At 39.4% G+C, this 60,948-nt stretch overlaps 5 protein-coding genes and 1 long non-coding RNA gene across 6 annotated transcripts in view; 2 read left to right on the top strand and 4 right to left on the bottom strand.

The window, feature by feature from the left end:
- The first annotated feature begins 969 nt into the window (after nucleotides 1-969).
- On the top strand, nucleotides 970-18,137 carry LOC132135867 (uncharacterized). The gene is made up of 5 exons (XM_059547207.1): nucleotides 970-1,118; nucleotides 12,602-12,777; nucleotides 16,165-16,277; nucleotides 16,397-16,619; nucleotides 18,103-18,137. The coding sequence occupies exons 2-5, from the start codon at nucleotides 12,627-12,629 to the stop codon at nucleotides 18,135-18,137; spliced, it is 522 nt and encodes a 173-aa protein (XP_059403190.1). The 5' UTR covers nucleotides 970-1,118; nucleotides 12,602-12,626.
- Nucleotides 18,138-23,511: 5,374 nt separating this feature from the next.
- On the bottom strand, nucleotides 23,512-26,168 carry purba (purine-rich element binding protein Ba). Its single transcript, XM_059548718.1, has one exon. The coding sequence runs from the start codon at nucleotides 26,157-26,159 to the stop codon at nucleotides 25,242-25,244; it is 918 nt and encodes a 305-aa protein (XP_059404701.1). The 5' UTR covers nucleotides 26,160-26,168; the 3' UTR covers nucleotides 23,512-25,241.
- A 16-nt stretch (nucleotides 26,169-26,184) lies between these two features.
- LOC132139975 (uncharacterized) lies at nucleotides 26,185-26,577 on the bottom strand. Its single transcript, XR_009433693.1, has 2 exons — nucleotides 26,469-26,577; nucleotides 26,185-26,359 (listed from the first exon to the last, which is right to left on the bottom strand). It is a non-coding gene; the product is annotated as an uncharacterized LOC132139975 (long non-coding RNA).
- Nucleotides 26,578-30,672: 4,095 nt separating this feature from the next.
- LOC132139973 (histone H2A.V) lies at nucleotides 30,673-33,257 on the top strand. The gene is made up of 5 exons (XM_059548717.1): nucleotides 30,673-30,827; nucleotides 32,161-32,238; nucleotides 32,398-32,511; nucleotides 32,595-32,724; nucleotides 32,819-33,257. The coding sequence occupies exons 1-5, from the start codon at nucleotides 30,825-30,827 to the stop codon at nucleotides 32,878-32,880; spliced, it is 387 nt and encodes a 128-aa protein (XP_059404700.1). The 5' UTR covers nucleotides 30,673-30,824; the 3' UTR covers nucleotides 32,881-33,257.
- Nucleotides 33,258-45,964: 12,707 nt separating this feature from the next.
- Nucleotides 45,965-51,108, bottom strand: neff1 (neuronal intermediate filament family member 1). Its single transcript, XM_059548716.1, has 4 exons — nucleotides 50,249-51,108; nucleotides 47,592-47,909; nucleotides 47,243-47,367; nucleotides 45,965-47,149 (listed from the first exon to the last, which is right to left on the bottom strand). Exons 1-4 carry the CDS (start codon nucleotides 51,104-51,106, stop codon nucleotides 46,678-46,680), a joined length of 1,773 nt encoding a protein of 590 aa, XP_059404699.1. The 5' UTR covers nucleotides 51,107-51,108; the 3' UTR covers nucleotides 45,965-46,677.
- An 8,777-nt stretch (nucleotides 51,109-59,885) lies between these two features.
- The window catches only part of mxd1 (MAX dimerization protein 1), a 23,255-nt gene continuing 22,192 nt past the window's right edge, over nucleotides 59,886-60,948 (bottom strand). Inside the window, exon 6 of the mRNA XM_059548715.1 lies at nucleotides 59,886-60,948. This exon is cut by the window's right edge and continues 284 nt beyond it. The gene's annotated coding sequence lies outside the window, so the exon portion shown is untranslated.

Here is a 60,948-nt window from a genome sequence, read left to right as displayed (position 1 = left end):
TTTTATTGAATTCAAGTTAATTTTTTTTTTTATTTCCATGTTACAAATTTCAAGTGGGATCTACTTTGTTTTTCCAAATTTGTTTTTATTTAACCACTGGTACTTGTCAATGGAATGTTAGTAGCCTAGAATGTACTCATCACAAATATGGTGCGTACATTCCGGTTATAATATGTTAGTTATATTATAACCAGAATGTACACATCACTATGGAAATATGGTTTAAATATAACTAACCTTAATTTCACAACTTTATTTTTACCTTGTTCACTCCGTGTGTTCCTCTTCGTTTGCATGGGGTTTCCAGACCAGACCAACACGAAGGGAAGTAGGGTAATTATTTTATATTGAGTAAATGAAACAAGGTTATTGTTTGTTGTGTGTGTGTAGGCCTACCTAAGAAGATTGGTTGGAATAACTTTGATACATTTTGTAAAGAAAAAAAAGCACATTGATCTAAACTGATAAATAAAGGATTGGAGAATAAAATAACAGCTGAGTTCTTTCATTTTAAATGAATAATAAAAACTGAGATGAAAATTTTGCTTAAGTCAGAAATTAAATTTTACAATGGTAAAATAAGCGTTCTGTGATATCGTCAAAATAATTTTTAATGATGGCGCACTTTTTTCTCTATATAGTGTTGATATGGTTACTAGTAAATACTGTACATTTTGTTATTCTAGAATGTGTGGAAATATTTAAATCACGTGTTATAACTAATCCCGCATTACTTTGTGCCCCGCGCTCCCCGTCACATTAGATAAATGTAAATGTCCTGTATGCATGCATGCAAAGTCATAGAATGGTTCATAAAGGATGCTGCAAGTGAGACATGCTGCAGTTTAAGGAACCTAGATGAGTTTACCACTTACTGTAACTCTTTTTCCCTTAACATTCTTCCCGCAAACCTGCCTGTCAAACCTGCCTTACAAGCCTGTAGCCTAGTAACGATTCCGGTAAGGGGGCGTCTTCCGTTAAATGTGTGCACGTGTGATTTGCTTCTCTGCTAGCCTATATAAATACTCACGACATCACAGTGACCTGAAGACGCTCAAACTGTCAGGCAATCGGTAAAGAGCTGCGAGGACGGGAAATTAAATTGATCCGAAAACCAGGTAAGCTATAGGCTTATATTCGTGCATTTTTATCATCTGTGAATTTCTTTTATAAAGGGTGCTGTAGAACTGATACCTGAAGAAGCAGGTTGTCTTAAATAGACTTTAAATTAAAACTTGAGTAAAATCATTACAGTCACCCCTCAGCCTTTATGACTATTGAACTTTGATATGTTGATAACACGAGCTATAACTTCATCCAGATTTCTCTTTCCTTTTGCGGTGTCTTTTCAAACGCCAAATTAACTTTTCGACGACACTTTGTTCATTCTTGAAGTGAACTTCATTACTATTTATTTATTTATTTTTGTTTGTTCTACTGCATCAGGCTGTGCTTGTAATGTATGCAAATATTGGGAAGGTTACTTTGGAAATGTAATAGGTTACAGATTACAAGTTACCCTGTTTAAAATGTAATAGTAGTGTAACTTTTTCAATTACTTTATTAAAGTAATGTAACTAATTACTTTTGAGTACTTTTTGATTACTTTTCTAAATTTGTGAAAATTAAAGAATAATAAATAAAAGCATATACTGTACATCAACTTAAATACAGTTATCTAATAAGCATGTGACGAATTCTGTGTACTAAACTCCTGAAACATTGGTGTTTTTTTTAAACTGCTGTCTCTTTGTATATGATGATAGTTTTCTCAAAATAAGTAAAATGCACATTAAGTGACACAAAGCAGTTCTAGAAATTATGTTTATGTGCTCGTGTACTCCTATATTGAGATGGCAGAGGTTGAAAACACTGCGAGCTTCAGTAGGCCTATGTGTATGAGTCATGTTTTTCCCTTACAAAAATTAACCTTGCTTTTATTAGCCTATATAAAAGTAAAATAACCTTGTTTTGTTTTTGTTTTTTTGCAAATGGATTTGTATTTTTTTTTTAAAAAATACATTTGTAAAATAATTTTACATTTTTGGTTACCACATTTAAGCAATAGTAACCATTTTCTCTGGATTTATAGTTAAATATTAAAATGTAAATTTTCGTAAGGGTTGTGTTGTTGTCTGTCGTAGCTCCCCCTCAACCTATAAAAAAAACGTCTCGGGTTACTTGACTGTAACCCTGTTCCCTGAAAAAGCGGGAACGAGATGCTGCGCTCAATAGCGCTAATGAGAACATTCTTTGTTCGACCGGTTGTGAAGCACGTGTGACAAACACGCCAAGAATTGGCTTAAATAACCTCGGCAGGTGACGTCACTGATAACGTGCACCTGCAGGTTATAAATAGACGTGAAACGGAAACATCCTCAGGTTACCCCTTTGTCTGAAGAGACGTCCGGACACGTCGACAGTGCGGCATTGAGGCGCAGCATCTCGTTCCCGCTTTTTCAGGGAACAGGGTTACAGTCAAGTGTCTGGACCCCCAAGGTTGTGTAGTGTGTGTGCACAAACATCGAAGAGGTCTCAGACATGACTCTGGAATGTGCACTCAAGGGCATGCGAGCCCGGAGTAGCATCGACATCCAAACTATAGAATCTGACAAATGTCTGCGGAAAGGACCAACCTGCCGCATCACACACTTGCTGCAAGGGCGCACCTCTTGCTCAAGCCATTGAAGATGCAACCCAACTGGTTGAATGGGCACTAACTCCTAGAGGCGAAGTTTGACCACGCGCCTCGTAGGCTAGGGCAATAGCAATCCTCACCCAATGTGAAACTGTTTGCCTGGTGGCAGCCGCACCCCTGATTGCGGCCCCCACGGCATATGAAAAGCTGCTCTGACTTACGCCACTGGCTAGTGCGGTGGAAGTAAATCTGAAGAGCACATACTGGACACAGTAAGTGAAGTCTTTTCTGCTCCGGTGTTGTAAATGGCGGAGGACAGAAGACTTTGGAAATTAGTAGGATGGACATCCAAACTATAGAACCTGACAAATGTGTGCGGAGAGGACCAACCTGCCGCATCACACACTTGAGCAGGAACATCCCTCACCCAATGTGAAACTGTTTGCCTGGAGGCAGCCACCCCCCCCCCACCCCCCCGGTTGCGGCCCCCATGGCATATGAAAAGTTGCTCTGACTTATGCCACTGGCTAGTGCGGTGGACGTAAGTCTGAAGAGCACGTACTGGACACAGTAAGTGAAGTCTTTGCTGCTCCGGTGTCGTGAATGGCGGAGGACAGAAAGCTTCGAGAATGACCTAGGGGCAAAATCGGAACAGGATGGGAGGACTGACAAAGCCTGTAAATCCCGAATTCTCCTTAGAGAGGTAACGCCCATAAGAAAAACCATCTTTAGAGTCAGAAGCCTGGCAGGCGCTGATTCTAATGGTTCAAAAGGGGTGCCAGCCAGCCCCTCGAGCACTACGGCTAAATCCCCTGAAGGGGCCGTAGCTCTAGTGGGTGCCTCAACCTCTGAGCCCCATGGATGAAGTGGGCGACTAGAAGGTGCTTTCCCACAGAAACCCAGTCAATTCAAACATGGCAAGCCAAACTAGCGGCCATGTAAGTTCTGAGAGTACTAGGGCATGTGCCTGAGGACAATTTCTCTTGCAGGAACTCCAGTACTGAAACAATTTGGCAGTGAGCTGGGTCTGCATGGTGTGTCATGCACCAGCCCTCAAAAACACTCCATATGAGGGCATAAGTTCTTTTAGTGGAGGGAGTCCTAGCACTTATAATAGTCTCTACTGTGGCTGGAAGGCCAGCATCTCTAGTTGGTCCCCCTCAGGGGCCAGACGTAAAGACGTAAAGGAGGGATATTAGATCTGACAACCAAACTCCGGTCGGCCAACGGGGCGCTCTCAGTAATAGGCAAGACCCCTGTCGACGGAGCTTGGCCAGGACTCCCGGGAGCAGAGCAATCGGAGGAAAGGCGTAAAGTCTGGACAGCAAGTCTGCTCCCACATTCATATGCCCAGGAATGTAAATCGCCCTGAGGGACAGGAACTTGTCCTGTGCCCAAAGCAGAACCTGGTGCGCTAACTCGTTCGAGCGGCGTGACTGCAGTCTGCTCTGGCGATTCATTTAAGAGACTACAGATGTGTTATCCACCCGCACTAGGACATGGTAGCCTCTTAACTGCTGGAGGAAGTATTTCAGGGCCAGAAATATAGTCTTCATTTCGAGGCAATTGATGTGCCAATTCGAGAAGATGACCTCTCCAGATCCCTTGGGCTGGACAGCCAACTAAGGCCGCTCCCCAGCCCATGAGGGAAGCGTCTGTCATTAGCATCTTGCGATGACAACACGGACCTAGAGTGGGACCCAAAGTCAGAGACTGGGGTCTGAACCACATAGATAGGGTACGAAGCCCCTGGCGCGTAACCCTTAATTGCCACTGGGGATTGGCCCTTGGATGAAATCCCCTGGCTCTAAGCCACAACTGAAACAGTCTCATGTGCAGGAGGCCCAAAGGTATCACCGTGGATGCAGCTGCCATGAGACCTAAAACCTTCTGAAAGTGATGAACAGTGACTTTCTGGCCTAGCTTGATGTTCTTTAGGGTGTTTAGAATGGATTTGATGCATGCAGGAGACATCTGTGCCTGCATTATGATCGAGTCCCATACCACACCCAAATACGTTGTCCTCTGAGCCGGAGAGAGAACGCTTTTCTTGCCGTTGAGTCTCAACCCCAGAGATTCGAGATGAGCTAGGACGACATGCTGATGTCGAAGCGCAAGCTCTTGAGACTGGGTCAGATTCAGCCAGTCGTTTATATACATTTTAAATGTGGATGCCCTGGAGTCATAGAGGAGCCAGAGCTGCATCCATGAATTTCGTATAAGTGCGGGATAACAAAGCTAGGCCGAATGGAAGAACCTGACACTGGTAAGCTTCGCCCCCGAAAGCGAACCTCAGGAACCTCCTGAGTTGTGGCAATATTTCAAAATGAAAATACACGTCCATAGATCTGTGATTGGACGCAGCCCCCCGTCTTTCTTGGGAATCAAGAAATACAGACTGTAGTAGCCTGACTCTCTGTCTGGCAGGGGAACACATTCTATGGCCCCTTTGACCAGCAGAGTCTGTGATTCCTGTGTCAACAGATATGCACGTGCCGGTTTCACAGAGGTGGAGACCACGCTGTTGAAACGCAGAAGACGATGTGCAAACTGAATCCTGTAGCCCTTCACTACAGTTCTTTCGACTCATGGGGAGATATTTGGCAGTAGCTTCCACGCTGCCAGCTTCTCCAAAAAGAGCACTTAATTGTGACACTTTGTTTGTTGTGTGTGGGGGGGATTAAGATATCTGGTGTCCTGAAACGTGGCAGGAAGCAACAGAGCATGTATCATTTTACTGGAGGCCACTGCCCCCCGAAACACCAGTGGTGGCGGAGGTTGTTCAGTGATCCCCTAAGGGTGCCAGGGAGGAGCCTTATACTTCTGATAGAATTTTCCAGGGCCCTCCCTGAGGGGACACACCCTTTGTCCTGGGCACAGCTTAAGGCCCTTGCTTTGGTCGTAATAACCGTACTTTAGTCCAGCTCCATCTGCAGCTGCCAAGTGCTACAAGCTGCTCCCCAGTCTTATGAGGGGGCGCACAACTCGCCACACTCTCTGTTTGAACCTCCTACCCCAGAGGAGCTGGATCGAGTCGGGACTGTTTATTTATTTATTTTTTGACAGCCCCGACACTTGAGCACAGTGAGTGAGAAACATATTAAAAGTCTCCTCCTGGCACTCAGACTTATTTATTTATTTATTTATTTTTTAATCAGCCTGATGCGCCTGCAGAACCTATGGTGTGCAGGGCAGTACTAGTCTGACCCACAGCATGAAATGTGTTCCATCCAAGTGCAGATGCTGCTGCAGTACGTGGCTTGGCAGGAAACAATTGCTGTCCTTTTATATATATTTTTTTCATCATCATAATCATCATCATTTTCATCATCATTTATTTATATTTTTATTTAAATGATGTTGCTCCAATAGGGGAGAGATAGCAGCTAGCGTCTCTCTTACCTTTGAAATCATAATATACAAAATCTAATTTTAAGGCTTTAATCTGGTCACTGCATGAGTCACCACCTAGTAACTCCTCATGTGCTTATAACCGTGAGAGGAGCGCTAGGAGAGAGCACTCTCAATGTCCATTTCAACAGAAGCTAGAGCTACAGCAGTGCTGTAGCTCTAGCTTCTGAAAGGGTTTCAGGTGCTTTGTCGACGTTGATGCCACCTTCAGATAAAAAGTCAGAGGTATGGAAGCATTTTAGATTACGACGATAGTGTCGTGGACTGCTTACTGTTCTTTTTTATATAGTATTTGTATTAAATCTATATTCATTGACTTGAATCGAGAATCGTGTATAGAAAATAGATCTTAAGATCTTTGCCCGAACCCGATCGGACTTCATTTCGATTCGGGCTTCATTTATATCATTTTACACGGCTCGGGCTTGTGTGGTAAATGAGCGGTCATGTAATGTGTTTCGATTAGCGAGAGAAAGATGCGAAAATGAATGCTGAGTAGTTGAAACAGAGGCTTGCTTCTGACGATTACGTTTTGGTAGCACCAGCAACTAAAGCAAAGTCTGAGGTTTGGAGAAGTTTTGACCTTGTTTATAATGGGAATCCTCGAATAATGAGCCAGAGGGTTATATTGCTGGACGCACAATCAGTGAGCGCAGGAACGCGCTGAAGACATCTACAGTGGATTCAATCATTTTCCTCCACAAAAACACTTAGGCCTTACCTAATCTTGGTGAGAAAAGGTTTTTCAAATAATAACTAAATATTAATTGAGTCTTAAATGCATAATGTAGACAGAGTAGGCTATATAAGCTAATGTTGGCATTATTATTTTATTATGTCAGCTGCTATGGCGTAGCAAAATCCGGCAGAGCCTTTATCTTAATTAATTTCGTTATTGCCAAATACCCATCTTAATTTAGATTTTGTAATGACAGGTAATGACCAAGAGGTGTCATTGTTGGACTGGTAATGATCTAGAGTGAATATACAGAGCTGAAGAAGAGAGACAGTTTGTTTTCAGTTGTTGTTCATGCTGAAAAGCTAATAAACCGAACACAGAGAGAACTCACGAGTGATCGTCTTTAAAGTATTAATAGATGCCTGTTAAGGATATATACAGACGTTACATGGTGTCAGAATAAGCTGTGTGTCAGTACCCTTATAGAAGACATGGCGAAGTTTAGCCCACCGAGCGAGTTTAAGTTTGAGAGCCCAACCGAATGGCCAGAGTGGAAACAGAGATTTTGCCGCTATCGGTTAGCCACAAAGTTAAACAAAGATGATGGTGAGACTCAAGTAAGTTCGCTGATCTACGCTATGGGCAGTGAAGCTGAAAAGATATTCAGTTCATTTGAGTTTGCAGAGGAAGATGACAAGAAGAAATTTGAAGTGGTCATAAAAAAATTTGACGACTACTTTATTCCACGACGCAACATCATACACGAGCGCGCATGTTTCTACCAACGGAGTCAGCAATCCGGAGAAACGGCAGAAATGTACATTAGGACATTATATGAGTTAGCAGAGCACTGTCAATTCGGGACTACAAGAGATGAACACATAAGGGATCGTCTTGTGGTGGGAATAGCAGACAAGGAACTTTCACGCCAGTTCCAGCTCAAAGCAGACCTGACGCTGACTCAAGTGATTGAAAGTGTGCGTCAGACAGAGGCAATAACGCGGCAGGTTAATCTTCAAACCAATCGACCAGACGCTCAGCTGGACAATGCAAATGCTGTCAAAGGGAAGGTTGGACAGTATAGAAAAAAGTTTCAGCGACGTGAGAACAACAGCCATGGACCCAACACAAAAGAGGAGTGTGGGAGGTGCGGTAAGCCACAACATTCTGATGAAAGGCATTGTCCTGCATTAAAAAGCAAGTGTAATAAGTGTCACAAAGGAGGACATTGGGAGCGTAAATGTCATTCTAAAGCAGTGAGAGAAGTCACAAGCGAACAGCCTGGACAGACATACTTCCTAGGAGCAGTGGATAAGGAAGATAATGTTGATACATGGACTGTAGGCTTACCTGTAAATAATGTGGTAGTAACCTTTAAAATTGATACAGGAGCCGACGCTACCATTATAGATAGAAATACATTTAAAAAGATGACTCCTAAAATAAAACTAGAACCTCCAGACACACGTTTTGTTAGCCCAGGGGGCGATCTCAGCTGCATAGGCATGTTCCAGGCTACCACCAGCTATAAAGAGAGAAAGTACTCCCTAAAGGTGTATGTGACAGATGGAAAAAGCTGTTTACTGGGCCGCGAGGAGGCAGTGGAAATGGGACTAGTGAAGAGGATGGATGAGGTTAGTGGTGTGTTTGGATCAAGCGGATTATTGAAAACAGAGCCAGACAGGTTCGCTTTTTGGGTCATCTAATCGACGAGGCAGGTGTCAGGGCAGACCCAAATAAAGTTGCGGGGATAGGAAACTTTCCACAGCCACAAAATGCTACTGAGCTCAAAAGATTCTTAGGAATGGTTAATTATTTAGCCAAGTTCATTCCAGAGTTATCAACAGTGGCCCACCCACTGTACGAACTACTGAAAGGAGACAAGGAGTGGATGTGGGGATCTGCTCAGTGCGAGGCGTTCAGGAACCTAAAGACTGCACTAGCCACAGCTCCGGTACTTACCTTCTACGATGCCAACAAGCCCACCATAGTGTCAGCAGACGCCAGCAGCTACGGGCTGGGTGGCGTTCTTCTCCAGCAGCACGGAGATAACTGGAAGCCCGTGGCTTACTGCTCAAGACGATTAAGTGACGCGGAGAAAAGGTATGCACAAATCGAGAAGGAGTGCCTGGCTAGCGTGTGGTCCTGTGAACGGTTTGATAAATACCTCTATGGACTTGATGGCTTTAGACTGGTTACTGATCACAAACCATTGGTACCTCTCATGAACAGTAAAGACTTAGACTGTGTCCCAATCAGGTGCCAGAGGCTATTAATGAGATTAATGCGCTTCAATGCCATATCTGAACATGCACCAGGCAAAACATTAGCAGTGGCGGATGCACTGTCTAGGAGCCCAGAGCCATGCTGTGGGGATGGGGTCTGTCATGTGGAGGTGGCAGCACACATCGAGGCTGTCATGAGTCAGGTCCCAGCCACACCTCACCGGATGGCAGAGCTAAGACAGCACACTGAAAAGGATAGTCAGCTCCGCACGGTCATAGGCTTCATCCGGAAAGGATGGCCTGGTTATGCTGCAAAGGTGCCTGAGGTAGTCAAAGACTTCTACCAAGTGAGAGGAGAACTATCTGAGATAGATGGTTTGGTCATTAGAGGCAACCGCATTGTCATTCCAACAGAAATGAGGAAGGTCATCTTAGAGAGAATCCATGATGGACACCAAGGCCTGGTAAAGTGCAGAGAAAGAGCTTATCAATCTGTATGGTGGCCTGGAATGTCTGATGAGATAGTAAAAACAGTACAGCAGTGTACATTTTGCAGAGAAAATAGAAACACACAGAGGAAGGAGCCGTTAATACCCAGCGAGCTGCCCTGTAGGCCATGGCAGAAAGTGGCTATAGACCTGTGTGAGAGTAAGAAGCAAAACTACTTAGTAGTATCAGATTATTACTCTAGATACCTGGAGATTTTGAATCTTCCTACAACCACTACTAGCCAAGTTATAGCAAAGCTGAAAGCCACATTTGCTCGTTTTGGCATTCCGGAAGTGATAGTGAGCGATAATGGGCCCCAGCTATCTTCAGCAGAGATGAGGGAGTTTAGCAAGGAATATGGCTTCGTTCATGTAACTTCCAGCCCACACTACCCTCAAAGTAATGGGCAGGCAGAGAGGGCAGTTCAGATAGCGAAATCTATCCTGAGACAGCAGGACCCTCTCCTTGCCCTGATGGTGTACAGAGCCACACCCACTTCGTCGACAGGAGTCAGTCCTGCTGAACTGCTAATGGGCAGGAAAATCAGGACCACCTTGCCCACCCTGCAGGACAATCTGAAACCGAACTGGCCTAATGAGGATGTAATCAGACAGGCTGACGCTGCAGCTAAGCAAAGGCAAGCCTATTACTATAACCGCAGGAACGGAGTAAGGACTCTACCTCCACTGAACCCGGGGGATCAGGTGCTAACAAAGTTGGATGGACAGAAACAGTGGACAATGCCTGCGGTCGTGCGCAGCTCCAGTTCTACTACAAGGTCCTATATCGTGGAGACGGCACGAGGGGACCGTTACAGGAGGAACCGGCGACACCTGCAGGGCATACCAAAAACATTCACACCTGCCACTGAGAACCCTGACCAGTTTGTTCCTGAGAACAGGAATACTGTGGACACACACAGTGGTGAGACACTAAACACTCCCACACCCACCCAAGGGACTGTGACCATTACTCGCTCTGGTAGAGTGAGCAAAGCCCCAGACAAACTGGACTTGTGATTATGGACTTTGGGTTTGAGGAGGGGGAGGGTAAATCCCATCAAGAAAATGGGGTGTATGGACTTTGAAAAAAAATAAATGTTCTGAGTTATTGTAAAGGAAATGTACTGTTATTTGTAAGAACAGTAGTAATGTTTATTTTCATTAGACACCGTCGAGGTGGGAAGTTAACAAGACAGTTGTGTTTTACAAAACAAAATATTGTTAAGCCAGAGAGATGTTATTGCTTAACCGTTCATGTTAACTAAGAAGGGCAACATCTTTTAGGGGGGAGATGTAATGACAGGCAATGACCAAGAGGTGTCATTGTTGGACTGGTAATGATCTAGAGCAGGGGTTGGCAACCTACGGCACGCGTGCCAACAGTGGCACGCAGAGGGATAATCGCTGGCACGCAAGCAATAAGGAAAACTGTATAATGATGTACAGTTTGATGTAATAACTTCTCATAGTCACACAGCCAGTTAGGAGCTACAAATACTATTAAAGTGTGAGAATTAACTTGCATGGATGCACGTGCAAACACTGCACATACTAGGTGCTTCAGATCAAAGCCTCGGTCTAACAGCACTCATCAATGTCAAAATGACTGAGATGGCCAATCAGATCAAAGTAGGCGGGGTTTACTGTTCACAGAAGCAGAGTGCGAAGCGTCAGTTTAACGTTAAAGAGAGTGAGGTAAGATGATGCTGCAAATCAATTAACATTAGTCAACTTTTAATAATACGTTTTACCATAGAAATGTTAAATGACCTAAAGCTATATCCAGTGATGAAAAATTTTCTGAAATATGGCCATTTTGAGAGAAAGAAAGTGGGGGGGGTAAATTGTCTCTCTCTGCAGACAATGAAGCGATTTTGCCCCTTTGTTGTTGAGAAATAGAATGTAGCGATTCAGTATCGATTAATAAAAGTAGCGTGACAACACTCTGAATGCTACTTTTTGCACAGCACGATCTCAGATCTCTGTGTGCGAGTGGTGTGTGTGTGTGTGTGTGTCTGTGTGTGCACGTTCATCAATTAAAGCAGTGCATTAACGTTGATTAAACGTTAAAAAAACGTTTTTTTTTATCGTATAATAAAAAATTGTGTATGTACCGTTTAAATACAGAATTATATCGGGGTGTGTGTGGAGGGGGGGGGGGGGCTGTGTTGGCACAGTGGTTAACCATAAAAATAAAAAATGGCACGTCATGCCGAAAAGGTTGCTGATCCCTGATCTAGAGTGAATATACAGAGCTGAAGAAGAGAGACAGTTTGTTTTCAGTTGTTGTTCATGCTGAAAAGCTAATAAACCGAACACAGAGAGAACTCACGAGTGATCGTCTTTAAAGTATTAATAGATGCCTGTTAAGGATATATACAGACGTTACAGATTTTATTTTAATTAAATTTTTTAAGAAAGACTTGTTTTTATTGGTGCGTTGGCCTATTTATATGCTAAATGAGCCTATAGAGTGCCGAGATATTACGATGTTACAGAGGACTTATTTTATTTTTTTGTTCAAACTTCCAAGTGGCCTATTACGTTAGTCGTGTATAAATTATGTTAAAACATGTATAAATGACTCATTCCTGACAAAAGGCAAAAGAGCTGTGCGTGCATACATTTGAATAATGTCGGCTTGTAGATGGGTTCGGGCTTTTAAAAAGCTGTCAATCAAAATGTACTTGTCGGGCTCGGGTCCTGTCGTGCTTAACTTTTAAGGCCCGATTGTAATAGAAAATCGAATTGAGAATCGAAATCGAATCGATTTGAGAGCTTGTGAATCGAATCGATCTGGAACATCTGAATCGATACCCAGCCCTACAGTTGAGTGGCCACTTTCAAATCCTGATTGGTTGGTTCTTGATCAGCTGGTTATTCTGAGAAAGAAAAGATGAAAACAACATTGCTATGAATTGGAGAAAAGAGACAGGTCTGTAACTTTCTAAAAGTGAAGTGTTAAGTTTAGTGTAGGTTTTTTAAAACAGTGCACTCCTGCTTGAATGCTGAGGGGTAAAGTGCATATGAGGAGAGGTGCGTTTAAATATTATCTCGCAAAATGTTTTATTTCCAATTTTGTAATTTTCCTTTTTTGTTCCTCACCTTTTACAGTCTATATTACCTGTTTGTCTGTTGATATGTTTTTATCTATTAGTGTCCAAAAAGAAGCTTGCCAAAAAATGAACATCTATTCCATTGAATCAGCGCTCCTTGCTACCAGTTGCGGAAAGTATGTGTGCATTGAAGGCAGGCGCAGGCGCAGGAACAGTCAATCGCATGAGCTGGTCACAAAAAATCGACAGACAAGTGACCTTGGAAGCGCAGCTAAAGGTATGAACCTGTGTTGTTACACTGAATGCTTCATATGTTTCTTTGGTTGTCCAGAACTGGCATCAGTAACTCTTAAAGGGATAGTTCACCCAAAAATCTAAATTATGTCATTAATAACTCACCCTCATGTCGTTCTAAACCAGTAAGACCTCCATTTATCTTCAGAACACAGTTTAAGATATTTTAGATTTAGTCCGAGAGCTCTCAGTCCCTCCATTGAAGCTGTGTGTACGGTCTACTGTCCATGTCCAGAGAGGTAAGAAAAACATCATCAAAGTAGTCCATGTGACATCAGAGTAGGGTTGGGAATCATTAGAAATTTTCCGGTTCCGGTTCCACCTAACGATTCCGGTTCCATTAAAATCATTAAACAATTATTAAGAAATAGTGGTAAGGAAAAATGCACAATACTCAACTACTCAATGCTACTCAAAGTGGGAAGTCGTGGCCTAATGGTTAGAGAGTCGGACTCCCAATCGAAAGGTTGTGAGTTCGAGTCCCGGGCCGGCAGGAATTGTGGGTGGGGGGAGTGCATGTACAGTGCTCTCTCCACCTTCAATACCACGACTTAGGTGCCCTTGAGCAAGGCATTGAACCCCCAACTGCTCCCTGGGCGCCGCAGCATAAATGGCTGCCCACTGCTCCGGGTGTGTGCTCACAGTGTGTGTGTGTGTGTTCACTGCTCTGTGTGTGTGCACTTCGGATGGGTTAAATGCAGAGCACAAATTCTGAGTATGGGTCACCATACTTGGCTGAATGTCACTTTCACTTCACTTCACTCAATACTGTTTATTACTTACTGTCAACTTAATTTAAAGGTTGGCAATGTCAAAATGCAACATATATTACAGTGTACAGATCTTCATAAGTAGGGTGGGGTATTTTTAGAAATTTTCTGGTTCGGCTTCTGGTTTCATTTAAATGAACTATGTTTTTTACTATTTTACCTTCACTGAATGTAGTGTTGCTGGAAGGTAGTAAGTAATGTTGAGTAATGCTAGTCCATCAATCAGCATGTGTTTCAAAGTTGATGTTTTTTACACTATCAATAACGTTTTGCTTTTCAAGCAGGAATAATAAGCTTGTTGGCCAAATAGTCCCTTGAGGGCTGAGACACTTGTTAATTTCCCTTAATTAATGAAGTATAAACGGTTAAACTTAAACATGTATAGCCTACGTACACACTCTCCATAAAGTCCCTATTTTACAAATAATAATGCAGTCAGGAGATGGTGTGATGCAATGAGTGGTTTCCACATTTTTAAACATTTAAAATGCATTAAAATAAATATTTTCTATCACTTCGTTTATCACTCTTGAAATGACCTGTACACTTAATAATCTAACCCTCATACTTGCATAACAATAGCAGTCCATTTATTTAGTGGTCCAAGTTGAAGCCAGTATGTATATTAATGACAATATGGGACAAATATAATGCAATTTAGGGGCGGCAGGTGCAGCACGCTACCATTAGATGTACAGTCAGACAAAACGATGTGCACAGTTATCAAAGGCGCGAGTGCACACACAGTCGTGGGAAACAATGTGTTTGGCAATTAAAGACGGGACAGCGCAACGAGTTTGTGGATGCGTGTCATTGGAATCAATGTGCTCATTAATTAAAGAGGCAGGGAGGCATGACTGTTAATCAGTTCGTGACATCCTTTACGGGAAACGCCGAATATTCAGAACACCGGCGCAAGGCTGCTCACAGTGCTTGGTCACGTGTTGCACCAGAACCGTTTTCGGAACCGAAACTTAGAAATTGCTCACGGGTTCCGGTTCTTTTCATAGAACAAAACCGGTTCTGAATAAGAACCGGTTTTCGGTTCCCATCCCTACATCAGAGGGTCAGTTAGAATATTTTGAAGCATCGAAAATACATTTTGGTCCGAAAATAGCAAATACTATGACTTTATTCAGCATTGTCTTCTCTTCTGTGTCTGTTGTGAGAAAGTTCAAAACAAAGCAGTTTGTCATATCTGGTTCGCGAACTAATCATTCGATGTAACCGGATCTTTTTGAACTAGTTCACCAAATCGAACTGAATCGTTTTAAACAGTTCGCGTCTCCAATACGCATTAATCCACAAATGACTTAAGCTGTTTACTTTTTTAATGTGGCGGACACATAAAACAAACCAATATCCCGGAGTAATTCATTTACTCGAACAGTACACTGACTGAACTGCTGTGAAGAGAGAACTGAAGATGAACACCGAGCCGAGCCAGATAATGAGCGAAACTTTGACTCGTTCACGAGTCAAGAACTGTTTCTGTCAGACGCGTCCGATTCGAGAACCGAGGAGCTGATGATACTGTACATGTGTGTTTCATCGTGAAGCAGACCGACACACAGAGCGTCTGAACTGAACTGATTCTTTTGGTGATTGATTCTGAACTGATTCTGTGCTAGTGTTATGAGCGCTGGTAAACCGAAGGCTTGAATCAAGGGCAATCATCGCCAATGACGCCATTACGTCGAGCGCAAAAGAACTGGTGAACCGTTTTCTTCAAGCGGTTTATTGTATCGAACTGTCCGAAAGAACTACTGGTGATCCGAAAACCGATGCAACTGGTTCTTGACTCGTGAACGAGTCAGTCTTTTGTTCGTTATCTGGCTCTGCTCGGTGTTCATATTCAGTTTTCTCTTCACAGCAGTTCAGTCAGTGTACTGTTTGAGTAAATGAATTACTCCGGGATATTGGTTTGTTTGAACTCAGAGGGAGTGTCAGCCACATTAAAAAAGTTAACAGCTTAAGTCATAAAATATCTTAAACTGTGTTCCGAAGATGAACGGAGGTCTTACTGGTTTGGAACGACATGAGGGTGAGTTATCAATGACATAATTTAGATTTTTGGGTGAGCTATCCCTTTAAATTAAATGATTTTTGGAAACTGGAGGGTTCGGGTTTTATTTATTTATTTGTTTTTTAAGTTACAGCTTGTTGTATAATGGAGCAAGGAATGACTGTGATAACAGAATTGCAGTGATTACGTGTCTGTGTCACAATAATTAATATCTTACACATATTTGTATAATGGGATGATGTCCATATGTAATTTTTAGTTACTTGTTTTGATGAATGAATGAATCCTCTTCAGTGAATGGGTGCCGTCAGTATGAGTCAGAACAGCTGATAAAAACATCGCAGTAATCCAGCCAACTCCAATCCATCTAATGTCTTGTTAGGTGAAAAGCTGCATGTTGGTAAGAGACAAATCCATACTACATACATAATAATGCTTCCATCAGTGAAAATGCATCCCCTGTTGTCAACCCACATCAGTCTTGTGGATTGTTGTGATGCTTTTATCAGCTGTTTGGACTCTCTAACTCTTGGAATGGCTCACGGAAAGTAGATTTTCATTTTTTCTTCTTCAGTCAAGGTGTATCATGTTTTGAATGGCACCAGAAAATGCATGGCTTTTTGCTTTGAGGTGAATAAAAAGTCAGTCTTCCCTGTTATTACTCACGGGAAAGAGGTCAAATTCAAGGTAATGTCTCAGACACTGAATTGCAAATAAATCATTTATTGATAGACGTGGTGTCAAATACATTCTTGTGCTTTTATTTTATAATTTCAGATTTTATTTAATGGCTCTCATGTATACAGGTTTTACCCACAGAAGAGCCGATCACGGCAGGAATCTTTGACCAAACGTTCTTATTTCAATGGGATGAGCGAGACATTCATGGAGACTGGAGGAGTTTGAAATCAGTGGCTGAACCAAGCAAGTACCTGATTGGTGTAGAAAATGGCAAAGAAAAGAGCAAAGTGATCGTCACAACTGAGCGGAGTCCAGTTTTTAAAATCAGTTACTCAGATATGAGAAGAGGTAATTTAGCAAAAATGTTTGTGAGTGGAATATTGTACTTTGTTTATGTTAAACTGAAGTGATGTTCTGCATTATAGCAGGTTTAATACTATAAATTGTAAAAACTAAATAGCAAGGGACTCATCCATCCATTGATTTTCTAAAACAGCAGACACTGGGTTGCAGAGTTTCTGTAGATCAGGCAAATTCCAAGAGAACAGGACAACTTCATGCAGAAAGACCCCCTGACAAAGATGGGATTTAATGTTTAGACTTCACGTTTGTAAAGAGCGCTGTTATAAAAGGGCTATATCGTATATAGTTTCCGATACCCAAAAAGGCTTTCAAAGTTAATAACTTATAAAGATATAATTAACGACGGTCTCATTGACTGTTCTTTAAAAACACTTCTAAGGAAAGTTAAACAAGCCATGAAATAGTGAATATTAGTACGCAGTATCCAGTGTTTCATTTACTTGCTTTTTATGCTGATCGACTTCCATCGACATCAACCCTGCAAGACCTGACATGAAATAATAGCCTGCAAAAAAGCATCCCAGTTTTATTTATGTAAAATAATGAATTAAAATATCCCATTTGGTGCAATTGCTGATGGATGATATTTGATACCTGCATTTTAAAATGATTTTTCATGTACCTGTATGAATAACAAGTAAACCAAAGTTGCTTTAGTTCATTAAAGGTGCACTAAGCGATTTTTGCCAAACAAAAGCACCTTAACAAACATGCCCATACCACAACAGGACTTCGCCCCTATTTTGATAAATCCTCCCCACACATACAGTACGTACACAACACTGGTAACGACGTCCGCAGCATATTCAAGCAAAAGCCAACACAGAATAGTTGTGTAAAAGAGCAAAATCAATGTAACTCACATATCAAGAAGAAAAAAAAAACAACCTCGACATCACCTTCCCTTCTACTCCTTGAGTTCTCTCCACCGCTCCAAAATTTGTTGATTTGCCTGATTGTAAACCCTTCCTTTTAATTGTTTAGTTCGCCCCTTACTGCTGATTGGCAGTGACTGTGTTTTGAGACTCAGTCCGACACGGTGTTCAAAAGTGTTTTTCAAATACTGCTTAGTGCACCTTTCATTAAGTGTTCATCTTGAAATATTAATAACAATATTAAAGTTATTCCCATGGTTACTTTTTTAAATCATCATGATTTCACAGCAAAAGACATGCGTACCATCATCTGAAGGGGGACAGTTATATGGTTATATAAGTAAAAACTATGAAACAGATGGCAGAAGACATGTAGTACAACAGGTTTTTTGATCATGTTGATCATTTATTGGTCTTTGAAATTTGAGTATCAAATAATATACAATTTATGAGATCAAAAGAAGAAAATGACATTCAAATAAAAGGAAATCTTTCTCATTTTCATTATTTTTAGGAAAACCAAGAAATATCAATAAAGAGCTTCAATGCATTTCACAAGTTTTTCACCAACAAAAGTGCTCTTTTTTTTGCAGGGTCCTTTTCTTTGATGGATATTGAGAAAATGTGAGAGCAAGTGGAGTGATTCTTTTCTGGTTCTTTTTGAGGCATGCCATTTTATCCATTTATTGGATTCATTTATTTGCCCTTTTGTCATAAACTACTAAGTATTACTGACATGTAGTTTTAGGTTCAAAATCATTAGCATTATTACTATACAAACGCAACTAACACTGTTAAGTTTGTCACAATGAAAGTATTTTTAGTTAATAATTACATGGCTTATCAAAATGTTTAAATAAGCCATAGACATTACTCAGGAACCTAACCCTTTAGTGTCATATCCTGTGAATCACATGCCTTTCTTTAACTTTTAACTATGTTAAAAACAATTTTTGTTGCTTAATGTTATTGTGGAAAGTGAGATATACTACCATTTAAAAGCTTAGGCTAAGTAACGAAGAAATGTGAGTGAATTTATGTGACATTGATATACTTACTACATAAGATACTTCTTAAAAATGTGTATATATACTATTCTGTGCCAGTATCAGTAGTGAGAGTACGTTGTTCATGCTGAAAATTTCAACAACAAGAAGTGCTTAGCAGCTGTTATATACACCAGTGGTTCCCAAACCTGGTCCTGGAGGCACCCCAACACTTTACGTTTGATCAAACACACCTCATCAGCTCATTATAGAGACTCCAAAATCTAAAATTGGTGTGTGAGAGAAAGGAGACATGCAAAATGTGCAGTGTTGAGGTGCCTCCAGGACCAAGGTAGGGTACCACTGGTGTATAGCAGTGGTGTCCAATACTGCACTTGGAGGGTTACTGTCCTGCAGCGTTTAGCTGAAACCCAATTAAACACACCTGAACCAGTTAAACAAGGTCTTTATAGGCACACTAGTAACCAGACAGGAAAGGTGGAGGTGCGCTCCAGGAAAGAATTTGGACACCCCTGGTGTATAGTATGTTATGGGACACAGAGAAGAGTCAGTAAAAACTCGACAAGCGCGAACTCTGCTGGTAAAGCTGTGGAACTGCAGACTGACGACATGCGGATGTATAACGTCATCTGAGCCAGATTTTGCTGAACACAGATCAGCATTTGAGGACGACTTGATCAGTAAAGTGCTTTGCACTAGAGTTTGTATAGCGTATGCTACGTCTAATATGCATTGCTTTTCTAGTAGTGATCTGCAAATGTATATTCATGTAGGCTATTTGTTAACCATATTATGTAAAAGCGGCATATGCATGTATTTCTTTTATTTATATATTGTATTTTAACTTTTTTTGACAAAATGTAAGCACATCTAACTTCTGTATTATACATTATACATTGACTAAATAATATAGCCCTATATACATAAACATATTTTCTGGTTTATTTGGCTTGTTGTGAATTAATGATGTAGAGAAATTCTGCCCTTACACAAATCTGAAAATATCTGACAAATATGGCTTTTAAAAAAATTATATTTAATTCATTCTTTATTTGTTTGTGTGTGTGGTGGGGTGGGGGTGGTGTCTGTGCAGGAAGGAAAGAAAGAGCACAAATAACCGCATTTTAGCTTGTTTCACTATAAATATGAGAACATACATGGCAACATGAAAGCTAAATATAGCCGTGGAAAGCCTGCAGTACACAGAAGAGCTTTTCTGTCATGAGTCACAACCCTCTGATGCCCTGCTGCTCACGCTCCTCATCATCACACTCTTCCTCTTTCTACAGAATGATATTGATGGAGTACTTGCCTCCAAATCACAATCCCTGTCCACTGTTCCGAATTATTTGTAGGTACTCATTATGATAGACACTTTTATCCTAGGTAACTTATGACCTGCATCTTCAGAAATGTTTCATACTGGCAAATCAGTGAACACGGTAACAAGGTATTGGTATTTGTTATTTACCAAAATGTCCTTGAAACATGGCCCTGCAGTACTGTGAGTATTGTTAGCTCTTGTATGTTTGCGAATAGAATAGAATAAAACAGAATTAGGAAATATATATATATATATATATATATATATTTATTGATTGATTGATTATTATTTTATTTTTTTTGTGGTTTCCAATAATCCTCGGCACCTACAACATTAAAGAAATTAATTGAAATTAAATAAACATAAAAAACAAAGTAAAAAAAGAAAGCTAAACAAACAAAAAAAAACTAAAGGAAAACAGAAAATATAAATATATAATATAAAATTTTTTATTCAAAATATTAACTAAAACTAATATATCAAAGTTACACACATATTTACCCACAAGAGAACAACGTAAATAATTAAGATTAACCAAAAAACATAATATAAATATACCAATCAATCAATACAATAATAAACATCTAGATGAAGCAGAAAACTTATATTTCTATTTGTTAAGTTGCTTTAGAAAAATGGTTCTAAAGCAAACGCTGAAATGTAATATTATTTCTTATATCAATAAATCCAATAATTCACAACACAAAACGTAATGTCCAAATGAGAAAATTTCTGTGGTATTATTCAATAGTGAAACTGAGATGTAGTTAATGGGAAGTGGAACTATGGTTAACTGCTCTGTCTGGCACAGAAGCACTGCAAGTGAATGGAGATCTCTCAGGATTAGTGGATTGAGAGTGACTGTTCAGTATGAAGCTCTTGGCACGGTCTGAATGAACAGAACTGAATGTCCTGTAAAGGACAAATCATAAAAAGCCCATCACCTTCAACTTAACCTTTCCAAGACAGAACTGCTTGCAATTTCACTATCCAGTTAGATGCATCATCCACAACTCCTTCAAAAACAGCCAGAAGCCTTGGAGTTATGATTGATGATCAGCTGAATTTCTCAGACCACATTGCTAAAAAACGCCCAGTCCTACAGATTTGCTTTATACAACATCAGAAAGGACCTTTCTTTCGGGAAACATGCTTCACAACTCATTGTTCAAGCTCTTGTCCAGACTGGACAATTGCAATGCTCCCTTGGCAGATCTTCCAGCCAATTATATCAAACCTTTACAGCTAATCCAGAATGCGGCTGCAAGATTAGTCTTTAACAAGCCGAAAAGAGCGCATGTAACACCTCTTTTCATCAGTGCGCAGTGGCTAGCAATAGCTGCTCGCATAAAATTCAAGGCAAACAAAAAACACTTGACCCTCTAACACTTGCACTCTCTATTCTCACTACTTGTTTTCTCTAAAAAAAAAGTCTCCTTGTTTTCTTTTTATTTATTATAACAAAATTATATGTATTGGTCTAAAAAAAATTCTGCTAAATGACTAAATGTAAATGTCTGGTTGACAGTTTTTTGCATCTTATCCTCATGTCAGCAGGATGGCAGAGAATGTGAAATAATCGCCTGAATCAGGGACGCTCTGCTAGGCATGCCACTGCATACCCTTGAACTGTCATCAGTGAAGCTTAGCGTGTGTGTGTGTGTGTGTTTGTGTGTGTGAGTCTTACCATGACTGATTATGAAATCACGTCAGATGAGGATCATGGTTTATCTCAGCACTGATGCAGTAGGACGTTATAGGACATGAGAATGAGGAGGGATAGCTGTTCTTCATTACAGTAAAGTGAGACGCTGTATCACTTTACAGATTTAGCTGTAAGATGCATGAGTGGCTACAATGGTGGTAACAGATATCCTACTATTCCAAACAACTGAGAACATTTCTTCTTCCCTAAAAAGCTTTTAGTAAGTGATTTGCCCTCTTCATCACACATTGTGGTTGCAATAACTTTACTGTAAAAATATAGTAGCAGCATGTTATTTTTTATTTAAATTCACAGGGGAAAATGTATGTTTTAACACGACATAATGCAGCATAAAGAAATAGTTTACCCAAAGGTGAAAATTTACTCACCCACAAGGGATCCGAGATTCCTCTATTTATAATATTGCTTTTTTTTTTTCTTCAGGGAAAAGAAGTCATCTAGTCTAAATCTTTTCGCTTCACAAGACATTAATTGATGGAATGTAGTAGTATGGATTACTTGTGGATTATTGTGATGTTTTTATCAGCTTGACTTTATCTCGACTTTATCAGTCGGAGACAAGAATGCATTCTTATTTGAAGCCAAAATAATCACATATCATTTTGAAAAAACTGATTATAGATTCCCAAGTACATACCATTCCTCATCTTACACAACCTGACAGTGTAGCAAGAATCAATCTGACTTGCTTACCAGATTCAGTCTATTCCCACAGGCCTTGAAATCCACAGAGGCAGCATTTCTGTAACTTGAACTCTGGTTTTCTTCATGGCACTTACTCTTTTGTTACCAATTGACTTCCATGAACAAAATACATTAGAAGTCAATTTGAACTGAAACTGTATGACTTTCTTCAAAATATATTATTTTGTTGTTCCACAGAAGAAGGAAAGTTTTGCTTTTCGGGCTGAACTATTCATTTAAATAAAAAAAGTTGCTCATTTTATTGTCATCAGCCTGAATTGACTCAACAACCACATGATTTGAAGTATTCATGTCCAGTGCAGGCTGTTTGTTTAAATCCCTGTGTACTGTATTAGTGATGCTTGCCTTAGCCAACACCACTAATAAAAGGCCACTTCAGTGTTGTCACCAGCTGTGCCATCCTAAGCAAAAACATCTCTGCAGAAATTGCTTACAACATCCTTGAGGCCAAACTGCATCTGTGACAAGGAACTAGAGTTTGCAAGATTCTGCTTCACACAGATAAGAAGCTCTGTGAAGGAGCAGTCCTATTAAAACCAGACCTAAGTATGCATGAATTCAGATTTGGCTTTTCATTTTGGCTTTCTGAGCACCTTCTCATCAATGCATTCAGCACTAGAAATTATAATGTGAAACAGCAAGTCCACTGTAGCTCAGCCAAGCAGGATTATCATGGTTAATGAAAACCATAAAACATTTTTATTTAATTTACCTTGATGTACTAAAATAACTACAACTAAATCTGAAATAAAATTAATGAAATTTATGTAGACACACACCTTTTTTAATGTATGTATTTTTAATGTATGATATATATATATATATATATATATATCATACATTAAAAATTAAAAATGACAAGAACACATAGTAATATTTAAACTAAAATTGAAAAAAAAATATTAAAAATAAAAATGTATTCAAAAGATTACAAAAACTATAAAAGTATCTCAACCACACTAAAATAATATGCTGCCAAGATGCATGACTTATAAGAAATACTGCAGGTTATGGACTAAAACAAAAGAAAAAGTATTGTTTGCAGAATCCTGGATGATTATGATTTACTGACAGCAGTTGCATGATGCTTCGATCACCCACAATGAGCATTTCACTAGCAGCTGGAGTAAACTGGAAAAGCTGATTGAAAACATTATTTTTTGCAGATCTGTTTGGTGATGCTTATGGTGCAGAAGAAACACAGCTGTCAAGAATTGTAACGGAGTCAATCAAACTCATGTTCTCAGTAAAGAAATTCTATTTATTGTTCAAAGGAAGTCTGTGGAGAATTACAGCAGTACACAAGACTGAACAGCTGCCTTTATCACATAACACAGTACAGACAAGAATGAGGTCAAAACTTATATGAATAGTGAAATTAGTAAAAAATCACTATGGCTCCCAGGTGGTGTGTATGGCTAATTCTTGTGGTTACATAAGGCCTGAAAATTCAAACGGTCAGGAAAGGGATTTCACTCCTTTTTCTCTGATCAAATTATAAATGTATAACACCCACTCAATATCAGTAAGAGAAGGATAACAGAGGGAAGTTGCTAACAGGCACACACATTTTGACAGATCTGGGAGAAGAGGAGAAAACAGGTCGCAATAAGACTTAGAAATGTGACAACTTAATATGCAGAGAAACAGACTGTTGAGAAAAAAAAAAGATTAGTGTTATATTTTCATTTGGGATGCTGAAAAATGGAATACAAACTAAACTGAGAACTTTTTCCAAGTCCAGTTTGTATATTTCACAATTCTGTCATTAATTTTCTATGTTCTTCCAACCATAAAGACTATAGGAAATGTATGGAAAACCAGTACGAAATATTTCCCTAGATATAATTGCATCCGAGTTTTATTTGTTTAAATAGCCTGTTCAGGAAGCATTTATAATTGATTCTATATTGATGTCTATATATAAATATATTTCTGTATATATATATATATATATATTTTTCTGTATATTGTTTTTAAAAATAAATCTATTTAAACCCAGCTGGGTGTTGTTCTACATTTGATTTCCTTTCCAGTTATGTCACCAAAGCTCTCCATGTATTAAATTCGAAAACTACTAAATTTGTCCCAGTTGGATGTTTCAGACAAACCAGTATCATTCCTTTTAAGGGAAGAGCCAAATCAAACCCAGTATCAATGGTAAATTTAGTGGCATCAGCCCCAATGCACTTCCCAATTTAGTACATACAATCAAGAGTAATTTGCTCTCAAGATGCAAGAGGAAAACAAAATAAAACTCACCGGCCCGTGTGAAACTCAGTCTTCACAGTGGGCCGGCGGAGCACAGTTTTAAAGCACCATTTTAACTGTTTGTACATTGTTGCTTGAACTGTATTGTGTGTCCACGAGTTGAACTTTTTAACAACCTCCAATTTTTACATTGTTTGAACTGAGTCTTTTATATATATATATATATATATATATATATATATATATATATATATATATATATATATATACATACATACATACATACACACACACACACGAATTAGCAGAGAAAACGTCCTGAATGAGCTAACTATGAGATTCACACCACATCATTCAGATGATGCTGGTTTGCTCTCCATCATATGGAACAACACCAAAAACACTAATATAGTAGACATATTCATCGAATCTTGATACACTAACACTAAACATCCCTGTCGACTCGTTTGTGAACTCAGTAACTCAAGTCTCTGGGAGACTTGAAAGAGTGTTTTTTTTTTTCTTTTTTTCTTTGTAAAGGGGAGAACTTTCAAAATGACAAGACCTATAGAGCAGCCAGCAGAAATATCCATTTATCTAGCCAAACATCTATACTGCTTTAAAAACAGGATTCTCTTACATATACATGACAGTGTTTATCAGTCAGACCTCTTTATTCGCCGTGGAGCATTAATGTTCTTCGTTTCATGCACGGTAATTCTTTCCCCTCCTGCGCGCGCGGTTCTCGCTCTGTGCGGGTCAGTCGTCATCCAAGTCGTCGCCCTCCGACTCTTCTCCAGCTCTCCGTTCGTACGCTTTATCTCTGTGCCGCTCCTGGATCTCCTTCATCTCCTCGGCGTAGCGGCAGAACGCTCCGCCGAACTTGCTCCACGCTTTGAAGGGTATCGTGATAGAGTTTCTGTAACTGGGCTTCACCTCGCTCACCCGCAGAAACACCCCGTACTTGTTGGAGCCCACGTCGAAGAAGAACCGCTTGGAGTCCACCGAGATTGACGTGCCCTCAGGGAGCTCCCCGTAGCCTCCGGCGCCGCCGCCGCCGACCAGCTCCTCCTCGTCCCCGCCGTAGTCGTCGATCAGTTTGGCCAGAGCGTCGCGGAACTCGATGAGACCCTGAGCTGGAAGGGCGATGGTTTGCCCGGATTGCATGCCGCCCCCGGGCACACCTCCTCCGACGCCAAAGCCACCAGGCCCGCGGTTGACGGTTTGACGGATCCGGAGGAACCTCCCCCGCTGGTTCTCCTTTAGATCGAGGTAGTATTTGCGGTTTTCCCTCACTAGGAACTCGCTCTTCAAGGCCCGTCTAGGCCCGCCGTCCTCGCCGCTGGAGGACTGAGCGATCTGCTCCGGGGTGCTGGGTCCTAGCTGGGCGTAGTGCTCGATGAAGTCCCCCAGGTAGTCCCGAAACTCCGCCGCGACTGACATGGAAAGTGTCAAGCGACTTTTGGAGCCCCCAGCGCCGACCTCGGCGATCTTGATGAACCTGCCCTTCGAGTTTTGCTTCACGTCCAGATAGAAGCGCTTGTTTTGGATGTCAAGCCGTTTGGACGCCAGCTCCTGGGTCTCTTGATCCCTCTGGAAAGGCTGGAATCCGCTTCCTCCTCCGCCGCTGCTTCCACCGCGCTCACTCCCGCTATCCCCATCCGCCATCTTCACCATCACCCAGAGCTGCGTCCCCCCCACCCCCCCCCCCGTACTCCATCAGGTCCCGCCTTCGGAGGCATCACAACGTCGTATGATTGGCCCATAGCTCTGGAACGTCATCTCCTTAGGAACATTTTGGATTCGGCGTTTGACGTGTCAATCATAAATTCGCTTCTCCAATTGGATCGCAATATGTCCGTTATGCGGGTAAACACCTATGGTAAACACTAGCCTGGGTGCCAGCCCGAACCCCGCCCACAACATTTTTTGGACGGAAAGTTCTGCTTAGAATATGAGTATGACGAAGTCAGGTTAGGTAAACACCGAGTACTCGTTCTCTTTGGATCACTAGGACTGTCTGTCAATGTATAAAACCCACCCTGTTTTGACAGAACCATTGGCGATTGGTGTACAGCAGTGTCGATAACGTGTTAACACAAGCACTTTATTGGAGATAACACTTGGCCTTTCCAACTGTACATAGAAAATACACCTATTACAGTTTTATATCCATTTAAATATACATAGCCTATCAAAACTTCTAAATAAACTTGTCACAGTAAGTTTAAAAGGAGAAAATTTTCTCGTTTACAAAATTTTAATAGGCCTACTTTTAATTTTTTAAATAAATAGACAAAAGTTTAATGAGTGATAAAAAAAATTATACAGTTCCTACAAGATATTTTTTAAAATGTCTTTTAGTTTCTGAATAATACCATTTTCTTAATAATAATCATAAAAAAAATTATTAAAGGGGATCATATAATGCGATTTCAATTTTTCCTTTCTCTTTGGAGTGTTACAAGCTGTTTGTGAATAGATAAGATCCCTAAAGTTGCAAAGACTAAAGTCTCAAATCCAAAGAGATCCGAGTGGGGGACCTATGACATCACTCTGTAGGCGGATCATATCTTCCAGAAGAAGTGTGTTATATTTTATTTTGAGATATTGGAATTGGTAACATTGCAATGCATTGTTTAAAGCTATATCATTATTGTGAAATGCTTCAGTAAGTCATAGCCCCGGGGCACAGTGAGGTCTTCTCGCACTCGTCTCCGTTTTGTTTTGTTTTTTTGCCTAGAAAATAACATCATAGCTCCACAACTTTTTTTTTAAAAAATTTTAAATTAAGACTCATCCACCCCCTCCTAAAACACCTCGTTCAAACACGCCCCCAAATGTCTATGTCTAATGTCTATTCAACCCAAATATTCAGATGTGTGCAGCACATTTTATGGAGGACAGTATGGTAAGGGGCGTAACAATTCCGTCACACGCTTAAGGCATTCAGCCAATCACAACGCACTGGATAGCTGGCCAATCAAAGCACACCTGGCTTTTCAGAACGATGAGCTTTGTAAAAAACTATGTGTTTCAGAAAGGCAGGGCATAGAGGAGAAACAATAATGTACAATATTTTTTAAAACAATATTTTTTTAACCTTAAACCGCATAAACACATTTCATTATACCAAATAAAATAATGTTCTTTTAGCAACATATAACCCCTTTAAGTCTTCAGACTTGTGATAAAAATTATTGCTAAAAGGCTATACAAATTCAGAAATGTTTACATTCATGTTTATACATAGCCAGGAAAAAAAAAAAAAGATACACTGGCAACCTAATGCAAAGTAAATATTTTACAGATAATATTAAAAAATTTGTTCTGGCCTTAGCACAATGGAAGTATGAAGATTATTATTCATTTACTGTACAACACGTTTTCTAAGAGCTGGCAAAATCTCTCTGGACCCCTCACACCCAGCATTGCTCTTTGAACTGTTGCTGTCTGGCCAGAGCACTGAGCACCAGACATAGGAAAAGTTTCTTTCCTCAGGCCATCTACCTCATGAACAGTTAAATATTCTCTCCACTGCTCAATAAAACGTGCAATACCCAACCATATTTATTATACGTATGTTACTGATTTTATATATCTTTCATCTATCCACATTCAATTGCATAATTTGTCTATAGCATATCTGTACATACATTATATCCTTATATCCTAGTTTACTGTCTCTTTTGTCTTTGTGACCCTGGACCCAAACCAGTATTAAGTCGCTGGGTTATATTTGTAGCAATAGCCAAAAAAACAGTGTATGGGTCAAAATTATTGATTTTTTTCTTTTAAGCCAAAAATCATTAGGATATTAAGTAAAGATCATGTTCCAATGAAGATATTTTGTAAATTTCCTACCATAAATATATCAAAACTTAATTTTTGATTAGTAATATGCATTGCTAAGAATTCATTTGGACAACTTCAAAGGTGATTTTCTCAGTATTTAGATTTTTTTGCACCCTCAGATTCCAGATTTTCTAATAGTACAGCAGTGGCCAAAGGTTTTGAGAATTACATAAATATTGGAAAAGTTGCTGCTTAAGTTTTTATAATAACAATTTGCATTTACTCCAGAATGTTATGAAGAGTGATCAGATTAATTGCATAGTCCTTCTTTGCCATGAAAATTAACTTAATCCCAAAAAAACCTTTCCACTGCATTTCATTGCTGTCATTAAAGGACCTGCTGAGATCATTTCAGTAATCGTCTTGTTAACTCAAGTGAAAATGTTGACGAGCACAAGGCTGGAGATCATTATGTCAGGCTGATTGGGTTAGAATGGCAGACTTGACATGTTAAAAGGAGGGTGATGATTGAAATGATTGTTCTTCCATTGTTAACCATGGTGACCTGCAAAGAAACGCGTGCAGCCATCATTGCGTTGCATAAAAATGGCTTCACAGGCAAGGATATTGTGGCAACTAAGATTGCACCTAAATCAACAATTTATAGGATCATCAAGAACTTCAAGGAAAGAGGTTCAATTCTTGTAAAGAAGGCTTCAGGGCATCCAAGAAAGTCCAGCAAGCGCCAGGATCGTCTCCTAAAGAGGATTCAGCTGTGGGATCGGAGTGCCACCAGTGCAGAGCTTGCTCAGGAATGGCAGCAGGCAGGTGTGAGCGCATCTTCACGCACAGTGAGGCGAAGACTTTTGGAAGATGTCCTGGTGTCAAGAAGGGCAGCAAAGAAGCCACTTCTCTCCAAAAAAAAACATCAGGGACAGATTGATCTTCTGCAGAAAGTATAGTGAATGGACTGCTGAGGACTGGGGCAAAGTCATATTTTCCGATTAAGCCCCTTTCTGATTGTTTGAGGCATTTGGAAAAAGGCTTGTCCGGAGAAGAAAAGGTGAGCGCTACCATCAGTCCTGTGTCATGCCAACAGTAAAGCATCCTGACACCATTCATGTGTGGGGTTGCTTCTCATCCAAGGGAGTTGGCTCACTCACAATTCTGCCCAAAAACACAGCCATGAATAAAGAATGGTACCAAAACACCCTCCAACAGCAACTTCTTCCAACAATCCAACAACAGTTTGGTGAAAAACAATGCATTTTCCAGCACGATGGAGCACCGTGCCATAAGGCAAAAGTGATAACTAAGTGGCTCGGGGACCGGAATGTTGAAATTTTGGGTCCATGGCCTGGAAACTCCCCAGATCTTAATCCCATTGAGAACTTGTGGTCAATCCTCAAGAGGCGGGTGGACAAACAAAAACCCACTAATTCTGACAAACTCCAAGAAGTGATTATGAAAGAATGGGTTGCTATCAGTCAGGATTTGGCCCAGAAGTTGTTTGAGAGTCGAATTCCACAGGTCCTGAAAAAGAAGGGCCAACACTGCAAATACTCACTCTTTGCATAAATGTCATGTACTTGTCGATAAAAGCCTTTGAAACGTATGAAGTGCTTGTAATTATATTTCAGTACATCACAGAAACAACTGAAACAAAGATCTAAAAGCAGTTTAGCAGCAAACTTTTTGAAAACTAATATTTATGTAATTCTCAAAACTTTTGGCCACGACTGTATATCGGTCAAATATGGTCTGATCCTAATAAACCATACATCAATGGAAAGCTTATTTATTCAGCTATGTATTCAGATATATAAATCTCAATTTAAAAAAATTGATACTTACTTACATATTTATTTTTACTCACTTATTTTTATTTGGTTATTTGCGTCTTGTCACTTCTCAACCTGACTGTGTCCTGGAAGCTTCTGTGTGTACTTGACAATAAAGCTCTTTCTGATTCTGATATATATAAATTTTCACGCTAACTAGTACTTGCCTTTTTACAAATTGTATAAATGTTTTTATGCACAGAAAATATACAACAGCGTTTATGTTTTTTTCATAAGTAAGGGTGTCATATAAGACGGTCCTTTGCATAATTTTTTTTTCAAAGTCCCTGACTTGGTGCAAATACATTTTAGTTATAGTGCATCTAGTATTAATCCTCGCCGATTTATTATTACCCAAAAATGTTTTAACACTTCATTTTGAGTTCTTGTCGTTTTTGTCAGGTCACTTGGGACTTTTAAACAAAGGTTAAGTGCTTTCTGTGAAATTTCAGGCAGTGTCACTGTCAAGTCCCGCCTACGTGCTATCCGCACATCGATGGGGGATGGTAGACGCAGCTACATGACGATTTCTCATTGGCCTTCTCAAAATTCGAACCAACAACAGACGTTTTGATTGGCTGCTTCCACTGCTCGGTGTGCCTCTAGTGTTCGCTGCTGAACGGGGTTTATTGTTCCTCCGAGTCAAGAGCGAAATAGATTGTAGATAGACCTCCCCGGATCCCATTCAAAGTAATACTTCGCTGAAATGGTATGTAATTCTTCAGTACTGGTCTGTATAACTGTTTTCTGCAACGAGAAATATCCCTCCTTTTTGTTTTAGAGCTTAGTTGTCGTCTTCTTTAAGATTTTGCGCTAGCGCTGAGCTAACGCTGGTTGGATTTTGCTCTTGCTAGCTCGCGGGAGTAGCTCGTGTATAGCCGTTGTGTAATCGCTATTTATTTTATCACGACGTATATGGTCCCGGTTTAAATGATTAACGTATTGAGCCTGGCTATCGTATTAATTTGAACGGTTTTGTTGATATAACGGTCGCAGCTGTTGTAAAACTTCTCCGAGCAGGATGGCTAAGCTAAACTATCCATCAGTGGCAGCGTGGAACTCGCTCGCGATCAGTTCATATAAACTTTATTTACAGTAACTATACAGTTCTTCAGAGACCAGCGATTCCTGAGAATTGCGTTATGCATTATTTGCGTGTATAGGTTAATGTCAGAAAAGCTGATCAGTTTTAGCGTGGCAGACAGTCATATGAGCGGGAGATTTACCTGCTTTAACGTGTTCTTAATCGACTAATTGGCGTTCATTGCAGTGGCAGATGGCACTGCTTAAAGTTTTTAGGTAAACTTTAATTAATTTCGAAAGAAAAGCAGGATTGTATTCATAATGGATGTTTTAATCATACCTTCTGGGCGGGAAATGGTGCATATTGCCAAGAGAAGTGGATATTTTTTGGCACTTTGTTAATTGCTGAAGTATTCGGGGTTGTTACTTGCATACGAGTAATAAAATGTTTTGATGACTTGCACAATAGTTGACACACTTAACTATAATAGTTAATTTTTTTTTAATGTAAAAGGGGAATGTTTTTTGTAAATATACTATTTATTATTAATAAAGTGTTTATTCTGCAATATTAAATTTGCAATTAAATTTTTAAATATAAAAATGAAATATGTAAATACACTAATTATGCTTTTTCAGTATTGTTACAAATAAAATATTATGCACTTTGGAATATTGTTGCATATCAAAATTCCATGTTAAATTAAATATTGCATTAAATATGTAAAATGTAATTAGGTTTTGTTAGTAAACGGGTTACATATATTCTGCAAATGTTATTTTTACATAATGTAAAAAAATTATGCAATTAAATTTTGTGTATTGTTACATTTTACATAATATTAAATATGTAATACTTAAATTTCTATATGTAAAATTAATTGTTTTATTTTTCAATATGCTTTAAATATACTGAAGGAAATTCAAATGGTTACATACTGTTATTGATTATTCTGATTGTTTTGTGCACTGAAATGCTTGAATATGTTTGTATCTGAGTCCATGTATTTGCTTTGTAGGCAGGAGGAAAGGCAGGTAAAGACAGTGGCAAGGCCAAGGCAAAAGCAGTGTCTCGCTCACAAAGGGCTGGACTTCAGGTAAGCCTTTTTTTTGTGTGTGCTGTTTTTTTTTTCTTGTTTAAATGTTCATTTGTTAGATATCCTTCAGTCAGATGGGTGTAGTTGAGGAATTTGTTAGGTCGCAATTGTCAAAGAAAATGTCTGATTTCTAAGGGAATGCATATCTGAAATCTGTAGTTCCCAGTGGGTCGTATCCACCGGCACTTGAAGACCCGCACTACAAGCCATGGTCGTGTGGGAGCAACAGCAGCCGTCTACAGTGCAGCCATCCTTGAATATCTGACAGCTGAAGTAAGATTCGGTGCATCTCACCTTCAAAACTGCAAAGCAAATTAGTGTAGCATGCTACTAACAGTGTTTAATTCTTGTTGTAGGTTTTGGAGTTGGCAGGAAATGCTTCAAAAGATCTAAAGGTGAAGCGTATTACTCCTCGCCATCTACAGCTGGCCATTCGTGGAGATGAGGAGTTGGACTCCCTCATCAAGGCAACCATTGCTGGTGGTGGTATGTTTAATTTCTTTATGTGCTGATTGCAAACATGCTGCCCTCTTGACAAATGAGGATGTTAAGCACTTGTATGTTTGCTGACTTCTTGCAGGTGTGATTCCTCACATCCACAAGTCCCTGATTGGTAAGAAGGGTCAGCAGAAGACTGTGTAATTGCCGTTGGGGTCACTATGCTGACATGGACTCAAGAACTTGCGTTTGGGATGTGACCAGATCGGCTTGTTCATCCATTCTCTTTTTTTTTTTTCTTTTTTTTTTAAACTTTAAGTTAATATTAATGTTATAGTAGCTAACCACAAGTGATTTGTAGAGTTTTGTGTTAATGTTATATTGCCAAAACTAGAATGGCAAATAAGCCCCGTCCCCATCAACCCAAATGTCAGGTATTTCAGAGAGAGACAAACAGGAAGTGTCTGATCTTTCCTGCCGTGACTGTGGAATTGTTTGTTGAATTGGCCAGAGCTATGGAGCTGTTTTATACTGAAAAACGGAAATGATAAAAACATTTTATACAAAACAAAAAATGTTGTTTGTTCTTTTTTTGTGTTGTCTTCCTCTGCACATAACAAAAATATGAAAGACAATCGCATTTAAACCTATAGATAGTGAGATAAATACACTTAAATCTACTTTTTAACATAGAAGCGCACCTTTACATGTTCAATTCTTTTGTCTTTGAAATATAGTGTTCATTTAATTGAAGTACGTTTCTTTTTCCACACCTGTATGTATATGATCTTTAAGATTAATATTAGTTGAATGAAGAGCAAAGATAGTTAGTGTGATCAGTGTAGTCTGTATGCACTGTAACTCGTTTTGGATACAAGCGTCTGCTAAATGCATTAATGTAAATGTGTGCATTTTATAATTGCACACAGACTGTGGTCTGGGCCATTTTAAAACGTCTTCAAAAAAAAAGGATCACACTGTGATGGTTAAAAGTCTGAATGTTAAACCAGCGGATCTTCCGACCATGTAATAAACCATTCCAACATTTTTTTGTGATGTTTTTATAAAATGTCACAAAGTGTGGACGTTAGGTGGCGATCAAAGACCACATAATCGTCGCGAATCAGTTTGAATTCTCTTTAGATATTTTAAATCTCCTATTTGCGTGTGGGAGGATATACCTGTGAGTCTAAAATAAATACATAATTAACTTCACCGTGCATTAAACAAGACATTTTGATGACAGCACTCCTGTGTGCAGTTGACCGAACCAGATCAGTTGGAGTATACAGTGTTGTTCTTGTGCACCTGTGTCAGATCGGTTGTTTAAAGCATTTTCACTCTGAAATACACAAATCCCCCATGTGGGTTCTTCTGGATTTTCTGCATAACCTTTAGTATGTTTACACACGGTCAGACTTGTTATAGAGAACTGGCCGATGCACAAGCACCGATTTATAGCTCATCTAATGTCATTTGTCTACATTAACCCTTTAGGTACCAAATTAATCTAAAGGAAGTCTGTGTAGCATCACAAAACTAAAAACATTCATACAGATGCAGAATGATGGTTTTAAATGTCCCATACAGCTGCAGCAAGGTTAATAGTTTTAATCTGACCATGTAGCGCGCGCGTGTGTGTGGGTTGTGTGTGTTAGACCTCACTGTTCTGCTGCGTAACGTGTCATATTGAACAGTTTTAACCTGGCTGGGAATTAAAACAAGATCTCCCACACGACTGCAGGCTTTGGGTTTTGGGACATCTGCAATGCAGAAGCCTATATATAGCAGAGAGATGGAGGAGAGCGATGGAGGGAGGGGGCTGAGGACAAATACAATATTATCAATGGAAAAGTTGCCAGTCCCACAAATATTATTCAGTACTGCAGGTTTTTAGTGCTTCTTTGAAGTTTTATTTTAAGATAGCAATTTAGAGTAATTGCACTGGTAAACATCACCAATGTCCAGTAAAAAATATCACCATGGAGATTTTTTTTTGTTATAGTGCATTATGAGTTTCAAATAGGTGATTAAACCATATAAATAGAAGTATAAATATGAAAATTGTGCATAAAAAAAAAATAATAATATATATATATATATATATATAAATAATTAATAATAACTGTCCTTATCATGTGAACTTGTGTTCAGTGCTTAGTTTCCTCTATTACTTCAGCAATGAATAAATATCTCATTATTACTTTGCTCGACATTTGAATGTGTAATCATAACCATTGATGTTCACTGAGATTATTTCTGGCACATAATCATTACTGAGATGAAGCTGTCTTTAAATAATTTAGCTGCATGAAATATTTCAGGACTTCTTTTAGCAGGAAATGGATATGCTTAGTCAGAGTACTCTACATTTGAGTCGGTGGTTGACCATCTGCAAAATATGTTCACCATACAATGCACGATGTGGTAAAATATTTTTAAGTAATGACCACTAAACTTTGTGTTGTGCCAGTTACTTCTTGCATTAAGAAATCATTTAAACAAAAATCAATAATTCCATGTATTTACATTTTTACAAGTCTCTTATGCTCATCAAGATTCTATTTATATTATTACATTTATAAAATGTTGTGAAATATATTTTTGATAAATAGTTAAATTCACAAGAACATAATTTATTTGAAATAGAAATCTAACATTACGAACGTCTTTACAGTCACTTTTGATCAATTTAACATCCTTGCAGAGTGAAAGTTAATAATAATAATAATAGTAAAATCTTACTGTATTGTATGCTATTTGTGTAAAGCATTTAATGTACATGAATATGTTACTGTAAGTAGAACTACCCAACTACAGCGCACTAAACATCCAATGCAAATCATTTAAAGGTTATGATAATCCTGTATGACTCTCTCAGAGGTAAATGAGACAAATCTCATATGGAATAGCCAAATAATAAGAATCACCCACTGTCACAGATTTCGATGTGATTGATTCTCAAAGAGCTGAGAGCATTACATTTTGGAGTTGCTCTGGATTCGTCCAGCCAAGAACAGGAGATGTGCCGTCAGCAGAAGGAGTGTTTGCTTGATGCATAATTTATAAGCTCTGTCTAGTTTCCCCTCATAGGACATGAGGTAATAAAATACACATCAGTCTAAATCCTACAAAAAAAATAAAAAAAACAATTCTAAAGCCTTTCATGTTAACTGCACTACATCTCTCACGCTGTCTAGTCTCTGTTTCCCTGGGTGTCCACTAGTGGGCTCACTTCCCCTTAGGCACTTCACCGTAGGCACTGAATTCCTCTAGTCTGGTCCTGTCTTCACAGTAATTGCACTCCTGTTAATTGCACCAGGTGCAGTCACTTTATTGTCATTAGCCTCCCTATAAATACCAGTCTTTCCATGTTGTTTGTATGGAGTCCTTACCCTTCGTGTTATCAGCCTTCTCGTCTTCCGAGATTCCCCTTCGTCTTCTCGTCTTCCGAGATTCCCCCTAAACTCTCGCCTTCCGAGTTCCCTTTCCTGTTCCCTCCTTTGTTTATTTATTTGTTTGTTTATTTTGGACTGTCTGTTTGGCTTTGACCTTGGCTTGTTCGACCACGATTTGGATTACCCTTGATTTAATAAATACTAGCAATTGGATCTACTCTCTCCTGTGTCTCTCTGGTACACGAATCTTCACAGAAGGACTTCATCCTAAAGAGATCCAGCAGTATGTCTATTGATATTTCCTCCCCAGTCACCGAGCGGGTGAGGAATGGTTTCGAGGGTACTCGCCTGGTCGTGTTTCGTGTGACCAGGGGAGGTCGCTCAGGATTGAGTGGTCGAGAGGAGGTCCGGCATCACTCTCCAATATGTCCCCCTGTCGACCCTGAGTTCAGATGGGAGCCGCCGTCTCACCATTGTGGACGGAGAGGTGAAAGGAGGCGCAAGTCTGCCGAGCCAGCGCCGCTGCACAAGATGGCTGCCTGTCCAGTGCCTCTGCACAAGATGGCCGCCAGCTCAGTGCCGCTCGTGGACCCTCCAGAGTCGAGTCAGGTGCTCGTGGACCCTCCAGAGTCGAGTCAGGTGCTCGTGGACCCTCCAGAGTCAGGGTTAGTCACCGTCGACCTTCCAGAGTCCGGGCTAGTCACCGTCGACTTTCCGGAGTCAGGGCTAGCTCCTGTTGACCTTCACGAGTCGAGTCAGGTGCTCGTGGACCCTCCAGAGTCAAGGTTAGTCACCTTTGACCTTCCAGAATCAGGGCTAGTCACTGTTGACCTTCCAGAGTCCGGATTAGTCACCGTTGACCTTCCAGAGTCAGGGCTAGTCACCGTGGACCTTCCAGAGTCAAGGCTAGTCACTGTTGATCTTCAAGGACCGAGTCAAGTCACTGGTGATCTTCAAGGACCGAGTCAAGTCACTGGTGATCTTCAAGGACCGAGTCAAGTCACTGGTGATCTTCAAGGACCGAGTCAAGTCACTGGTGATCTTCAAGGACCGAGTCAAGTCACTGGTGATCTTCAAGGACCGAGTCAAGTCACTGGTGATCTTCAGTCACTGGTGATCTTCAAGGACCGAGTCAAGTCACTGGTGATCTTCAAGGACCGAGTCAAGTCACCGGTGATCTTCAAGGACCGAGTCAATTCACCGGGGTTCTTCATGGGAGAATTCAAGTCACCACTGATCTTCATGAACAAAGGCAAGTCACCACTGATCTTCATGAACAAAGGCAAGTCACCACTGATCTTCATGAACAAAGGCAAGTCACCACTGATCTTCATGAACAAAGGCAAGTCACCACTGATCTTCATGAACAAAGGCAAGTCACCACTGATCTTCATGAACAAAGGCAAGTCACCACTGATCTTCATGAACAAAGGCAAGTCACCATTGATCTTCATGAACAAAGGCAAGTCACCATTGATCTTCATGAACAAATGCAAGTCACCAATGATCTTCATGAACAAATGCAAGTTACCAATAATCTTCATGAGCAGAGTCAAGTCAGCACCGATGTTTTGAAATCTAGAATAAACACCATGGGATTACCAGAGTCTCGTCACTTCTCTGTGGAACTACCCGAGCCTCTCCACGTCTCTGATGAACTACCAGAACCGTTCCACGTCTCTGCTAAACTACCAGAATCTCTCCTCGCCTCTGCGGAACTTCCAGAGACTCGTCATGTCTCAGTCGAACTCTCTGAGCACCCGACTGTTCCTGTTGTGGCCACAGAGGCTACCCTTAACATGTTCATGTTTTATGTTTCAGACTTGCCCAACCAGACTTGTCCTCCTGTTGGTCCGGCCGCACGGATTTTGTGGTCTTCTGCTCTGCCCTGGGGGGCGTCCGTCCTGACCACACGGTTGTGGTGGTCTTCTGCTCCGCCCTGGGGTCCTTTTGCCTCGACCACAAGGATGTGGTGGTTTTCTGCTTCACCCTGGGGGGCGTCTGGTTCGACCACACGGACGTGGTGGTCTTCTGTTCCGCCCTGGGGGGCTTCCGCCCTGACCACATGGTTGTGGTGGTCTTCTGCTCCGCCCTGGGGGGCGTCCTTCCCGACCACAAAGTTATGGTGGCCTTCTGCTCCGCCCTGGTGGGCGTCACGTGATGTCCTTCTTGGACTTGTGTTTTTGTGTTTATTTTTTTGTTGTTCTTCTGTCTGTGTCTTTCTTTCTGTTTCCTTCTATGGACCTGGCCCTCCGTCCCTTGCCCGGATCCTCCGCCGGTCCACCACCCTCCTGGACTCCTTGTTTTGTGTTGTACTTCTCTTGTCTCTGTTATCCCCATTCTACCTGGTCCTCTTGTCTCTGTTTTCCCCATTTTTACCTGGCCTTCCGTCCCTCCCCCTAGTCCTCCGCCGCTCCACCTCCCTCCTGGTCTCTTTGTGTTTTTGGTTTTCCCTTGGGTTCGGGTGGAGCATCTGGCAGCTGCTCCGTGGAGGAGGGGGTAATGTCACACTGTCTAGTCTCTGTTTCCCTGGGTGTCCACTACTGACTCAGTCAGTAATTGCACTCCTGTTAATTGCACCAGGTGCAGTAACTTATTGTCATTAGCCTCCCTATAAATACCAGTCTTTCCCTGTTGTTTGTATGGAGTCCTTACCCTTCGTGTTATCAGCCTTCTCGTCTTCCGAGATTCCCCTTCGTCTTCTCGTCTTCCGAGATTCACCCTAACCTCTCGTCTTCCGAGTTCCCTTTCCTGTTCCCTCCGTTGTTTATTTGTTTGTTTATTTTGGACTGTCTGTTTGGCTTTGACCTTGGCTTGTTCGACCACGATTTGGATTACCCTTGATTTAATAAATACTAGCAATTGGATCTACTCTCTCCTGTGTCTCTCTGGTACACGAATCATCACAACATCTAACTATCCATTCCTACTAAATAAATATGTATAAACAGAATAACCCATGGTACTGAATGATTAGCCTACCATATTTATGATCCAGTTAATCATCTTTAAAGAAAATGGTACTATAAATATCCATAAAAGCATGACATTGCCATAGCATTAGTTCCTAAAAAATATGGTACTTTCTGATACTTTTTTTTTTATAGCATTCATTTAGCTGTTCATGTTAATTCATCTCCTTCAGTCAGTTAAATTATCCATTCATGTCTGAGCCTACTGATTTGTAATCTTAAAGCAACACTGTGTAGTTTTTCGACCTTCACTTCCGGAGACAGCAACAGAAGCAGAATTTGGATTCGGACGTGCCTTGATGCCTTTCTGCATTGGAATGCTGCTTCCGAAGGCAGAATTTTAGAGCTTTTGGACGCAGCCTCTGGGTGGAGTTACCCAAAAGCTAAATATTCACCTTTTTCTGGCCATAAAAATTAGCACGGCCATTTGTAAATTCTATGGGTCTAGCTTCTGGTCTCATCTGCGTCCACCTACTTTTAGCTGTACAGAATCACTCCTTTTTCTGCTCGATATTGAAAACTGGTGTCTAACCAAATTATTTTAATGTATTATCCACAGAGGTGGAAAGTAACGAATTACATTTACTCGCGTTACTGTAATTGAGTAGCTTTTTTGTGTACTTCTACTTTTTTAAGTATTTTTTTTAATCTGTAATTTTACTTTTACTTAAGTATATTTAGTTTGAAGTATTGTACTTCGCTACATTTTAAAACACATTAATTACTGAGTAAAAAAAAAATCGCTCCCTGGAAGCTATGTCAGTAAATAATGGGCAGGAGGGCAAACTGGCGCTAAAATCACAAGAAAGATGCAGACGGACAAAACAGGCGTTAGTGGTGCAGACACCGCTGAAAACGAAACCCCGTCATATTCTGAAGTTGAACTTGAAGGAAATGAAGTGAACCCCTGCCCATATTTATACTCTATTATGCTGTGTATGCTGTGCTTGCCTAGGGAGACCAAACTAGCAGTTTATAAAATCTCGACAAGACATCAACCCCACGTAATGTAAAAAAAAAAAAACAACAACGGTCAAATATGTACTATTGTGTATTATGTATTGTGTTAATCAGCTACAAGTCGGCTGACTCGATTTTCTTCTCATACATTCCCGCAGCGTCACAGTGCATTTCCCTAAAGAAGCCGAGCGACTTCAATGGGGCTTTCTTTGAACAGTTTTTTTCTGTGCTCCGAAGCTAGACGGTCATTGGATAAATGCTGCGATTATGTCCCGCCCACGGACGCTCATCGTCTCTGGAGGTGAATGAAGACTGGGCTTCCGCGTGATGATTGGAGGATCTGTCGATCTCCTTTTGACTGACAGCGGTCTGCACCATAAGAAGTCGGTGAAGCTGTTTCACGCTCAGTCCCATGATCGCGGATTTCTCAAGTGTATTCGAAAGACAAACTGCGGCAATATTTCTTGATATTTGTAAAATGCAGAACCACCACAAAATTGAATTGGTAACTAAGATTGAAAATGTGCGCGCGCACGCACACACACACACACACACACACACACACACACACACACACACACACACACACACTATAGCCATCTAGTGGTTAAAGTGATTTATTACAATTTTTAAACTGAATTTCCCCAAAAATGGGCAAAAATCTTACATTAAACCTTATAAAATTATCCATGGTATCCCCATGTATGAAAGTTAGAAATCTGGGTATTTTATGAAGTGAATTTTACCTGAAATGCTTTTTTCTTTTTTTGTAAAAAAAAAAAAAGCCTATTTAAATAAATATTTATTTATTTATAGAAATGTAAAAGATTTAAATCCTCCAAAAACTGTACAAAGTTTAGTAAAAACATAAATGAACAGAGTAAAATTATATTTGTAAAAAATTTAAATATTTTACTATTACAAAATGAAATGTTATTGTCTGGGGTCAAAAAGACCCCGAGTGTCACTACAAATGAAGACCATCAGAGGGTTATAATGTAGGCCGAAAATGAGCTTCCCCTCTTTGAAAGACCAGCAGCCGCCAATGATATATATATATATATATATATATTTATATATTTATATTTATTAAATATATATTTATATTTATATATATATATTTATATATATATATATATATATATATATATATATATTTTTTTTTTTTACAACAGGACAGCAAACTAAGAGACTTGCATTTTAGACACCATATTGCCGGTTTTTGCTCTATTTCTACAACAAAAATTTATTCCAAACACAGCCACCAAAGCAAAATTTTGCATCTCTGAGCAACATGACAGTGTTTCGTTTCTGAATGAATCAACCGTTTAAATGATTTGGTTCAATCGCAATGACTCACTTATTAACAGTGACTTGCTGACACATACTGGCCATTTTAATTTCACATTTAAAGTATCTTTTGATTTTTTTTTTTTTTATAATTAAGTTTTTATAATTTCAAATGAGCATTCAACATTTTATGTCTGGCATATCAAAACATTATTCATGCATTTGTAACTGCAGGTTAAATGCATTCTTGTCCTGCACTAAACAGTGTGTAAATACATCTAAATGCCACGTCCGATGAAGCTTTTGCATTTCCTCTGTATTGAAAAGATGAGTTTGTTGATAATGATTTGCCTGGTAACAGCCCAAATGTTTTATTATTCTAAATAACTGATTCCTTTAATTAAAAGCAACTAGTTTGAGATTAATAGACCTATCCCAGGGGTGTCAAACTCAGTTCCTGGAGGGCCGTAGCCCTGCAGAGTTTAGTTCTAACCCTGCTCCAGCACACATATCATGTAGTTTTCAAATAAACCTAAATGATTAGATTAGCTGGATCAGGTGTGTTTAATTAGGGTTATATCTAAACTGTGCAGGACTGTGGCCCTCCAGGAACTGAGTTTGACAACCTTGGCCTGTCCCATTTTTGACTCCCTCCCACTGTTAAAATGTAACTAAGTAATTTTTACTCTGAGTAAATTTTAAATGAGCTACTTTTTACTTTTACTTGAGTTGATTTTTTAGACTGGTACTTTTACTTGTACTTAAGTAAAATTTCATTAATGTAATGGTACTTTTACTTGAGTAGAATATTTTTGTACTCTTTCCACCTCTGATTATCCACGAATACATTGGTTTGTAGTGCAAACAGCAGCAACATGAATCAATATCTGACGGACATACACTCTGTGGTGCGAGCTGTACCATGTTTGTTTAAAATCCTAAGATCCAAAAACATTTCCCCAGTCTACTGTATTTCACGTCTGAACGGTAATTCAAATAAAGAGGCTCTGTTATTTTACAGCCTTATAAACTTATGACAGTGTCTGATGTACTGTATACTGCGACATTATTTACAACTAACAGACAATTGCGCTTATCAACAACATGGGGAAACGGAGCAAAAGTTAAATGGTGTTGCCTTAAACTTCTGAAAATATTATTGATTGGCAAGAGGTACGAGTATAACTGCAAACTATGAAAATCTCATTCAGCTCATTCTAAAGCTTTCACTTTTACTACGTTTACTGTTGCTTGAGCAAAATCAAATTCCCTTTAGCAAAATCCAGTCATTTGAAAAGGAATCATGCAAAAAAGATCCCCTCGTAGATTTGCAATGCTGATCAATGAAAATCTACTTTATTAAAAAAGTGACCAAAGTGACCTTCATTGCAAAACATCATTGGCCCTGTCCCAATTTGCACACTTCACATGCACTTGTCTGTTAAGTCCACCAAGATCATAGGGCACTATCAGAGTTTCCCATCCCTGCCATAGGCCCTGTGTTCCATTCAGAAGGGCTCACCCTATGCCCCCTCAAAGGAGTTAAAACGTCGGAGTGAGAGCTTCAAAGGGATTCAGAGGGTGATTGAGGGTTGCTTGAGGTTGCTATGTGCTCTCGATGTATACTTCTACCGAGCCCGCACTGAGACAAGCTCTGCAACAGACTTTTATACAACAGTCAAAGTGCCATTATGTCATGAAAGTGGACTCTGAGGAGGACTGTGAGGTTTAGGGTGTGTTTTGAGAGACATGTGGCCAAACTGCAAACTTTCCTGGCTCCAGGCAAAATTCATTCTTATCTAATACAGCAGCTGTTTACTGTAAGAGACAAGCTGTGCTTAGAGAAGTCGGCAACAAAGACATCCTTGCTTTTCCTCTACATCTTGCTCACTGTTGTACCTGCCAGTGACTAGAAACCAACTTTACTACAATTTTTTCTCGCATGCCCAGTGTGCATGAATTGTCATGTGACATGTTTTCGGTAGTATAGTGTGGACAGAGATTTTTTCTGAAATGCAGTGCGCATTGCACTTTCTCCACTTAACAGTTTATAGTTTGACTTGACTCATTTCTTTTTTATTTCTTTTTTATAAACAACAAAAGCTATCTCTACATTGAAGACAACTGACCTGCTTCTTTAAAAAAAAAAAAAGTAATAGCTTTTATATTTGTTTGCTTACCTCCCACAATTGCCAAGTGACAATTATTTGACTCTGTTTCTGAATAGTGTGTGTATAGGTGTGTTCGTTTGATATAACACATCGATCGGAGACAAAGAGGCAGTGTATGGTACGTTTAGTTGATAAATGGTTTTATTTGGCTTTAGGGGAACACCACTGTATCAGTTAGCAGCCATACAGTTAAAGTGTCTTCACTCCCGAACCATCTCTGAAACAGTGCTGAGATGCAGAAAACATGAGGACTCTTTTAAGCAGTTTAGATTCATGATTAAGGCATTTACGTACATTTATACACACATCAAGCAAATCTATCCCACCCCCTCATATTGTCAAGCTCCAAGTGAATCAGGCCATGCAAACTGAGCCTCCTCTTGACTGATTCATTTCATGAATGATCTGTACTTTTTCACGTTTGTTTTTATCACATTTGTTGGAAATCTTGCTTTTCATTCCTTTTACTCTTTTAAATTCGCTGCAAAAATTTGGTCAAATCTTGCAGTAAATTTGCTTTAATATCACCTTCACCACAATTCACCAATTTCCTCCAAGCTTTAATAAAACAATTCTACAATTCTGGTAAACACAGAACCGTATTCTGTGGGCAGATATTAAACTTTGTATATGCACAAAGGTTTATGTAAGAAGAAATATTTAAGGGTTAATATCCCTTCACATTGGCTGTTGGTGTGACTGTCTATGACCCCTCTGCTCTCTCTATTGCCTGCCCGTCACCTGCAGGAAGAGAAGAGAACTGGATCCATCACCACCAGCTGCAGTGCTGCAGACAAACACAGGTGTTTACAGCAGGAACAACAACAACAAACTTAAAAAACAATGTACACAGACTCATGCTTCTTTTTTCAGTTGGGGTCCAGAGCATGCCCAAGACCATATTTAAGCCAAAAAAAAAAATTGTGCATAAAGAAAATGTTACTGTATTTTGGTATAAAAATGTCCATTAAAATGAAAGACCTTCCTCCCTGTTCCAACTACTATAAAGTGATAGAAATGTATGCTTTATTTAAATGGTAAAGCATTTATACATCATGGTAGCCATTGTTGTAATGCCAATAAAATAATTTAATTTAATACAATTTTACAGCATTTTTACTATAAAACATACCAAGTATTATAGTAAAATACTGTAAATATTATTTTTGTCATAATTTTTATTTTACTGTAATACAGTAAAATATATGATAATATTAAGAAAAGTAATGAGAAATAAGACAAGTAAAATGTCCAGATGCATTACACTAATAAGAATTGTGTAAGGGAGTCACAAATCCTAATGGTTGTAAAAGTAGTCTTCATATTCTTTTCACAAAAAAAGTGGCCCGGACATATAACGAATTTCAAACACAAAGCAGAAACACAAAAATAAAAGGGCTAAACACAGGAAAATTTTACACATTTTAGAAGGAAACCATGCCACGGATTAGAAAGAAAATGTTGGAAAGAGACACTGGGAAAGAGAGAATAAGAAATATACGTAAAGAGATCAGGATGGAGAGGAAGATTTACTTCAGAAACAGAGATCCGCTCCAGCAAGAATGAATCGATCAAGAGGAGGTCATTTTTGAACACAGGAAGGAATAGAGGGATATTTAGCAGCAATCGTCTCTAAAGCGTCAGAATCTATATTGCAGAAGGATTTTCCCAGACTACAGAAGCACAATGCACTCTTCTCTCCCAAATCTAAATGCTGAAACCCTCCCCAAGAAATCCATAAATATTTAATCTTTTATCTCATCAACCTCGTTGAACTCCATGCTGCGTCGTTTGCCCGGGCTGTGACCAGTGCAATTAAGGAAACCATAAATGGATGGATGGATGCATTAATTAATGTTCAAAAAATGCTTTGCATGAGAATGTGAATGAAACATTCTTTCCCCTATGAGTGAACTTATTTAAATGAACTTGGACACTTTCAATCATGTGGGTATAGATGCTCTTAAATTGCTGGAAAATCAGGAGAGGTGGCCTGTCCCTGTGCTAGGCTCGTGAAATATCAGGACTCAAGTGAAAGCTCTATATAATGGATTTGCTTTTGCTCTATGAATAATTACCTCTTCCAAGTCCAAACTCATTTATTTTTTAAATCAAATAGCACCGAGAGGTTGGAACCTGCAAACTTGGTCCATTTGCACCGATTGCCTGTGCATTTGGATCACCTTTCCTTGTGCTGTCATGCACTACTGGCAATAATGGCACATGAACACCAAGTGTGACGGGGGTCTTTGCTGTCTTGATGTGAAAAAGAAACATTTTGCCATCATTTACACTCCCTAATGTCATTTTGATCCCATATTATTGTCTTTTCTTTAGTAAAACACAAAGACGTAAACGTAAAGTTCTTATGTTCCTTATAACAGAAGTGCATGATGGTTTTTACTGCCAACCCCCACCCAAAACAAAACAAAAAAGCGGTCTATATGAAGTCAAAAATCTCACTTTCATTTGCGTTGAATAAAAAAAAAAATGGCACTTTTTTTTCTGCTAGGTCTTGACCCAAAAATGAAAATTCTGTGATCATTTAATCACCATTATGAAGCCTTAACCTTTTCTGGATCTTTTAAGTTTAAGTTACCTGGATTGACCAAAGTCTAATGGTTTTAGAATGACAGACTAAATGATGACAACATTTTCATTTCCGGGTGAACAATCAGTTTATGTTTTGAAAGCAAGTGATATATGAAGATTATATTTCAGAAGTTACGTCACACAAATCATACAACATCAGAAGACTTGCACAAATTGCACGAACAATAATTATGATACTTCAATGAGCTCTGAAGTTTACTCAGCATGCACTTCTGTTGTATTAAAAAACACAAACTCCAACTTTCTGCCTAATATCTCTTTTTGAAAGAAAGTAAATGATGACAAAATTACCATTTTTGGCTGAACTACTTCATATACTCTCTGCACAGATGCTGTTTAATCTCTTGAGTGCTATACAGAAAATTAGCCAGCATTCCATTTACTGACTCATTGCTTTTCCCGCAGAGATCCTGATACATCAGTAGATGAAATCAGCCATACCTAGTGAAATGAAAGTGAAGATGGGTGGATGATGTTAGTTTGGTGGTGGTGTTGTGTGTTGATGTGAATTTGGCAGAGGGCCAGGGAGGTAAGGAGGACACGGAGTGTGAGTGAGTGAAGTATAGCAGTATAGCAGATCGGTGATGGTACGCAGCTTTACTTGCTCTTGACCTCAGCAGCCTTTTCGCCCTTTTCACTCTTGCTGTCTGCCTTATTGCTATCGCTCTTCTTCTCCTTTTCCTTCTCTTTCTCCTTTTCCTTTTCTTTCTCTTTCTCCTTCTCATTCTCTTTCTGTTCCTTTGGGCTCTTCTTTTCTTCCTTTTCCTTCTTCTCATCAACTTTTTCCTTTTCCTTCTCATCCTCCTGTTCTTCCTCCTCCTCGTGTCCTTCCTCCTGTTCTTCTCCTTCCTCGGCCTCCTTTCCTTCCTCTCCTCCCTCCTCCTCTCCTTCTTCTTCTTCCTTCTCCTCCTCCTCTTCTTGCTCTTCTTCTTCCTCTGTTTCAGGTTTGGCTTCGACCTTTCTGTAGGTGCTTAGAGCATAAGTGCGGCTCGATGGATAAGAGTAGGCAGACTGCAGCATGGCTCCGCCCACTGAGCTCAGACGGCATTCCTCACCTTCCAGCAACTTCCTGTTGGGAACGACCATATATGGATAAATATGGAACACTGATAAAAGACACTAAAAGATGATTACATCAAATGCAATTAGTTTTGAGTCTGACCGGTAGGCTGCGATCTCAATGTCCAGTGCCATCTTGACATTCAGCAGGTCCTGGTATTCGCGCAGGTGGCGGGACATCTCACCTTTTGTGCTCCTCAGAGCAGATTCCAGCTGCTGAATAGTGTCCTACAGTGCAAACAAGACTTTTATGTCTCCAAGAACACAATTCTGATAGGACATCTAATGAATTTTTTTTGAAAACCATTAGAAAATGTATTTTATTAAAGCAGGGTCAAAAACTTTGAGAGCCATTGTAAAGCACACACACATATATATATATAAAATAAAATTAGAAAAATGAAGAATAGGAGCAAATTTACTAGTGGCCACTAATGTATGTATGCACTCACCTGTAGCTCGCCGATCTCGTTGTTGTGGCTGTCCTCCATGTCTGCCAGCTGTCTCTCTAAGGCCTCATTATGGGTTCTCAGGGCCTCGATCTCCAGCGTGCGGGCCTGCAGCTGTCTGCGGTACTCAAACAGCTCATCCTTGGTCTGCTTCAGAGCGTCGTTGTTACGCACTGCTTGCTCAGTTACAGTAGTGAACTTAGAGTGGTACCATTCCTCCGCCTGCTGCTGGTTCCGGGCAGAGAGAGACTCGTACTGGGCACGAATGTCCTTCAGGGCCACTGCAAGGTCAGGCTTACTGACGTCCATCTCAACAGACACCTGAGCATGAAAAACAGTCAACAAACTAATTGTTAAAATATATCATATAATGTCAGATTTAATATAAATCTAACATTAAAATATAAGTCTAATGCTAATAATCTAATAACACTATTATACAGCCTGATCTTAAAAAATATTGATAGGTTGTTGACAGCCAAAATAGGATTACACTACCATTCCAAAATGTAAGATTTTTTCTATATTTAATTTCTACTTTACGACGGATGAATTAAATTAATCAAAAGTGACATTTATAATGTTTCAAAAATGTTCTATTTCAAAGAAATACTGTTCTTAAAAGAATACTTGAAACTGTATCACAGTTTCCACAAATATATTACGACGCACAACATTGATAATAATGAAGAAATATTTCTTGAGCAGCAACTCAGCATATCAGAATGATTTCTGCAGGATCATGGGACACTAAAGACTCAGTTTTATCACATGAATAAATTACATTTGACAATATTTTAAAATAGAAAACAGTACTCCTGAAACTTTTCGATGGTGTTGAATACCATAAATAGTCTTTAATTCATAACATTGACTAGTATTGATCTGGTTTGGAAACGGCAATTTAGTTGCTGATTCATTATTAATTTCTAATGAATAATTACTTCCCTTGACAACTCGTTTACATTTGAGCTTAAGGGAAAGTAAATTACAGCTATACATAAAGTATAAATATGAGACATTCTGTACATATATAGAAAGTTGCTCAAATGTGTCAGTAATCATTTGAATATACTGATACATAAACAGGTTTCCAGTGAATGTAATCAATAAACCAATGTCCATCAGTTAGTGAAGTTGCACTGGCAGTGAAAAAGCAGTAGAGCTGATATATGCTGTGCTAATGTTGTCCATGGCACATTTAATCAGTCTTTGAGTGTAATGTGTGGTAATGAAGTTTTGAGCCCTTGGGGCTGCGGGCTGGAGTGCAGACTCAGGGGTTTTAATGCACAATGAAAGATGAAGCTGCCTGAACACTTTCACGGGATGCAACAGCAATTCATCAACCACACGCAGAGAACAACAATCAATGCATGATGAGCATCAGCTTACATCAGTTACATTCCAATTTTTTATTTTTAGACATAACACTGAAGGGAAGTTTATTACTTTTATCCAAGATATTTTTAAATGAAACTCAGCTGGAAATGTTATCTACTGTAGTATAGAAATACTCTCAGAAGTAGCTGAGGGATTCTAAAGTGAGGCAGTCCCTCTCAAGTAAGCTGCAGTGCGGGGTCCTGCTGCACTCTGCAGCCACACCTAAAATCCTGCGCTACTGCATCGTCATCTGCCATTGGCAAGAGGTAAGGAAGTTTAAACATCCCATCACCTACAACCTTCTTTTAACTCTTAATACATTTCTCCCTCTCTAAGTACTTGTTCTTGTCTTGGTCTGATGCTCTAGATGTTAAAGTTGCATGAGAGAAGGGACTGGCATTATAAATGCACGTTCTGATGGTGCAGTGCAGGGTCAGATTCTCAATGTCGGAGCTGCAGTGCTGTAAATTCTCCCAGACACACACCGCCCTCAATGACACTGCACAGTCATGATACGCAAACCCACACTATGAGTTATTAATAAACATAGCATTTCATTGCATTTTTTAAATACAAAGTTTTTACATGCTTTTCATAATCATATCTTTTCAAATAAGTTTTTATCATACATAGTAAAAAGTTGCTAGCTTATAAAGATATTTCTACCTTATATGACCTTAAATGACTTTAACTCATGTAAACCAGTGTAGTCAGGTTGATTCACTCATATTAAATATAAAACTATAATATAAATATAATAATTTAAATAGAAACATAATAATATTTAAAATAATAATCATGTTTAAATAAAAGGACATTTTTGTTTCCTGACAAAACATTTGCCAATATATACCATGTTAGCAATTACCAAACCATCTAAAACATGATATATCTGTCTTAACCACAACTTGTTAGATTTTACAGGAAGTTGATAAAAGTTTAATTCCCATAGATCTGCATCTTTATGCCACTGCATAAATCACACTGTCATGAATGACACTGCAAGACAGTAATATGAGATATTAATGACCATAGTACATCAAAACATATTTCTATGCTTTTCATAATTCTTCTCAAATTACTGAATTTTTGCAGATAGTATCTAAAGCATATTTTAGAATAATTGACCGAATATTTTTATATAGTGATTTAAATTACATCTAAAGCATATGCATCACTTGGCTTTGCATGATTTTAATAATTTTATTTCTATGCTTCTTTTCTATGCAATCTTTTTATTTTATTATATGTTAGATATAAAATATTTAGGTTTCTCATACCTGGCTGGCCTGAAGCGACGCCTGTAACTCCTGCATCTCCTCCTCGTGCACTTTCCTGAGGAACGCGATCTCATCCAGCAGGGACTCAACTTTCTTCTCGAGCTCCAGGCGGGACAGGGTGGCGTCGTCCACGTCCTTGCGGTATCCCTTCAGGCTGTTCTCGGCCTCCTCCCGCAGTCGGGTCTCCTCGTCCAGCTTCTCCTTGACGCGCTCCAAAGCCTCGTTCATCTGCACGCAGTCCAGGTGCATCTGGCTCTTCTCGTGCGTCAGCTCCTCGACGCGCGCGCGCATCTCGCGGATCTCCTGCTCGTAGAGGTCGTGCAGGCGCGACGGCTCGTTGTGGCGCTGGCGCAGCAGCGCGACCTCCGCCTCCAGAACTTTGTTGTGTTGCTCGAGGTTGTGCACCTTCTCGATGAACGTCACGAAGCGGTCGTTCAGGCCCTGCAGCTGCTCCTTCTCGTTGGTGCGGATGATCTTCAGCTCGTTGGTGATTGCGGTGGTCTGCGTCAGGTCCACGCTGTCCTGCATGGACTGGAAGCCACCGCCGCGGCTGGATCCGAGTTTGGTCCTGTAACTTGAGGAGGTAATCATGGGGGATGGAGAGCCGTATGTGCGGTGCTGCTGCTGGGGTCCAGAGCGATAACTCACCGTCACCCGGGACGGGCTGCTGCCCACGGGGACGCGCCGTGGCGCATCTCCAAAAATCTTCCTGTAGGAGCTGCTCGTGTACATGTCGCCGGAATAACTCATGCTGAAATGGTCGAGATCACAGACCGAGTGAGTGAAGTATGTGGATGTGGGAAGACAGAGAAAGAGAAAGAGAGAGAGAGAGTGCCAGTCGGGATGGCACACCGGCATCTTTTATAGGTTGAGACCGCGAGCATCATCTGACGCAGGGGCGGTGGTACAGGGGGAAACCTGCAACCCTGAGCAAAAAGACAGAGTCCCAGGAGAGAGCTCAGTCATTTGCTGTCGTGGCCCCTCCTGCTTTTTCATGCGATGGAGATAAAAGTGAGGATAAATAAAAGAAATATAAATATAAGACAAAAGAAGTACAAACGAAAAGCTACATTTGAGGGACCAAAATGTAGCCTAAAAGTCTGTAAGTGGTTCAAAACCTGTTTTGAGGACCTTGAAATTCAAGTCCCCACAATAGGGAAGATGAGGCACCCATTTCCAGAAGATTCCGGGGAACCAAAATATTCATAATGGGATATTTATTATATTCTTTATCATGAATATAGAGATAGTTAATCTCAGATATAAAGACAGACACACATAAGAGAGACATGACAGACAGATAGATAGATAGATAAAAATAATATAGAAATTATATAGCTAAAATGGAAAAAGTAAGGCTGCAGAAACATCAAGCACAAATGTGAAGGAATCAAACTGATTTTGTGAGTGTATGCATGTTATTTCATCGACTGATGTGTGTGAGCAGAGGTGCTGCATGTCTGTGTGGGACTGAAGCATGTTGCAGTGAGAGGGAGTGTCTGACTCTGTGTCTGTTGTAATGCGGGTGGCAGCCTGTGCCTCTGCAGTGTCTGAATACTGAATGAGACACAGAGGTCTCACCCTGATGACCCTCCTTGATGCAGAATCCTCTGCAGATTCAAAATCAGCTGACTTTCTGCATTCTCCTCAAACATACAGTGCATCTATAAAAAAAAAGAAAGAGAAAAAAAAAGGTTACCGAAGACATGTTATGGTGCATGTCACAAAATACATATGAGGGCTGCAAAAGTGTGTGTTCTTCATGAAGCTGCATCCCATCGCACTTTTTTCATGATGAGTCATCAGTATTGGCTGTCGGGGAGCAGTATGGGGGTGTTCTGAGTGCAGGACTGTCGTACACCACAGACCTGGGCTGAGGCTAAGGGCAGGAGCCACACCTCAGGACGGGCTTTAGCATCATCACACAGAAACCCCTGGAGACGTGCTGCAGGCCCATGTTTCACTCCACTAGAGAGAGAAAGAAAGAGACATTAAGACCTGAGAACAAGCATTTTCTCAGTTTGAGGTCGATATAGGCTCAAGACCACTGCAGTGAAATCAGCCCAACATGGAATATACAATGGACCATTAAAATTTCTGACATTATTTGAATATACATTTTTTATTATTCTTAATATAAAATTTGTGTTACTGTAATGAAAAAAATGTTGATAAAGATCAATAGATGGATAAATAGATATAGATAAAATTAAAAAGATATTCTTTCAATACATTGAAATATTCTTATTATATATATATATATATATATATATATATATATATATATAATATTCTAATATATATATATATATATATATATATATACATATATACTGCAATATTGTAAACGTCATTTATTACCAATCATGCCAATAAAGCTTATAAAATAGAGACAGAGATGGATAGATTAATATAAAGAAAGAATAAATATATAAAATCAAAAGAAAGTAATACATTATTTTGATAATTTTTGATGATAGATAGATAGATAGATAAAAATATAAATAAAGTAAAGAATAAAGTCTGTTTTTGAACCATTGATTTTTTTGTGTCATTATTTAAATGGAGATTAAGCACAAGTTCTTAACATGGATTATTATGTTGCCAAAAATTATGCTGACGTATGGATGGATGGACAGATTTTGTACCGACAATCAAACTGTCAGTATTTCTCTAAACCATCCACTAGAGGGCGTGATATACTCATGAATTCACACTCTGCTCTTCTGCTCTGCTCGACAGCTACAGTAGAATGAGCAAATTAATGCTGCTCATTTCATTATTCTGCAAATGTCAACGATACATATATCTTATTCTATTCATAGTACTGTGGCATTATGATGAAATATATTTTTTTACAGGAGATTATTTACTTTGTTACAGTGAATTTATTGACAAATCCCCATGAATGGAATGAAATATGTCTGTATATTTCTAGAACCGCCTGTTGTTTGGTATCTACGTGAAACCCCATCCCACTATGTATACGCACAGAGACAAACATAACTCACCCCGAAACGTTTTAGCTGGTTAAAGAGTCAACTACACCACTAATGTATTCACAGAAGCTGTCTCTCTCTCTTTACAAACACACACACACACACACACACACTTGCGCACATGACCATCACTCTCAAGCCCTCCTTACTGTGTTGAGACTAAAATAGAACTTTGTGTTCAGGAAGGGAATTCCTTGTGCAAATTCACTTAAAGTTTAAAATAGAGGACAAATACAAACACCCTTTATAAATAGACTATTGTAGAACAGGCTTTGAAGAAAATCAAGAAAGTGATTGCAGTCTAACACTATATACACTATATACACACAGAAGCACCCATTCTTGAAACTGAAAGTTAAACACTAGCTCTTAATTACAGTATTGCAAATATATAGATAGGTAGATAGATAGATAGATAGATAGATAGATAGATAGATAGATATTTAGATTGTTGTGTTGTGTTAAATAGATATTTAACTATTCCTAATTTAAACTAAATGCAATTTTATTTTATGGTTTTTCCTTATATGACCTGTTTTCATGGGTTCTACACATATAAGTAGCTTATAGATGATTGCTCAGATGTGTCAGTGTGCTTCAAAGGCAAAAAGACTGTGTTCACTCATGTTGTCAGTGTGCTGTGTGTTTGGACTCATGTGCGGCGGAGGGTGGATTTCTCTTTTGTTGCCAGTCCTCTCCTTTCGCTCTCGCTCCCCCTCAGTTCTGCTCCCATGAGATCACAGCCCACATCCAGCCTCTCTGCTCTCCATCTGTTAGCTCACAGCCCCGTGGCAGCTCCACCATGTTGTTTCCTGTATGACTGTGGAGGAAGGAGGCGCTCTGCCCACTCACACTGACCGGACAACAGTTCACCATCATCTGCCACTCGCTTTGATTGTGATGGTGAGAGCGTTGCTCGTCTCATTGAACATGAATGTCCTCAGGTGGTGTGAGGTCACACACACATCTAGAGGATGTGATGTCGCACCTGAGCACATTCATGCTCAGTCATGAACTACTGATAAATATTACTTTCATTTTACAGCACTGGTTATTAATCTAGGCTAATGCAGTGAAACAGGTTAAAATATAATATATAGGATATATAAAATGCCGACATGTACAATAAAATTAATGATACATTTAAGACAATTAAAATAAAATCATAATAAATTATATTATGTATTATATTATATATTTGTAACAATTATATATTTAAAAAATAGAAAAAATATAATATATATATATATATATATATATATATATATATATATATATATATATTTTTTTTTTTTTATTATATATTATTTCTAATATTATTATATATATTTACATAAGAATATAATAGTCCAGGCCTTCTGATATGAGAAACAGCAGGGTGTATTCCCTCATATTCCGGTGTGTGTTTTAGGGTACATGTGTTAAACGGGGCAGAGATGAATGCTGCTGTATATGTGGAGCATGAAGGTTGCTGCAGCTGGCTGCTGGATAAGCTGCCGGATTTGTCTAATCTGACAGTTGAGGGTGGAGAGAGGAGTCAAACAGACTCTAACCCACACACACACACACACACCTCAAACTGTCCCACAGACAGCAGCAATAATGCTCAGTTCCTGTCAAAAATATTGACCCACAAATTGCTACTAATCCTCTGAGTTACCTTTGCACTCTAGTCTCCCTACTAGACTACATGAATGCACTGCAAAACAATTTTTCTAAATATCTACTTTCTTGTTTTGCAGTTAACCATCCACAAAACAAGATCAACCCAGTAAGCAAACACTTCTGTCTTGCATTTACATTGAATCATTTAGCAAATATTTTATCCAAAGCATCTAGTCTTGTGTCATGTTTAAGGTATAAAGCTATAAGGTATATATGGAATAAATTTAGAAATATATAGAAAAAAATGAAAATGTAAAAATCTAAATACTCTTTTATACAGCATATAGTCTACAAACATTCTCTCAAAATGAGTTTTACCTCATGCAATTTCACTTCTCAGGCAAGTTTATCTTTCTTAAAATATACAGTATAGAGATAATTTTACTGGGATTTTTTTATTATTAATAATGCTCTTCTTCAATTACAAAATATTGAAAAAATATTTTTAAAAGAAGATTAATGAAATATGTTTCACAATAAAAAATATTTAACGTTAAATTTAATATGCTGCTGGTGGCATCTTTGTAATTATTTGTAGCAATTTCTCAAATAGTTTCTACACCAATTTGTTTGGACATAGTTCAACACTGTGGCTGAATGAACAGCAAATCAGAATCAAATGGAGAAGAAAAAAAAAAAAAGACCTCTTCTACCTAATTCCACTATAAAGCAACTTCCATGGAAGTTATACGATTTTTCTTGGAACTATAGATGCCAATAAAGAACCTTGAATTTGGAGTGTACTTCTATTTTCATTTTGTTCAGAAAATACTAAGTATGCTTAGAGAGGGGAGAGAAACAGATCCTTTATAATGACCATAAAGAATTACAGCTTTGCAGTCGTAATCCAAGTAGGGTGTCGAAACCCTGATAACACTCATATCTCTTCTTCTTAGTCTGGTTTATCGCTTCTGCTTTTGTACTCTAAAAACGACACCTACCCTTCCCCCTTCATACTTCCATCCTCCGTTCTGCTCTCTGATCTAGTCATTGAAAGACAGCTCAGATAATATCTGCCTATATTCAGGGCTTCAACTGCATATTAAAAGATCTGTGGGGCCAGAGAGAAAAATGGCCACTTATTCACATAACTGGCACGTCTTAGACCGTCTCAGTCCAATTGTCAAATCATTAAGAGACCTTATGAAATCACAATTGTAGATTTGTGACTTAGTTCATGCATTCTAGCTTTGCTGTCATCGATATAATATAAGACTTTTTTGGTCCAAAAAAGGATGTATATACATTTAAAATGTACAATATTTTTTGTTAGAGTGGGCTAAAACTATTGATGATGCATATTGTTTTCTACATTGTTCTTCTGACAACAACCCGGCCACTATATTATAATGACCACCTGCCACCAGCAACTAACAAGTGCAAGAAATTCAGGATTTGTTAGTGTTCTGCATGATTTTCCCTTCCTGAGCAAGTCAAGCACAAACCCCGCCCAGCAGGCGATTTCATTGGTCAGCTCGGTCACGCAGTCACCTGTCAAGAGAAGGTCAGACTACAATGGATTCAGAAATCCTATGGATGGATCTGATCACAGCAAACATGGATGTTTCTATCATGATGTGCTACTAATGCTTAAGCTTATAAGGTTAAGACTTTATTATTTGTTTTAGCATTGTTCAGGCATTCAGCACTGTGACTGACACGAACAATGAAATCATTAGAAACGCCTATAGGTTTGAAATTATGCATGACACTGGTTACACTAACTTCTAACTTTGCAACCACTTGTTGGTTGGGTAAGGAAAGAAAGGAAATGGCTAAATTGTGTTGATCAGAATGCTTAGTTTCTTCTTAATTTCTCTTGTCCATGGAAGAAGTAGTCATGTTCTCGCCAGGCAGTAATACTATAATACAGCTGTAATACTACATTAATGCTACAGTTTCTGTACCAGTAAGTTCTTAATTGCCAAATATAACACCTCTAACTAAAACTTTTTTTTTAGTAGCAACATACTAATTGCAAAAGTGTATTGAATAGTAGTCGTTTCAGCATTTTTGTGGATGGCCCTTAAAAGGACAGTAACACAAAATGTAAAATAAAATGGCTCCATCTTGTTCTGAATCTGTATGCATAGTTTTTTTTTCTGTTAAAGACAAAGTATTTAATCCATGCAATAAAAGCCAATGGAGTCCAATATTTTTGTGTTCTGAAGAAGTAATAAATACAATTTTGGAATGACGAAAGTAAATGTTAAAAGTAAAAAATAATATTTTTGGTGAACTATACATTTCATAGAAGACTTAAAAGACAAATAGTCCGCAAATTCTATCAAAAGAGCACACAGAATAAATGAACTCAGCTGAACAATAATACCACTATTTTCTCCAGTAAACCTGCTTTATAGTTGAAACTGAAGGTGTAATTATAACCAAAGGTATTGTTTCCTAATTAAAGAATATTGTAAGATGAACACTCTTTTTTTCAGTTTATTTTGCTTTGAATCAGTCTGTATTGAAGAAAGTGCTATTTAAATGTGATAATTGCATACAATAACCCCCACCCCCCCCCACACCTTTTAACTATTGTATAGCAACGCAGTCAGATGAAATTTACAGTTCGGATGATCAGCTCATAAAATGTTCACAGAAAAGTGCCCATTAAACAAAAAAAGATGGCAGGATCCATGTCACGTACTTCTGGATCTGCATGCGTCAACACATTGACGGAGATAAATGTGAACACTAACTTTATCTATGACCATTTTACCAATGAATCAATCAAAACCACAAAAAAATATATATATATAAATATATACTTTTTTTTTTAAACGGAAACAAATACACTGTTGACATTTTCAGTTTTTTATTTTAAGTTCATTCCTTTTAACCACATATTTAGCAGTCAACATCAAAGTAGCCCAATTCTTAAAAAGTAACAGCATAGAAATGTCCATTTCTGATTGGATGTAAAACAGACAAAAACCTCTTTCGTTTAGCTTACAAGAGGCAGTACATCTTCAAGGACGAGTGTGTGTACGTGTATGTGTTTATGTATATTTGGAAAGGTGTGAAACACCTGAGACGCAGTCACGATCACTGGGAATGACTGGCGATGGGTTCATTTCAGCAGACCACGTTTGCAGTCAGTTTCTGATTAAACATCTATTGTTTCCATACATTTGTGTGTCTTAAGGCTTTAGCCGTTTCGTACTCTACGTACAGTACATAACCCATATATACAAATCAAAAGTAGTACATCTACACCCCACCGCGGTGACATCATTAACTGTGACAAGCGCAGCGCCGGGACAGAAAGGGTTCGTGTTATAGCCTTGTATACAGTCTATGGTTATAGCGGGAAATTCACATCTGTGTGAGTGACAGCACCGTAGAGTCTTTCACGTAGCATTCGTAAGTGCAACACGTTAGCTATGTCCCGCCACTGGTGTTCACAGAAGACAGCGTATGAGAGGAGTAAAGCAGACTCGGAAAGTCGAGGGAAAAAAGGTCAAACTGCACAGAAATCGAGCTTACATCGGTGAGAGCGGGTCGTGAGAAGCTTCAAGACACCAACTGTTAACAAAACATAATCTTGAGAAGGAATTTCACTTTTTGTTTGCACTTTTTTTAAACACTTGTAATGAAGAAAAACAAGACAAAAAAGCATATCAATACAAAAGGCATATAGCCCTAAACCCCCTGCCCTCCCTCTCCAAAGAGGAAGAAAAAAAAAAAGAAAAAAAGAAAAATCAAACCCTTTCTCTCTGTCTGTGGACAGTGACGTCACAAACAAGCAAACATGTATATATTTATATATATTACAAACCACACCCTCCCTTTTCCAAAATACACCGTGCTCTAATGCTCTCATGGCTACAACTCACACAAAAATTATACTTATTTTTTATTCATACATTTTTGGGGGGATTTTATTTGAAATATTCAAAACTACCAGCATTCTAGCAGCATTCCATGTGTTAAGAATGAACAATTCAGTCTGTTTTTTGGTGCATCTAAAAAGTTCTAAAAAATTTAAAATTCTACATTTTAAGATTTTAGTTCGTGATGCAACAGTAGATTTCAGTACATTCAAACATACAGATCCTTCACTAGGCTCTTAAAAGAACCCCCTTTCCTCACTAGTGTTCTAGAAAAACGCTTCTCCCTAGTCTGATCAGGCACGACATAACAAGCTACTCTCATTACCCACTTTCCACAATCGCAGTGCCACCAACACGCTAACAAAGACGTCCCAATCATATTTTTTTTTATAGTTTATCATACATTTTATGCTTTTTTTTTTAGTCAACACGTTTTCATTTTTGTGCAGGAAAAAATATAGAATGAACGTTTTTGAGTCAGATTTTAGGATGTGTAAAATAGGATATATATTTATACGTATGTTTATATAGTGCAAATCAACTACACATTGAAACTAACGAGAAGGAGAACCAAAGCAACCACTACTTAAATATATTCTCATATATATTTTTATAGTCTGTTTTAACATATAATGTGATCAAATATAAATACTTTATTGATATACGTACATATAGGGTAAATATCTCTCTGTTTCTGTCAACTATATACATATGACTACATTTAGCTGAAATGGTGAACAGCTGGGCAGCAGGAGTGAAACTGCAATGCAGTGCTGCATCCACCAACGAACACACACACACACACACACACACACACACACACACTCTCTTACAATGAGCCTGATGGCGCAGGAGCAGAGGTCTGTCGCTCATACAATAGGTAATCTGAAGCCTCAGACCTTCGTGTCAGCGTCTGCAGTCCAAGCAATGACACAAACCTCTGCTCTACCATGGAATGTGCTTCTAGAATCGCCCTTGGGGCTGAACAGTCGAGAGAAAGGAAAACAGACAAACATGGAGAAAATGCATCGCACACACACCAAATTCGCCACTGTCCTTAGAGAGAGAGGAAGAGATACCTGAGATCCAGAAGTCACAAACCTTCCCACCCTGTTTCATAAACCCAACCCACAAAAACCCTTGAAGAATCTCATGCTGCAAACGCTTCAATCGTTTCGCCCCACGGATGTAGTAGTAGTAAAATTCAAAGCGGCAGTTGCAGAAAAAAAAACAGGGCAACGGATAGAGATGTTCTCTTGCTTGGGATGTCAGGAATCCACCTGTGAGTCCAGTTGAGGGGTGTATTGCTACCGCACTGATGATTTTGCACAGCATGAGTATTATGAGTGCTTGCTGGGTAAAAAACAAAAAAAAGGACAACAACACGTCAGTAATCTCTGCCCACGCGGGAGTGCGGGTATTAGACAGTGCAGGTACATATTTTTTAAGACTACCTAACACACTATGCCTGATACATCACTAAAGTAGCTGCAGTCCCTTCGGAGAGACGTTTTAGATAACGAAACAACATGACAGCACATCTTTTGACACAAAGTGATTTTTGCCCATATGGTAGAAGTAGCCCTTTTGCTCTGATCTCGCAGCTTCCCAAATCCGTCCAAGGTTATTACGCAGGATGAGGCAAAACTGGCTTGGGACGAGTGTAAAAAGGCCACTCCTACGGACGTCGTCATCTAAGTGCAAAACACCATGCTCTGGTAGGTTAGCTAACTGGTCAGGTGACCCAGCCCTGTGTCTGGACGGTACAGTTTTGATTGAAGGAACATAAAGGGCTGCATAAGACAGCCTGGGTGCGATTGTCCCAGAGTGCAAGAGTGACTAGGCAGTGGGTGTGGTATGGTACACATTCTTCATCTGGCTGTGAGGTCTTTAAGGTTCTTATGAGGGTCTTCCGGGAATGGGAATGTCCCAAATCGAGTGCCTCTCTCCAGGATGGTGGGATGGGAGTGAAGGCAAATGGATGGGAAGATCTGAGGGGATTGGTGAAGAAGGTCAGCCTTGAGAGGGCGGAGCCTTGGTTGGCCTTTTCTCCAAGTTAGTGCTGCATATATGAGGGCTGGTTGGTGGACGGCACATCCAAAGTCCAATACTTTCTTCGTGCTTCCTCCTCTTGACTGGATTTGTCAGAGCAAGAGAAAGACCGATTCGGTCACAAAGGAGACAACACTATTCAAGT

This window comes from Carassius carassius, chromosome 4 (genome assembly GCF_963082965.1).
Source record: "Carassius carassius chromosome 4, fCarCar2.1, whole genome shotgun sequence".
NCBI classification, from domain to species: Eukaryota; Metazoa; Chordata; class Actinopteri; order Cypriniformes; family Cyprinidae; genus Carassius; species Carassius carassius.
This window is presented reverse-complemented; position numbering and strand designations above follow the sequence as displayed.

What these genes read in the sequence shown, in the direction of transcription:
- LOC132135867 (XM_059547207.1), top strand. Translation starts at nt 12,627, where the DNA reads ATGAACATCTATTCCATTGAATCAGCGCTCCTTGCTACCAGTTGCGGA. An exon ending in CCTTGGAAGCGCAGCTAAAG is followed by an intron (nt 12,778 to 16,164) that starts GTATGAACCTGT and finishes TTTCTTCTTCAG; the next exon opens with TCAAGGTGTATCATGTTTTG. An exon ending in GGAAAGAGGTCAAATTCAAG is followed by an intron (nt 16,278 to 16,396) that starts GTAATGTCTCAG and finishes TCATGTATACAG; the next exon opens with GTTTTACCCACAGAAGAGCC.
- purba (XM_059548718.1), bottom strand. Translation starts at nt 26,159, where the DNA reads ATGGTGAAGATGGCGGATGGGGATAGCGGGAGTGAGCGCGGTGGAAGC.
- LOC132139973 (XM_059548717.1), top strand. An exon ending in CACAAAGGGCTGGACTTCAG is followed by an intron (nt 32,239 to 32,397) that starts GTAAGCCTTTTT and finishes TGAAATCTGTAG; the next exon opens with TTCCCAGTGGGTCGTATCCA. An exon ending in TTGAATATCTGACAGCTGAA is followed by an intron (nt 32,512 to 32,594) that starts GTAAGATTCGGT and finishes TTCTTGTTGTAG; the next exon opens with GTTTTGGAGTTGGCAGGAAA.
- neff1 (XM_059548716.1), bottom strand. Translation starts at nt 51,106, where the DNA reads ATGCCGGTGTGCCATCCCGACTGGCACTCTCTCTCTCTCTTTCTCTTT. An exon ending in CGTCGCTTCAGGCCAGCCAG is followed by an intron (nt 47,910 to 50,248) that starts GTATGAGAAACC and finishes TTTCATGCTCAG; the next exon opens with GTGTCTGTTGAGATGGACGT. An exon ending in ACGAGATCGGCGAGCTACAG is followed by an intron (nt 47,368 to 47,591) that starts GTGAGTGCATAC and finishes TTTGCACTGTAG; the next exon opens with GACACTATTCAGCAGCTGGA.